Source organism: Chiloscyllium plagiosum, unplaced genomic scaffold (genome assembly GCF_037043375.1).
Source record: "Chiloscyllium plagiosum isolate Xiang-an unplaced genomic scaffold, Cpla_swu_hap1 HiC_scaffold_12, whole genome shotgun sequence".
NCBI lineage: Eukaryota > Metazoa > Chordata > Chondrichthyes > Orectolobiformes > Hemiscylliidae > Chiloscyllium > Chiloscyllium plagiosum.
In genome coordinates, this window is record NW_028270150.1 from 56,764,746 (window position 1) to 56,836,834 (window position 72,089).

Consider the following 72,089-nt stretch of genomic DNA (forward strand, 5'->3'; position numbering starts at 1 on the left):
GTATATGTCAGATATAGACAAGATAGATCGAGTGAATCCTTAGAAGAGTATAAAGGCAGTAGGAGTATACTTAAGGGGGAAATCAGGAGGGCAAAATGGGGTCATGAGATAGCTTTGGCAAATAGAATTAAGGAGAATCCAAAGGCTTTTTGCAAACATATTAAGGACAAAATGATAACTAGAGAGAAAATAGGGCCCCTCAAAGATCAGCAAGGTGGTCTTTGTGTAGAGATGCAGAAAATGGGGGAGATACTAAATGAATATTTTGCATCAGTATTTACTGTGGAAAAGGATATGGAATATACAGACTGTCGGGAAATAGATGGTGACATCTTGCAAAATGTCCAGATTACAGAGGAGGAAGTGCTGGATGTCTTGAAACGGTTACAGATGGATAAATCCCCAGGACCTGATCAGGTGTACCCTAGAACTCCGTGGGATGCTAGAGAAGTGATTGCTGGGTCTCTTGCTGAGATATATGTATCATCGATAGTCACAGGTGAAGTGCCGGAAGACTGGAGGTTGGCAAATGTAATGCCACTGTTTAAGAAGGGCAGTAAAGACAAGCTAGGGAACTATAAACCAGTGAGGTTGACCTCAGTGGTGGGCAAGTTGTTGGAGGGAATCCTGAGGGACAGGATGTACATATATTTGGAAAGGCAAGGATTGATTCGGGATAATCAATATGGCTTTGTGCGTGGGAAATCATGTCTCACAAACCTGATTGTGTTTTTTGAAGAAGTAACAAAGAAGATTGATGAGGGCAGAGCGGTAGATGTGATCTATATGGACTTCAGTAAGACGTTCGACAAGGTTCCCCATTGGAGACTGATTAGCAAGGTTAGATCTCATGGAATACAGGGAGAACTAGCCATTTGGATACAGAACTGGCTCAAAGGTAGAAGACAGGGGGTGTTGGTGGAGGGTTGTTTTTCCGACTGGAGGCCTGTGACCAGTGGAGTGCCACAAGGATCGGTGCTGGGCCCTCTACTTTTTGTCATTTACATAAATGATTTGGATGCGAGCATAAGAGGTACAGTTAGTAAGTTTGCAGATGACACCAAAATTGGAGATGTAGTGGACAATGAAGAGGGTTACCTCAGATTACAAAAGGATCTGGACCAGATGGGCCAATGGGCTGAGAAGTGGCAGATGGAGTTTAATTCAAATAAATGCGAGGTGCTGCATTTTGGGAAAGTAAATCTTAGCAGGACTTATACACTTAATGGTAAGGTCCTAGTATTGCTGAACAAAGAGACCTTGGAGTGCAGGTTCATAGCTCCTTGAAAGTGGAGTCGCAGGTAGATAGGATAGTGAAGAATGCGTTTTGGTATGCTTTCCTTTATTGGTCAGAGTATTAAGTACAGGAGTTGGGAGGTCATGTTGCAACTGTACAGGACATTGGTTAGACCACTGTTGGAATATTGTGCGCAATTCTGGTCTCCTTCCTATCGGAAAGATGTTGTGAAACTTGAAAGGGTTCAGAAAAGATTTACAAGGATGTTGCCAGGGTTGGAGGATTTGAGCTACAGGGAGAGGCTGAACAGGCTGGGGCTGTTTTCCTTGGAGCGTCGGAGGCTGAGGGGTGACCTTATAGAGGTTTACAAAATTATGAGGGGCATGGATGGGATAAATAGACAAAGTCTTTTCCCTGGGGTCCGGGAGTCCAGAACAAGAGGGCATAGGTTTAGGGTGAGAGGGGAAAGATATAAAAGAGACCTAAGGGGCAACTTTTTCACGCAGCGGGTGGTCCGTGTATGAAATGAGCTGCCAGAGGATGTGGTGGAGGCTGGTACAATTCCAACATTTAAGAGGCATTTGGTTGGGTATATGAATAGGAAGGGTTTGGAGGGATATGGGCCGGGTGCTGGCAGGTGGGACTAGATTAGATTGGGATATCTAGTCGGCATGGACAGATTGGACCAAAAGGTCTGTTTCCATGCTGTACATCTCTATGACTCTATGACTCTATGTGTAATTGTTTTCTGTTTCACCTACATCCAGGTTATTGCACCTTTTTGACTCCAATTTTTTTTTTGGTGATGGTAATAATCCAGTGTGTGAATCTCTATCTGTGATGCATTCTCTTGTGTTTGTGATATAGGAACTTCAGATATCGCTATTAAGTGTTTTATTCTCATTACAGCTACTTAGCTGATATATCAAAGAGGCAATTAGTGCACACAATATAATGGTCTTGATTACTTGAGTCCATAATTTTAAATGCACATTCTTGGACAATGAATGAGCCAATTATGTAAATTGAAGTCGAATGGATGGAATTACTGAATCAGTGGAAGGATGATTTCTGCCCTCTTGTAGCACACTTGTAGAGTCCCTACCCCTGAACCGAGAGGCCCAGATTCAAGTATCACCTGTTCTAGAGGTGAGTGTAATAACATCTCTGAATGAGTTAATTAGAAAATTGGGTTAATTTTAAAAAAAGGGAAAAAAAAGGTGGCTACTGCAAGTGACCATAGTACAGCCTCCTCAGACAACCAAGGATTCCTCAGTATAATGTAACCCATAGGCTTTGTTCCCTGTACATACATTAAATAATACTTTGTTTATCCTTAATTTCCATTCCTGTTTGTATTGACTCAATGTCAATGGAATACAGAATCTATGCTTCATGATCTTCAGGTTGTCCATTTACTCAAATCTCATCTTGCACAGATGATGTCCACATTCAATGAAAAATAAAAAAAAACCCACTAAAGGTGAAAGATAAGAGTGGACAGTAAGTGTGGAAATTGCAAAGGCATTCTTCATAATCTTCGAATTCTACTTAGGTACTGGAGTAATGTCAGATAACTGGAGAATTGCAAATATCACGGCATGATGGCTCAGTGGTTAGCACTGCTACCTCACAGATCCAGGTTCGATTCCAGCCTTGGGCACTGTGCACATTCTCCCCGTGTCTGTGTGGGTTTCCTTCGAGTGCTCCGGTTTCCTCCCACAGTCCAAAGATGTGCAGGTCACGTGAATTGGCCATTCTAACACTATGGACAATTAGTCAGAGGGAGGTGGGTTACACTTCAAAGGGTCGATGTGGACTTATTGGGCCAAAGGGCCTGTTTCCACACTGTAGGAAATCTAATCTAATTCCAAAGTATAAAGATATCAGTTGGTTTAACTTTGGTGGCATGAGCACTATTAAAAATAAAATCCAAGACAGAAGTAACATTTACTTAAACAAATGTTGAAGAATTTATGAAAGGACAAATTTTGGCTAATTATTTTGAGGTTTTGAGGCTTTTAGTTTTGTTTAATGAGGGTTATGTTGTTGATGTATCGTAGATGAGTTTACAAAGGCATTTGATAAGGTCCACATAAACCGGCTTGTCAGCAAATTTGCAGCCTACAGAGTAAAAGGGAAAGTGGCATCATGAATGTGGAATTGATGAGTGGAAGGGTAATTGTCCCGGGTACGTATATAGAGAGTAGTCATGAATAGTCGTTTATTGGACTGGATTTGGTGTATAGTGGGGTTCTGTGGTGGTCAATACTAGGACCACAGCTCTTCTAGATATTTATTAATGACCTAAACACAGGTGTACAAGGCATAATTGTCAAATTTTTAGATGACACAAAATATGGAATTTTTAAAATGCACTTGTGGGACTTGGGCATCACTGGCTAGCCAGTATTGATTGCCTGTCCCTATTTGCCCTTGAGAAATGGTGGTGAGCTGCCTTCTTGAATCGCTGCTGTCCACTTGCTGTGTGTTGACCCACAATGCTGGTAATGAGGGATTTCAACAGCTTCCACTTTCCAATATCCATGGAGGTAAGAGGATAAGAGATTCACCTGCTGATAGGCTGGATGCAGATCTGTCAGGATTTGTTGATTGTGAAGAGAATAGTGACAAATATCATGAATTCAAACACTGTTTGATGGAATGGGAAGACAAGTGAAGAAGATGGTGGAATTTAATATTGGAGATCCATTGGAAAGTCAAACAGTTTCTTCTGTTTTGGAGGCGTACCTGAATTGACTGCATCTTAACAGGTCAGTAAAAGTAGTGGAAAACCCTAGTGGTATCTGCTGAGGTAATGTTGCAGAGACTTCACTAGAAATCATCATTAGATCCTATGACTCAGGATTGAATGCAAGATAGACATTGCAGGGAGAGGATTGCAGAAGGAGGTGCATTGGAGGTATTGGAGGTAAGGGTAGGAGATGGATTTCAAAAGCTTCCACTTTCTGATATCCATGGAGGCAAGAGGATAAGAGACTCACCTGCTGATAGGCTGGATGGAGATGTGTCAGGATTTGTCGACAGCCTTCGGGAGGCACAAGCAATCCCATTTAATGCTTAAGCCACTGCTGGATTGAATTGCAGTGGTTTGGAGATAATTAACATCTCACTGGGCCACTTCCTGCCTCTGTCTTAATCGCAGGATGTTTTCCTGCCAGCAGGCCACTGCTATATGACTGTGTTTTGAACAGAAATTGTGGGTGCTGCGTGCAACCTAAGTCATTGGCCCTGTCCCTGATTCCTGAACCCTGACCTAAGCATAATGGGCCCTGTCCCTGACCTGAGCATAGCAGGCCTCTAGAGCCCAAGGCCATGGTTATTTTGTCCTGATGTACACCCACTCTGTCATGGCCTTTGCATGCTCTATCTTCTATGGTCCTGTAGGTCCAGCCTTCATGTTTCCCAATGGGATAATTTGCTATTTAGTGCTGAGAAATGTGAAATATTTTGGTAAGAGAAAGGAAGAAAGGAAAAATAAAATAAAGGATGCAATTTCAGACAGGGGGCCTTCAAATAATTGAAAATCGTAGATTGAGAACATGATCAATAAGGCGTAGGGGATACATAAACATGGTTCCAGAAATTTGAACTATAGTTAAATGGATAACTTGGAAAAGCTAGGACTGCTCTCTTCAGAGAAGGTTGAGGGAATACTTTATAGAAGTGTTCAAAATCATGAGGAGTCTGGACAGAATATATAGAGAGAAAGGGGTGGCATGGTGGTTAGCACTGCTGCCTCACAGTGCCAGGGACCTGGGTTCAATTCTAGCCTCAGGTGATGTCTGTATGGAGTTTACACGTTCTCCCCATGTTAGCATGGGTTTCCTCCAGGTGCTCTGGTTTTGTCCCACATTCCAAAAGATGTGCAGGTTAGGTGAACTGGCCATGCTAAATTGCCCATAGTGTTGGTGCATTAGTCAGGGGTAAATGTAGAGAAATGAGTCTGGGTGGGTTACTCTTTGGAGAGTCAGTATGGACATGTTGGGCTGAACAGCCTGTTTCCATCCTGTAGGGAATCTAATCAAAATTGTTACACTGGCAGAGTGGTTGAGAAACAGAAAACAGCAATTTAAATTGATTTACAGAAAATCCAGAAGTAATGTGAGGAAAACCAGTTTTGCATTGTTAGTCTTTACAGTCTGAGTTATACAGCCTGAGACTGGTAAGGGAAGATTCAATTATATTTTTCAAAAGAAAATTGATAATGATATGGAAAGGTAAGGTTTTCAGGGCTATTTGGAAACGGTGAAGATGAAGGGACTAGCTGACTTGTTTGTGTAAAAAACTGGAGAGATACAATGGATCAAATGGCCTTCTGAAATTCTGTATCAGTTTATGATTCTTTCATCCCCCTTCAGAATTCTGACTATAAGTGATCCACTAAGTGAAGTTGTAAGGAAGTCAGCAAGCTAAATTTTACAAAAACAGCTTTCGTACACTCAAAGGTGCAGGAATATTTCAGCGGACCCTACAAGGAGATGTATAAGACCATAAGACCATAAGAAATAGGAGCGGAAGTAAGGCCAGTCAGCCCATTGAATCCACTTGGCTATTCAATTATGGCTGCTGGGCATTTCAACCCGCACTCTCCCTGTATTCCTTAATTCCTTGCACGATTAAGAATTTATCAATCTCTGCCTTGAAGACATTTAATGTCCTGGCCTCCACTACGCTCCGTGGCAATGAATTCCACAGGCCCACCACTCTCTGGCTGAAGAAATGTCTCCTCATTTCTGTTCTAAATTGACCTCCTCTAATTCTAAGGCTGTGCCCATGGGTCCTAGTATCCCCACCTGACAGAAACAATTTCTCAGCATTCACTCTTTCTAAACCATGCATTATCTTGTAAGTTTCTATTAGATCTCCCCTCAATCTCTAAACTCTAATGAATACAATCTCAGGATCCTCAGCCGTTCATCGTATGTTAGGCTTACCATTCCAGGGATCATTCATGTGAATCTCTGCTGGACTTGCTCCAGTGCCAGTTTGTCCTTCCTGAGGTGTGGGGCACAAAACTGGACACAGTATTCTAAATGGGGCGTAGCCAGAGCTTTATAAAGTCTCAGTAGCACATCACTAGTTTTACATTCCAACCCTCTTGAGATAAATGGCAACATTACATTTGCTTTCTTAACCACGGACTCAACCTGAAAGTTAACCTTTAGAGAATACTATACTAGCACTCCGAGATCCCTTTGTACTTTGGCTTTATGAATTTTCACCGTTTAGAAAAAGAACCATTTATCCAGGTTCTCAGAACTTTTATCCAGAAATCTCAGACATTTGCATCCACAGGTTTCTCCACCACTTACTTTTTTTATTAGCTATAAGGCTCTCACAATAAAACTCTCCAACATCTACCGGTCCCCAGTCATCTATTTCTGATGCTGGTGGGAGGTTGCTGTTTATTGGTTTTCTTGAATGGTCAACTACATTTTTCCCCAGATAGGATGAACAGCTGACCAGATGTATTCAGTGATTGATACCTTTCAGGCCTCTGACTGCCCTCCAGGGCAGGAATGTCACTGTTCTCCACCTTCCTGCTGAGAGTTCAGATCAGTGCCAATGTCTTTCATTTGTGATCACTTGAAAAGTGATAGGAGAATGAAAGGTTGGTTCCTCTTTACATTTACCTGTAGTAAGAAGATTTCAATAATATAATATACCCGTATAATAAAATACACACTCTATATTATAAGTTTCACAGTAAGACAATCTTTCACTTGCAATTTTCCAGATTGTAGCTTCCAAACCTAGAGCAAATTTTTGATTTTCTGTGTTCTTAGTTTCAAATTAATAATAAAGAATTCTCACACTGTGACCAAAATAAAATATATTAGATACTAGAAATTGAAAATAAAAACAGAAAATGTTGCAAATATCCTGTTACATGCCTGCAACCTCTGGAGAAATGGAGTCAGTGGTTCAGCTTGATGAGTTTTCATCAGAATGAACTGGAAAAAGATCCACACACCTGTAATGTTGCTGTTGCAATCCTAATGTAATTAAATTAATATTCAAGTTGAGAGGGAGAAAAGTGGGTCCAAGACTAGTATTTTAAACTTAAATCAGGGCATATAAGGTATGAAGGCCGAGTTAGCTAATGTGAACTGGCAAATTAGGCTAAGAGATATCTCAATACGGATGCAGTGATCGATATTTAAACAGATATTTCAGAATATACACAATAGATGCATCTCAAAGAGAAATAAAAATTTGAAGGAAAGGACCAACCATCCATGTTCAACTAAAAAAAAAATCCAACTTTAAGAAAAAGCATATTAATTGCACAAAGATGGCAGATCAGAAGATTGGATAGAATGCAGGAAAAAACTGCAAAGAATAACTAAAAGATTAATTGAGAGATAAAAGTTAGAGTACTAGAAACAGCTAACTGGAAATATAAAAATAAACATTAAGATTTTCCATAGATGCTTAAAATAAAATGAATTTACAAAGTGAATGGTAGTGTTGTAAAAGCTGGTTCTAGGAATTAATAATGGAAAGTTTTGAGATGGCCAATGAATTGGATGAATATTTTACACTAGTCTACACTGGAGAGGATATAAGTAATATCTCAGAAATAGCTATAAATAAGGAAAAGGCAGGGAGGCAGGAATTCAAGAAAATTACAATCGCCAGGCAAGTAGTACTGAGTCAGTTGTTGGAGCTGTGGGCTGAGAAGTCCATGTGCCCTAATGGATTTTAGGGTCTGAAAAGAAGTGACAAGAGACAGGTGATGAAATGGTTTTAATTTACCAAAACACTTTTGATTCAGAAAAGGTTCCATTAGATTGGAAAATAGCAAGTGTAACTCCTTTTTTCAAAAACAAAAGGAAACAGAATTCAGGAACTACTGGCCAGTTAGCTTAACATCTTTCATAGGAAAATATTTGAACCTATTAATAAAGACATTATAACAGGACACAGAGAAAAGAAAAAAAAGGTAATTAGGCAGAGCCAACATAATTTTCTAAAGGAAAACTCATATATAATCAATTCATTGGAATTCTTTGGAGAAGTAACACGTGTTGTGGATAAGGGGGAACACATGGATGTACTGTATGTTTTTTATGCCTCAGAAGGCATTTGAAAAGATGCCACATCAAAGGTCATTGCTGAAAATAAAAGCTTATAGAGTAGGCAGTAACATAGTGGCATGTATAGAAGATTGGCTATCTAACAGGTCACAGAGAAAGCATGAATGATCTTCTTCTGCTTAGCAGAATATAACGAGTCATGTGTTACTCTCATCAGTATTGGGATCTCAACTTTTTGCAATTTGTACAAATTGATGAAAATACTGAAGAAATGGTACTAAATTTAATGATGCCACAAAATAGGTAGGAAAGTAAGTCATGATGATGACACAAGGAGGCTAGAAAGAGATATAGATAAGTGAATGGACAAAGAGGGGCAAATGGAGGAAAGCGTAGGAAAATCTGAAATTTTGTTCATTTTGGCAGGAGAAGAAGCATGTAAATGATGAAAGATTACAGAACTCTGAGGTGCAGAGTGGCCTGGGTATCTTAGTGCATTAATCACAAAAAATGTTATTAAATAGGTACAGAAAGTAATGAGGAAAGCAAATAAAATGTTTTTGTTTATTGCAAGGGGAATTGAATGTAACTACAACAAAGTTATGTTATAGGGCATTGATGAGACCACATCTAGAGCACTGTCAACAATTTTAGTTTTAAGGAAGGTTTTAAATTTAAGGAAGTAGGTCAGGAATGGTTTACTGGGTGAATACCTGCAGTGAGCATTTTATATTAGAAAGGTTTGGAAATATTACGCTTGCATTTGTTGGAATTTAGGGAAGTAAGATGCTATTTGATTGAAACATAAGATCATGAGGGACCTTGACAGGGTGGATGTGGAAATGATATTTCCTATTTTGCGAGAATCTAGGGAACTAATTTTAAAGACATCTATTATTAAAGACAATTAGGGGCATTAAAAATAAGATGTAATGCATTTGAAATGAGTAGAGGCAATTTCTTTTCTCTCAGATGGTCATAAAACTTTGAACTCTCTTGCTGGAATGGTGATGGAAACAGAGCCCTTGAATAATTTTAAGGCAAAGGAGGATAGATTCTTGATAAGCAAAGGCGTGATAGATTACCGGGGGTAGGCGGGAACGTATGATAATCAAATCAATCATGATCTTATTGAGTGGCAGAGCAGCTTCGAGTGGCTGTGTGGCCTCCTCCTGCTGATAATGTCTGCGTATATTTGCATATATGTTCTTGCATAATCAGCAACAGCATGTATTTTATACACAAGTCATACACATGCTGTGCTACATTGTATAATATTCTGGAGAGAGAGGGAACTGAAGTAGTAATAGCCCAATGACATAAGAGACAGTAAATGTCTTTAAAAGACATTTGGTATGCTGAATTTCTAATGTGAATTATGGTTTATTTTATGATACCTCTATGTGGCTGGCAGTAGCTTTATATTTGAATATACTTGGCAAACACAAAGAAATGCTAATCCTCTCAATAAATCAGAAGTGCCAAAAACTATACTTACATGCACACCACAATCTAATTACAGTATTTATATCAATTTTGAGCATCTTTACTATCAGCTCCTTCCTATAAAAAGTGCAGATGACGTGATTTTATTTCAATCAAATTTCACTGTATGGTATATGCAATGAAACCAAAACTCTAATTTTACACAAATACTCCAAATCCCAGTATAATTGCAAACTTACACTTCTGTTCAAACAGCTTTTACAAACTGACAGCATTAAATCCTTCTTTTGTAACTGAAGCTGTGCAGACAATGGACAATGCAGGAGTTGCAATTATGGGAGCAGGATGGAAGCAATACTCCATCCAGGAGATACTTTGCAATTCCCACTCACAATAGAGTCTCATTGGAGATAATTACTGATTACAGGATCAGTTGTAAAGTTCAGTAAATCCAAAATATGTCATTAAAACAGAACTAGTAACAACCACATTAGAAAAGACAATAATCTAATTTAATCATGTGTGTGCATTTGCTCTTTATTTGCAACCTATTGCTATTCCTTATTTCATTTTCACATGGGCATTTGCATCAGAGATAGAGCTTCCCTTCCCAAACCTCTGGCAACTGAGGCCAAATGAGGCATGTGAGTGGGGTTAGGTTAACTTAGGCTGGTGGTCAAAAGAAGGATCATCGTGATACCACTTAGCAATTTGAGGAATCAGACATTTTATTAATTTTCAGTTTTCTTTTCAATTTCTTGCTGCAATTTAAAAAGAAGTATGGTAAATTTCTGCTGTGTGTTACTGGAGCAGCTGATTTGAGACCTCAAAACTGCTCTGCATCTGCAACTCCAGCAGAGTACATGTTGAATGTTACACCAGATTGTTATTGTGAACGCTGCAAAAATGCTGAATGATTCATGTACTTTCATTTTGCTATTCACAAATAGCAGCATGACTAAAGTACTATTTATTTATGTTTGTTGTGTAAGATTGCATTCACATTTGTATTTAATAAATTATGTTTCCATTTTCAAATTATAACTGAAATTCTTCAGAGTGCAGTGAGACCCAGATTTTCTCGGCTTCCCTTGATTTGTATTCGGACCTCTCTCCCATCACTGCTTACCAGAATGAATTACCCACAGAACTTTTTTTCTGTCAAAATTCAATAATTTTCAGTTATGGCAATAAGTTTTATGCAACTGGCTTACCCAATGGAATATGTGCAGTTAGAGGTATGTCAAATGTTAGATATATTCACTAATGAAAACTAATTACAGTTAAAGTGCACAGCTTTCCATTATGAGAATACATTGCAGATTCGGAATTTAGTGTGCTTTGGATGAAGGAGATTGGTCAAGAAGCATAAAATCCCAGAGAGATCTTCAACTAATTGCGGAAAGTGTCTGATGCTCATGGTGCCTAATGTCAAACTCTTTTTTGAACAGGCATTCTGAGAAGCGATTTAGACATACATTAAACTATAGTTGCTAGGAACCTATGATGAAAGGGCAGTGTTCTATAATGAAATATCAAGCTTTGTTTTGATCATAAGATCATTCCACCCAATTGTGGTCATCTTGGTTTACATCCAGAATGACTTTACAGTTTTCTAATTGATTCTTAAATTGTTTGAGAGAAAAAGAGATCATATCTGATAGTGGACATGCCCTCTGAGGAATATTGTACACCACTTTTACTGTTACAAAGACGATCAATGCCCCTATTCCTTGACCAAATAAGAGCCCACGTAGCAGTTGGGTTTATGTTGAGTGCCAGCAGAGGGCGATCTTAGGGTATCCTCTGTTCACAGTTTGGCAGACGAGACAAGACCAAGGAGAAATTTAACAAAAGGGAAAATTATTTCAAGTCTGAGCTCTAGGAATCTATAGCATATGAATAGCAGAATTTGGATCAGCTGGAATTATGGATGACAGAAGATGAGAGGTTGATAATGACAGACTTAAGTCTGGAGGCAGAAAATGAACTGAAGATACTTTAGAATTATTCAGTGCTTGGACAGATGTTAGATATTATGAGCGAAGAGACTAATACTTACCTAAGTATTCTGAACTGTAATGTGAATACATAAAGGGAATGCTACTGTTTCTTTTTTATCAACTGCGTGCCCAACAAATTACATAGAACTGCAAACTGACCGAAGTCTATGCAAAATGTATATTTTGTTTAACAAACCGGTATCTTCCTGGAATGAGTTAATGTGTGACCAATGGAGCAGACTCTGCAATACAAATGAAATGTGGAAGATTCCCAAAAGTGTGCAAAGTAAAAAATGGGAAGTGGAAAGGTTAAAAGTTTTAAACCTCACTTCAAACCTGACTATTTCTACTTGTAATGAAGACAGGATGAAGAACAAGTGACTAATCACAGGAGGCAGGTTATTCATTAATATCTTTTAAGGAGGTAATGTGTTTTGATTTTATATGGTTTATTTTTATCACTGTTGTTTAGGTTTCACAATTTTTAGCAATCCTAAGAAGGCTAAAAGGAGGTGAGAAGGACAAAATATATATTAGAAGAATTTTTAAAAGTTTACTTCCCATAGCCCTGCCTGATCATCCTCCATTATCATGCCCAACCTTTCTGCAATCCCCCAAACTTCCCATGATCATACCTGACACCTCTGAATTATGCTCTTTTTATGTGGCTCCACCCACCACAGTTTTTGCCAAAGTCACAACACCGCTGCTAAGCCTACTTCCAGCCTTTTCCCAAGTTTTCCTTGTCAGACGGGCAATCAGACTTGCCATCCAGTCTAGCTGTCAAGGTTGGAAACATGAGCATCGGAATATTGGATGAAGCATGAAATGAAAATCTGCTCTTTTGGGTTTCCCAACTTTGTCCCAACCTCCCCCAACATTGAAATCCCGCCCTAGGAAATATAAAAGTCACAGAATCTAACAATGTCTTCCTAAATTTAACACTAATTGTGTATCTGAGGTACTAAAAATCTGTCGGACTGTAATAATTCATTGCAGAATTATATTGTAGAACCACTTGCACCGCTATTGTTTTAACAGTATAATTTGATTCCCATACTGCCAAAACTGCTCATTTTACAGTACAGGACAACTTTAACAGCTATGGATAACTGTTTAGGTGAGACCAACATTTTCACAATTTGTCCATATTAATAAATTCAATTTAAACCAGCAATGCATTATGCAACAATGCATACATTTGATAACTTTGCAAGTCTAGCTGGATTTTTTTCTAATGTTAGTACAAGGTATGCAGAGACCCACAATGGGAGAATGTTATGAGTTTGGCCTTCCACTGTCAGATCTAGTAGAATTGACACCATATGATTTAAGCCATAGCAGTGACTGTTTAATTTTGTCATTGCCCCACTCAGTGGCACTTCACAATATTTATTGAATGTAAATCTTTTTACATTCAGTTTAACAAAGGTCAGATTTCTTATTTTCAAACATTCCATTTGATAGATTGCTCATGTTGGAACCTACACTGTAATTAGAGTGCCAGTCTAATATAGAACCAGTGTACACTGGCTAATTAAACAGTAAGATGGAGGCTTTCAACTTCACTAACATTAACTTATATTCCAACATTTTTTAACAGATTCAAACATTCTATGTCAATTTATCAAGGTTTCAAAATTGGCCATTTTACACTTAAATATTAAATGCAAGTAACCAATTGATAGAAGTATATAAAATTACAAAGATATGGATAGGGTGGACAGGAGTCTCTTTCCCAGTGTGGAAATGTCAAATAATAGTGGGTATAGAGTCATATAGTTATACAGTACGGAAACAGACCATTTGGTCCAACCAGTCCATGCTGACCATAATCCCAAACTAAACTAATCCCGCCTGCCTACACTTAGCCCATATCCCTCTGAATATTTCTTATTCATATACTTATCTAAATGTCTCTAAAGCATTGTAACTGTACCTTCAACCATCATTTCCCCTGGAAGTTCATTTCACATACGAACCACTGTCTTTGTAAAAAAAAATCCCTTGTGTCTTTTTTTTCAAATTGTTCTTCTCTCGCCTTAAAAGTATGCCCTCTAGTCTTGAAATCCCCCACCTAAGGGAAAAGACACCTGCCATTCACTTATCTATAACTGTCATAATTTTATAAACCTCCATGTACGTTTAAGTTTAGAAGGGGGAAAGTTTAAAGGAGATGTGCAAGGGGAGTTTTTATATGCACAAAATAGTAGGTGCCTGGAATACACTTACAGGTAGTAAGAACAGTAAAATCTTTCCCATCTACCTTCTGCCAACCGCTCCAGCTCCCATTTATCTCTCAGCCCCAACCCACAAGCTCATTTCTGATGAAGGGCTTATGCCCAAAACGTTGATTCTCCTGCTCCTCGGATGCTGCCTGACCTATTGTGCTTTTCCAGTGCCACACTGTCGACTCTGATCTCCAGCATCTGTAGTCCTCACTTTCTCCCAGGTAGTAAAAGCAGGTATGATATCAATGTTTATGAGGCATTTCAACAGACGCATTAACAGGCAGAGAATAGAGGGATATGGACCTTGTGCGGGCATTTAGAATTAGTTTAGAATAGCATTATAGTTGGCAGAGACATGGTGGGCTGAAGAGCCTGTTCCCGTACTGTACTGTTCTATGTTCTAATTATGCTTGCATGTAAATAAGTATGAAACTTCATCATTACATCAAAAAAATGCAACTATTTTATAGATATTTTATGTTAAGCAGCTTGAATATTATTTAAAAAGCATTTTTGTAACACTCCTAAACTATTTTGAGTTGTTAGCATTCAAACCTATAAAGCTTGAGTTGCTCCCTTGAACTGTTTATTTGACAAATTCAGGAATGAAACACTTTGTATTTAAAAGCAACTGGATTGAAGCTATCTACTTCTATTGCGAAGAACAAATACTTTGCCATTATAAAACTCCCAGACAGAAAGATCAATTTATCATGTGACTAGCCTCATGCATAATACTTTAGGAATAACAAGCAAGGTGCACTATATGGTGTCTACTACTGGTGTCTAACACCAAGCATTCATGCTGTACCACTGGTCGAGGCTAGAAACTAAGAAGTGTTGGACAGATAGTATAGGCTGAAACATTTATTAAGGTAGAGTGTACAAGCTTATGGCAAAGTGTTACATGGGGGATTTATTGCAAAGTTGATAGTTTTAGATTAGATTAGATTAGATTAGATTACTTACAGTGTGGAAACAGGCCCTTCGGCCCAACAAGTCCACACCGACCCGCCGAAGCGTATACCACCCAGACCCATACTCCTACATTTACCCCTTCACCTAACACTGTGGACAATTTAGCATGGTCAATTCACCTAACCCGCACATTTTTGGATTGTGGGAGGAAACCGGAGCACCCGGAGGAAACCCATCCAGACACGGGGAGAATGTGCAAACTCCACACAGAGAGTCGCCTGAGGCGGGAATTGAACCCGGGTCTCTGGCGCTGTGAGGCAGCAGTGCTAACCACTGTGCCACCGTGTCGTAGATAGTCTATAGGATTAAAAGAGACAGTCCCTATACCTGATTGCTACAACTGAGTGGTTTGCTCGGCCATGTCAGAGGACTGTGAAAAGTCAAGTACATTCCTGTAAATCTATAGTCACATGTAGACCAGACCAGGTGAAGATAGAGATTTCCTTCCCTAAAAGATATTAGTGAACCATTTGGGCTTGCTGACAAGAGTAGTTTCAATTCCACTAGCCACTGCACTGGGACTTGAACCCTCTCGCTGAGAACATTACAGAGGGTCTCCAGTGCTATTATTGCCAATGCTTCCCTGTCATATCAACTGGAAGCATGTAAACATATGTAATTTATCTCTGCATTTGTTGCTCATCACTAGCTGGTGGTGAGCTGCCTTTCTGAATTGCTCCCATCTATGGTTTTAAGGACCTACAATATCCTTGGGGAGAGAATTCCAAGGTCTGATCCAATGACACTGAAGGAATGGGGGAATATATTTCCAAGTCAAGATGTTGAGTAGCTTGGAAGGGATCTTGCAAGTGTTGGTGTTCCCATGTATCTGCTGCCCTGTCCTTCTAGACGGTAGTGGTTGTGAGTTGAGGGGGTGCAGTCTAAAGATTTTCCACTGATGAATTTTCACAGTGCATCTTGATGATGGTAAGTACTGCTGCAAGTGAAGGTCAGGGTGGTGGAAGCATTGGATATTTGTGAATGTAGTGCCAAACAGGTGGACTGCTTTGTCCTGGATGCTAACAAGCTTCTGAGAGCTGTTGAAGCTGCAATCATCCAGGCCTGTAGTGGGGTGGTGGGAGTAATCCATCACATTCAGGACTTGAGCCTTGTAAATGGTGGAAATGCTTTGGGGAGTCAGGAGGTGAATTATCTACTGCAGGATTTATAGGCACTGACCTACCCTAGTAGCCTTATTATTTGTATCGATATTTCAGTTCAATTTCTAGTCAATAGCCAATATAATGATAGTGAGGGATTCAGCAATAGTGATGCCATTGACTATCAAGGGATAGTGGTTAGATTCTCTCTTATTGGAGGTTGTTATTGCCTGGCATCATGGGGTGTGAGTTAGTTGCCACCTTTCAGCCCAAGCCTAGATGTTATCCAGACCTTGTTGCATTTAGACATGGACTGCTTCAATATCTGAGGAGTTGTGAATGGTGCTAAGCAATGTGCAATCATCAGCCAACATCCTAACTTCTGGTCTTATGATGATGGAGGGAAGGTTTTTGATGAAGCAGCTGAAGATATTTGGGCCTAAGAGGAACCCCTGCAGAGATGTCCTGGAGCTGAGATGACTGACCTCCAACAACTACAACCATTTTCCTGTCTACCAGGGATGACTCCAACCAGCAAAGAGTTTTCCTCCTGATTCCTGTTGATTCCAGATTTGCAAGGGCTACTTGATCCCACATTTGATCAAATGTGGCCTTGACGTCATGGGCTGTTACTTTCACCTCACCTCTGGAATTCAGCTCATTTGTCTTTTACAAGGCTATAATGAGATTAGTGGCACTGCTGGAACCCAAACTGGGCATCAGTGAGCAGATTGTTGCTAAACAATGCTGCTTGATCACACTGTTGATGGTACTTTCCATCATCTTACTGATGAACAAGAGTAGACCGATGGAGTGCTAATTTGCTGGTTGGATTTGCCTTTTGCCTCAAGGATACAGCTGGGCAATTTTGCATGTTGTCCAGTAGATGTTGATGTTGTAGCTGTACTGTACTGTCATGGCTAGGGGTATAGCATGTTCTGGAGCACATGTCTTCAGTATTGTTGCCAGGGCCCATAGCCTTTGCACTATCCAGTGCTTCCAACTGTTTCTTGAGATCATGTGGAGTGTCTCAAAATTGGCTTGAGACTGGCATCTGTAATGGTAGGGAAGGGCAAGGTGGATTATCCTTTCAATACTTCTGGCTAAAGAATGCTGCAAACACTTCAGCCTTATCTTTTGCACTGATATGTTTGGCTCTTCCATTATTGAGGAAGAATGATTTTTGTGGAGCCTCCTCCCCTAGTGAGTTGTTTAATTGCCCACCACTGTTCATGACTAGATGTGGAGGGACTTTAGACCTAAAATTTGATCCATTGGTTGTGGGATTACTTAGATCTCTCTGTCATTTGCTTCTTTTGCTTTTTGGCATGCAAGTAGCCCCATTTGTAGATTCACTAGACTGATCCCTCATTTTTAGGTATGTCTGGTAATGCTCCTGGCATGCCCTCCTGCACTTTCTATTGAACCAAGTTGATAGTGGTGGTTGAGTGGGGGAATATGATGGGTCATGAAGTTCCAGATTGAGTTGGAATGCAATTCTGCTGCTGCTGAAGCCCACAACACCTTATGGATGCCCAGTCCTGAGTTGCTGGATTTGTTTGAAGTCTACCTCATTGAGCACAGTGATAGTCTCAACATGACATAATGAGCTATCCTCAGTATTAAGATGGGACTTCATCTCCACAAGACGATATGATAGTAGTCCCATTGATACTACCATGGACAGATACATCTGCAGCAGGGAGACTGTTGAGGATGAGGTCAAGTACGTTTTTCCTCTTGTTGGTTCCCTCACCACCTTCTGCAGACACAGTCTAACACAGTCTAACAGTTAAGTCCTTTAAGATCTGACCAGCTTGATCAGTAATACTGCTATTGAGTTCTATTGGTGGTGGACATTGAAATCCCCCACCCATACTACATGCTACACATTTGCTAGCTTCAGTGCTTCCTCAAGAGTTGTTTGGAGTCACATGATTTTAAAGGAATAATGTTTGACATTGATTACAGTTAAGCAGAATAATCAAATCAGTGAATATATTTTGATTGTCTGATTATTAACTAAACTAAGTCAATCATAAAATATTATTTTCCCTACACATTCTTCAGGGTGTATTTCTGATCATCCAGCATTCTCCTTGTACTATTTGAGGTCCTTTCAAAGAGGCTGGCATCTGTAATAACAGCAGCTAATGACAGTTGCTACTGTTGTTCTCGCACTGAACTTTGGTGGAAGCTCCTTTAAAGCTATAGAGCACAAAAACACGGTTGATCTGTGCCCTGGTCCTTTCAAGAGGTCTCTGAATATGATATCACCAAGTGCATGGTCGTATTAAAGGGAGAATTTATACTTTGCATCCTTTCCTATGAAGCTCCAGGTTATACTTTCACAGAGGTTGGTCTCAATCCTGGCCAGGTCCACAGTCAGCATGCCCTCCATGGAACTCTGTATAGCTGTCTGGTTTGAGGGGACAGCACCTACCACCAATACCACATCATGCCTGAAGGTATCTATGTCAGCTGGATTGCACCTTCTATACATCTTACCTCTGGCCTCATTCCTATACATCTTACCTCTGGCCTCATTCTAGCCTCAGTCAAAGTGTCCCAAGTAAATGTCAATGTGGCCTTGGGCATGAAGTAGTTGCCAGAGGCACCCACCCAATCCTACCACACAAGATATCTCCACAGCATCCTTTGTCTTGTGTGAAGATATAGCAACTGCAATCTCATAGCTCACAGTCTCAGGTCCAGTCAGCCAGCACCAATAGGGAAGGTGGGACAACGAGTGAATGTGCTTTACACTTGCCAGTGTGGGAGGTCATAAGATGCCAATCAGACCATAATATAACTTCAACCAGTGCTTCATGAGATCAAGTCACAATTGGGTGGCATATTTTTAAATCCATTCTTCCCTTCAAGTCTGCTCCACCATTCAATGTGATCATGACTGATCTGATAATCCTCAACTCCACTTTCCTGTCTTTTCTCCATAATTCTTGATTCCCTTACTGATTAAAAATCTGTCAATCCCAGTCTTGAGTATCCTTAATGAGTCAGCCTCAACAGCTTCCTGCAGTTAAAAAAAATCCACAAATTCATTACCCTCTGAGAGAAGAAATGTTTCCTCATGTCTTTCTTAAATGAGCAACCCCTTACTCTGAGATTAAGTCCTTTGGTCCTAGACTCTCTCACAGGGAGGAACCAACTTTCTGCCTCTGCTCTGTCAAGTCCTGTAGGAATCTTATATCTTTCAGTTAAGTAACCTCTCATTCTTCTAAACTCTAATGAGTACGAGCCCAACTTACTCAACCTCAACGTACCCGGGATCAGCCTCGTGGACCTTCTCTGAACTGCCTCCAAAGCCAGTATATCTTTCCTCAGGTATCTATGTCAGCTGGATTGCACTTCTAGTGTGGTAATCCCCCTTTCCTATACATCTTACCTCTGGCCTCATTCTAGCCTCAGTCAAAGTGACCCAAGTAAATGTCAATGTGGCCTTGGGCATGAAGTAGTTGACAGAGGCACCCACCCAAACCTACCACGCAAGATATCTCCACAGCATCCTTTGTCTTGTGTGAAGATATAGCAACTGCAATCTCATAGCTCACAGTCTCAGGGCCAGTCAGCCAGCACCAATAGGGAAGGTGGGGCAACGAGTGCATGTGCCTGTTCATAATGTTCTAACTGTGGTCCAGCTAGTGCCTTGTATGGTTTTAGCAAGACCTCCCTATTTTTATATTCCATTTCCTTTGAAATAAATGGCAACATTTCATTCCCCTTCCCTATTTCCTGCAAAATTTGGATACTAGCTTTTTTGTGATTTATGCATGTGGACTCCCAAATTCCTCTATTCTGTAGCTTTCTCTATTTAAATAATATTCAGCTCCTCTATTCCTCCTGAAAAAGTGCATAACTTCATATTTTCCCATGCACTGAATCTGTCTATTTTTCTCAGTAGATTTTTTGTGTCATCCTTACCAATTGCTTTCCCATCTATTTTTGTGTCACCTGCAAATACGGCTATGAGATGTTCATTTTCTTCATCCAAGTCACTGATATAAATTGTGTTATAATCGTGTCCCCATCAGTGATCCCTGGTGGTGTGTGCATTCAGTATGACCTGACACACCTCTGGAGCAGGTGGGACTTGAACCCAGACCTTACTGATTTAGCAGTAGAGACATTACCACTGTGCCATAAGACCAGGGATCTAGATTAGATGGTATAGATAATTTCTAATCAACCTGTTCTGACACTGGAACAGGAGGGATTTGAACAGACCTTTATGACCCAGAGGTAGAGACACTATCCCTGTCCCACAAGAGTCCTTCTAAAAATGATTTATTATTTATATTTTTTGGATACATAAGCCACATTGATATGCTGTTTATGTGGAGAAACACTTTATCTGGCCTCTTATTGCAGCCATTAAATACTCTCCTTTCAGAAACATTGTTAAGTAGTCCACTTTTGGTGCTGCCTTTTGATACTGAACCTATCTTGCAGATGATTTTGGCTCAACATGGTGAGCTTTAGAATGTCCATTTGCTACAGCGACTTGTAGGCTCCTCTGTGACCCCTGGTGTCTTCCAAGGTTTGCCCTCAATCTCTGTTTCCCAATGACCTTCCCCCTCCCCCTTATTTCTTTTTCATCACTTTATGGTACAATCAGTGTCCATATTTTGGGCCTGGAGCCTGACTGTTGAGATGCTTCTGGCCCTTGCCCTTTACACCCTCTAGCTTGAATGAGCTTGACTTGCTTTGAGCCCCTTTGAGACTCCTCCAATCCAACCAAATACTACTCTATAGCCTTTAACTTCTGCCTACAACTGTAACTGTTCCCTCAGTTAGTCAAGACAATCAGGTCAGTCCAAAGTTGTGAGCTGCCCATGACCATGATGACATGAAGCACAGACCAGAAAACCCCTTGTTATTGTACAACACATGCCTCTGAATGACCATGGCACATGGGCGCACAATGATTGTGGCCCATCCCCCAGATCAAGTTTATAAAATGTCTCCAGCTAACTGACAAGCAAAGTCAAGAGGACTGATTTTGTTTGATCATTTCTAGGACTGATTGCTTTGTGGCCCTTCAGTGCCACATACTATTCCTTTCCCATTGACACTGCATTGTTCCCAACAGCCACAAGCTCCCGCTTTGCCATCTGCACTAATGTATTAATTTAATCTAACTGCAACATTAGAGCACCTAGTATTTGCTTCAAGTTATTCTGGAAGCTCAGTTTTCTTTGATAATGAACCATGACTCTGACATTTGGGTTCATTATCATGTATCTATTCTGGGTACATGCAAATTGTGCATTGGACGTTTCCTAGCACAGTAATAATGCAGTCTGCTTCAAACATCCAAAACAAACGCTCTGAGCAGTAGCAATGTTTTGATTATTGCAGAAACCCATTCTCCAGTATTCCTTAATTTCAGGTCAAGCTAGAGCTTCTATCCAGAATCAAAGCTGTTTAACTGGATAATAATCAGACTTTTATATATAATTGTCACCATACATTGCAGTATTGATACCAGCATCTCCATAAGCAAATTCCGCCCCACTGCCTTATATCTTAATTTTCTCTCTCCATTAATGTGCCCAGTAGTCCTTGAATACATTTTGCTATCTGTTTTGACAGCTTTGCCTAATAGATTAATCTGTAATTCTTCACTCAATATCTATATCAATTCCAACATCTATATTCTTGAGATGGAAACATTTTTGTGACTTCACTTACAACATTTGTGAAAGAAAATGCCAGACTTAAGGACTGTACATTTTACAAGTGGAGATATTTGATACTTTTCTCTTTTCAGATCACAATGCTAGTCATTCCAATTTGGTGAGGTTCATAACATTCAGAAAATGAATATAAAAGTGAACCATTCTGCTGCCGTTTTATTTCAACTACGATGGGTTATGTACAATAGCCCCCTCTGGTGATATGGGATGGAACTCCTAAATGTTTAAAACTTGATTTCCCTGAAAATTGCTTTGTGGAGTCTGCCTCTAAATTCAAATTAGTGGAGAATTTGAATTTGTACTGCAATAATTCAAGAGTGTTTGGAATACTCCTTACTTGCCTGGATGAGTCCAGACTAGCTCCAATAATATTCAAGAAGCTTGATATTTCCAAGAAAGCTTGATTGACATTACATCTGGCATCTTCAACCGTCATTCCTTCTACAACTGACAGTAAAGTACATAATCTACTGCAACAACTCAAAAAGGCTCTGCAGTGATTGGAATCAAGTTGACCTTGTTGATAACGAGGTTGTAGATTAGGGTTGTTAACCTGGGACATCCAGGAAAGCTCTGGCTGACTAATATAACTGGGAGAAAGTGAGGACTGTAGATACTGGCGATCAGAGTTAAGATTAGAGTGGTGCTGGAGAAGCACAGCAGGTCAGGCAGCATCCGAGGAGCACAAAAATCAATGTTTCGGGCTTCAGGAATGATGAAGGGCTTTTGCCCAAAACGTCGATTTTCCTGCTCCTAGGATGCTGCATAACCTGCTGTGCTTTTCCAACACCACTCTAACCTTAACTCTAATATAACTGGGAGATCAGAGTCTACTCAGTTGAGGTGACTGACTCTGAACTGGCTGGGTATGGTTATTTCAGCCTCCTACAGCAACACCTTCCAAACTTGTGACCTCTACCACCTAGCGGGACATAGGCAGCAGATACATGGGATTACCACTATATGCTCCTTTCCAAGCCACACACCACCCTGACTTGGATCTACATCGCCACTCATTCAAAATGCTGAAATTCCCTCCCTAACAGCATTGTAGCTGTATGTAGATGTGATAGATTGCAGCAGTTCAAAAATATAGCTCACCATAACCTTCTCAGGGGCAAGTAGTGAAGATCAGTGCTGGTCTTGCCAGCAACACATGTATTCCATGAATGAATTTACAAAACTAATTACTGAAAAGTTTGATTTTATTGTTTAGTCAAATTGCTATTGTTCAGGTGTAGACTATTCCAGCACGTTTTGGTGTCATGTGACTTCTGACTTTGTCCACTGCAGTTCAATACCAGCACCTCTTACTACCAATTCTGCATTAACAACCTATCCAAGAAGGCATACAGCACAATCGGCACCAAAATTATGCACTTGAAGGACCTTGGGCTTGAAACAGCTGAACGTACAAGCTATACAAAACCAAAGTTCGTGGCAACAGAGGACATGGAAAGGTCCTGTGCTGGCTGTTTAAATCAGCTGTACTATGACTCCCATCTGCATGGTCTTTCTCTATTTGGAGCATTTGTGGTTCTTTTTTAAGGATATACCCAATTTCTTTTTGAAAACTATTGAATTTGCTTCCATCATGCTCTCAGAGAATGCATTCCAGAGCATAACAAATAGGCTGCTTCTAAAATCTCCTAATCTCTCCTCTGGTATACTTTTTGTTATTGTTTTCACCCCCATACATGCTCTTGGGGGAGTAAAAGAATGAAAATGATGAAATTTAGATATGATTCAAAGATGTCTGTTCAAAACTGTCAAAAAAATTGGAATAAACAGGTAAACTTCAGAGTAAGTTTTGCAGTGTTTATAAACTTGTCTTATTTAATCTCAATTAGTAACATTTATATTAATACTTTGTCTTTTTCCATACATTTTTATACTTTTCTATGGTCCTTGATTTTTAATTGATTCCACTCTAGCCTTTGATCCAATAAGTCTTTGAATCCTTTTTCTCTCCCTCTAATTATTTCCTGCTGCCAGAGTTCTCTTTTTTTATTATTTCTACTTTTGACAGATGAAATACACCGAGCAGATTTGCTGTACAGAAATGTTTACATGGACAGCGCTATCTCTGTCAATACCGTCCAGAATTCCATATTTACTAAGCAATTAATCCCAAAGAACGGATTCCACACCCCTCCCCCGAACTTGCCCAGCTGCTTGGTACAAACATTTTTCTCTGTATGAAGATCTGTGAATGAAGTCACTTTGCCCAATGCTTGGTCGTTTGTTAGAACTTTTCATTTTTAGTTAATCAGATCTCCAGTCAACATCCCACACTATTTCCAGTATTGTTCCGATTCTGCAGATTTTAAGATCTTCCAAATCTGCGATTATTTGGAGCAATTGCCAAACTCCAGCTTTAGACATGGGGATTAGTGCTGCTGGTAAGTGCATCAATTGATATATCTGCCAAGCATTATTGTATTTTGACTTTTTAAATATTACACCATTATTGTTTGAAAAACCTGCTGTAAACATTCTATCTGATAATGTCACCAGATAATCAAAGATGTCTTCTATGCAAAATTGGTAATTTGTATACAAAATAAATTAAAGCATTGACGGGCAATTATGTGGGTCAACCAACCTCTTGATGTTTATTTGATGTCACATTAGCAGTTCGTTGCTATGTATTTATCTCTCCCCTCCCCCTTTCAGCTTTGAGTGAAAACATTTTGTGTTCTGTGGTTTCCAATAGAGTGGGAAAAACTGGTTGAGCTTTCATCAGATTTTAATGTTATTGGACTATTTTGGGCCTCTGGTCTGGGTAGTTATAAAGAGGATTAAAATGATTGACGTCACTCCTTATTCCTAATTCTCGGAGTGCATCTTGCATGTATTTGTTATTTTCCAGTTCTGGAGCCGCTTGGTTTGAATGTGACACCCGCCTTCAAACATCGAAAATAAATAATAAAACTGGGCCCATTCCAGTCAGGCATCAATGGGTTTTAGACCTGACTGTAATTCAATATATTTCAAGTTTTAAGGATACGTTTTCCGTCAAAATAAAACTGGATTCCAGAATCAAGAGACAAAAAGAAAGTGAGCTGGTGAAATGTGTAGCATGTTGAGAGAAGCTGATACTTTTCTTGTTGGTGTCTTAGGTCGATTCTTTAAAATGACATGACGCCTTGAGTTATCTTGACTGTCTCCATGTATAAGAAAACTGTGAATTAAAACCATGCTGTTCTTCTGGGGGCTGCTGTTATTCACCTTGTTTCCGGTTGCAATGGAGAGGGGCAGTACCAGTCGTATCAAAAAACACCACCAGCAGCCCAGATCTCAGGATATCAAGCAGAAAAGGTAAGCTGTGTTGTGGCAATCTGAACAATAACTTGGTCAAAATGAACATATTTAGATTGCATAAGAAAAATAGTTTTGATGTTTACATTTTCCATCTCTGCTTCTCTCTTGCATCCAGGCATCAAGAAGATTTGTCATTTTTAGCTGTGACCAACAATTCAGGTCTGCTCACTTTTGTAGTGCAGAATCCATTTTAGCAATTTTTATTCCCATCTGCCTCATGCCCACCTCAAATGAAAATTGTATATGGCAATTATACAGCTAACATCTGAACTAGAGATTGCCATAACAATCCCACTGAGATGAATTAACTTAAAATATCATTTGAGAGTAGGTATTGGACTCACTATAGGGGGAGTCTTAATGGTTAACAAAGCCATCTGATTTTTTTTACTCGTTTTCACGTATTATAATTCTTTTTAACACCTTGAACGAGCATTTCATTTATATTCTTTCTCTCTATGGTTTTTCAATGCGTGTTTCTTTATCTAATTCTGCACAGAGCATTCCAATGACTAATTCTGAATGATGCCAATTCAATTTCATCCCATCCACAGCAGCTATTTCAGTCAGTTGTATCAATATTGTGTGACGCAGCATGTTATCTCACTTCATCCTCCTTGCAGTAGCTGCAGCTTTTGATAGAATTGGCCATTGCATCCTTTTCTACTCCTCTTGGTCCAATGTTACAAATCCTACCTATATTAAAATTCAATTTGATCAAACAAATACCCATTATAGAACATCGCTGTGCTTCTGCTTTTTTTGGAGACAAATAAACTGCAGATGCTGGAATCCAAGGTAGACAAGCTGGAGGAGGTACACCTGAAACGTCGACGTCTCCACCTCCTGAGGCTGCCTGGCTTGCTGTGTTCTTCCGGCCTCCTGCTTATTTACCTGTGCCTTTTGTGGGCCTACTTCAGGTTTCAAGAATTGGATTTTGCAGTGGGTTAATGATCAGTCTTAGAACCAGCACCATTGTTAAAGTGCAAATCAGATGACAACTTCCAGCAATTGCATCTGCTGTAGCCAAATTTGCAGATGACACAAAAATAGGTGGAAGGGTAGGTTGAGAGAGGGATGCAAACAGGTTACACAGAGATATTGATAGGTTAGGTAAAGTGGCAAAATGTTGGTAAATGAAGCATAATATGGGAAAATGTGAAGTTGTTCATTTTAGAAAGCAGAACAAATTCATTATAATTCATTTTGGTTGATTGATATAGAGAAAAACAGAAAACTGCAACATGAAGTGACCGGAGGTACTTGCGTATGAAACACAGAAAACTAGCACACAGTTGCAGCAGGTGATTGAAGGTGAATGAAATGTGGGCCCTTATTTCAAGGGGTTGGAGTATAAGAGTAGAGAAGCCTTAGTGCAATTGTACAAAGTGCTGGTGAGACCACATCTGCAGTCTGTGAGCAGTTTTGGTCTACTTATTCAGATCTGCTCACTTTTGTAGTGCAGAATCCATTTTAGCAATTTTTATTCCCATCTGCCTCATGCCCACCTCGAATGAAAACTATATTATGGCAATTATACAGCTAACGTCTGAACTAGAGATTGCCACAACAATCCCATTGAAAAATTATTTCATTGGAGGTAGTTGAGAGAAGGTTCACCAGGATGATTCCTGTTGTGGAGGGATTGTCTTATGCACAAAGATTAAACAGGTTGGGGCTGTACTTATTGGAGTTTAGAAGAATGATAGGTGATCTCATTGAAACATGTAAGATTTTAAAGGGGCTTGACAAAGTAAATACTGAGAGGATGTTTTCCCTCATGGGAGAATCTAGGACCAGAGGGTATAATCTCAGAATTAACGGGCACAATTTCAGACTGAGATAAGGAGGAATGTCTTCTCTCATAGAGTTGTAAGTCTTTGGAACTCCTTGCCACAGAAAGCTGTCTGAGCAGAGTCCTTGCGTATATTTAAGGCTAAGATAGATGAATTCTTGATTAATAGGGGAATCAAGAGTTGTGGGGAAAGGGTAGGAAAGTGGGCTTGAGGAATGTTAGATTAGCCATGATCCTATAATGCTGGAGCCGGCTTGAGGGCCTGAATGGCCTACTCCCGTTCCTATTTTCTATGATTTTATGGTCTTATAAATATGAAAGTCAGGAAATTCCTATTGAGATGCCCTGCTCAACCAGAAACCTCTTTCTATTCAAGGGACTCAGTATCAGAATACATGGAATAGTGTGACATTGCTGTACTTATTTGATATACACCAACCAGAAAAATATGTAGCTTTTTAATTCAAGCACAACCGAATATTTATTCCTATGGTAAGTCTTAATTTCTGCCAAGAAATCTCCTTGCACTGCAAATTAATTTTCATAATTCCTTCAGATTTTATTTATTGGACATTTAAAAGGCATAAGTGATTTTATAATATTTACATTTTCTTTATGTCTATTTTGTCTCTCTTAGTTCCATCTTCCACTATCCTTATTTTACATTTTGTAATTGGTTTGACGTTGAATGAAATGTTCTGACACTTTCTGGTCAATATCTGCATTCCACATTTATGATTCTTCAATCTGATGAGGAGATACAAGGTTGCTTGCCTTATTCACACACGATCCAGATACCCTACAGAGAGTGCTGCATTCAAATAATGTTCTAGTTATGAAAACCTCCAGGAGAAAACTGCATAGAAAGTCTATGGACAAGTGATAGTATTTAAAATATCTAGTGCATTTTGTTTGTTGCTGAGAGGGAAGCTCAAGTCCATGAATAACTGATGCAAAATAAATGTAGATTTCCTTTTAATGTGAGAAATTCAAAAGTCAACACTTGCAAAAGGGGTTAGCACTGCTGCCTCACAGCGCCAGGGACCCAGGTTGGATTCCAGCCTTGGGAGACTGTCTGTGTGGAGTTTGCACGTTCTCCCCGTGTCTGCGTGGGTTTCCTCTGGGTACTTCGGTTTCCCCCCACATTCCAAAGATGTGGAGGTCAGGTGAATTGGCCATGCTAAATTGTCCATAGTTGTTACGAGCATTAGTCAGAGGGGGGTGGGTTACTCTTCGGAGGTTTGGTGTGGACTAATAAGGATAGAGGGTTGGGCCGAAGGGCTTGTTTCCACACTGTAGGGAACCTAATCTACTCTAAAGTCAACACTCTTCTTTCCACACCTTATTTTAAGATGTAATTATTTCTCTTATTTAAATACTGCTTTTTAGCGCACAAATTCAGAAGTCACTCAACAGCAGGTTTATAATCCAACAGGTTTATTTTAAATCACACAAGCTTTCAGAGCACAGCCCCTTTGAAAGATGTAACTGCACTTGATGAAGGAGCTGTGCTGTAAAGACTTGTGTGACTTCAAATAAACCTGTTGGAATATAATCTGGTGTTGTGACTTCTGACTTTGTCCACCTCAATCCAACACAGGCACCCCCACACCATGTTTTTAGGTGCAGTCTGAGAGCTAAGGTGAACTTGCCTGTTCCTTGGCAATAAGACTAATGAGACTGGGATAGATCACTGCACCTGACAGTTACTTGTGGTTGTGTCTCATGTTTCTTCATGGGCAACTTGTTAATGCCACCCTATTAGGTCCCTCATTCGATGTGATTTACATTGTCACACATCTTCACTGATACTGTCTGAAGCACTCTGGGTGAAAGTTGGTGTATAGAATTTGAGAGGAAACCATAGTAACACTGAATGATAATTATAAAGGGTCCATCCTCCAACCTGGTGAGATCCATTCAAGAGTTCATCAGCACACCTGTATAGTTTTGGCTCCCTATTTCCTTTGTGTTGCGTTTTAGCACATGATATTAAGTACTGTTTGATTTAACCAATCTCTTGCCAATACCACTCTCTGATGTTTTTAAAAGCAGTGTTGCATCTATGCTTTTCTATTACGATTTTGAAGAAATTTTATGTTTTGCTTCAGTAGACCAGAAAGTAAAAGATCTGATTTAACCAAAACACACCTGACAAAATCTGAACAACTCCTTAGAATAGAGGACCACGATTTTGCAATGAGACCCGGATTTGGAGGTAAAGGTTTTCTACCAATTTCACCACGCTATTCAGTAGTTTAAGTATTTTTCCTAATCCTGAGAAGTGTAACACTTATTATGGATTTTCTATAGCTGCTATATATTTTTATATGTAAACAATTTGAACAGCATCATTGGATAGTCAAAATTTGACTCACTCAGAAGCTAACGTAATATGAAAAGATTTGGGAGCATTTGGCTATTATAAAATTTGCACAGTGTAATTGTCATGATATTGGAAATGAATTTTAAATAGGAGAAAATATCATTTATGCTAAGGGTTCAAAGCTATTCAATTTACTAATATCTGCTCAGGTGTGCCCGGGAACAGACCCAGAAAACATTCCCCTCTAATATTATTTTGGTGGTAAGTTTCATATACCAGCGTTCCCACTGCAATTAACAATAAAACATATTAAAATAATGTGGCTACTTAATGAATGTATCAATCCAGAGCATTTTAATGCTAAATTAACCATTTCTCTTTATTGGTCTAGAATTTTCAAACTAATGAAGGTAATAGTATTAGTGCTTGTCATTATTACTCTGTAAAATTGACCATACATTGTAGTGTCTGCACATATGCAATTAAAGATGGAATTTTGTAAATTGCTATTAGTGAGACCCAACATTTCTACAGGATATGCTGCTGTCTTTTCAATCTAAATTGATGTGAACCTAAACTAGTTACATGCTTTTCTCACTGTAAGAATCATTGAAAATGTTATGCTTTGTTGAATGAGTTTTAGCAGCAAACTGAAACAAATTAATATTGAATATCATGTTTCTGTAAAGCAAATTTTATACATATGGTATATTGTTCTGTCCATTCTGTGACAAATGTCATGTGATTTTGAAGTTGTCGAAATATGATTTTCTAATAGTCCATCTTCTAATTATTTAAAATTTTGTAAAATCAATAAGAAATGAATTCTAATCCATGCTTTTTACGTTTTGGCTTGATGGCTATGAGAATTCTTCAACCTGATTGGCTGCTTAGCCACTTAGCCTATTTGATGACGTCATTGTTCATGATTACTGCAGAATATAGGTGGTATGAGATTGAAAGTCACTTTGGAGTAGGACAAAATAAAAAATCTAGACCCTGCGAAATTATGAGGGCAACTCCTTTTTCAAGGTCAGTAGTGAATATAGTCCCTGAAGAAGGGCCTGTGCCCGAAACGTCGAATCTCCTGTTCCCTGGATGCTGCCTGACCTGCTGTGCTGTTCCAGCAATAAAGTTTCAACAATATAGTCCCTTCGCCATTGGCAGCAAAAAGGCCAATATATCTGATACTAAATGTGAGACTAAGTAAAGATTTTGTTTAGCCCTAACCAATATAAATCTTATTTTAACTCAATTGTAAATAAAAAAAGCAAAACAATTTCAAGAGTCAACATTATGTTAAAGATGGCAGCAGTTCACCATCTTCTTCAGGGCAACTAGAATGGCCCAGTAGCAATGTCCACATGTCATGAAGGAATAAGAAACAAAAAGCAGATACGTTCAAATGATATAGAAAAAAATTAGCATCACAGATTAGGTGGAAATACACCCCTTTAAACGGTGGATTTTTTAAAACATTTATTTTCTGTCCATTATTGGCACAGGTTTCTCTACAATACAAACTACAATGTTGGGTTGCTTTTTAAAACTTTTTCTTTACTTTTAGGTGAAATTAAGACAAGATTAACTTTTATTTATTTGTTCTATATAGAATTCATTCAAATTAAAATTCAAGTTTGTTACAATAGGATTAAATAGACAGAGCCAGTTTTAAATATTCGTCTCTGAAACTATTTATTGATCTTCATACTAATTATTGTATTTCCTCCATGAAGCTAGTAGATAAAATTAATTAAAGTTAATTTCCAATAAGAAGAAATTCCTTTTAAAATCATGTTTGTGTCTGATTATATCCATTCATTCTATGAATAAGAAATTAATGATCTGAACATTTAATTGACAGGTACTTACATCAATTATTTTTCATTTGGTTGCTATCATTCAAAATTGCAATCACAACTTCAGTTAGTACAATGCTATTTAAATCTTAATTTATAGAAGTTGAATTTGTAATCCCAGCACAGGAGCCACAAGGCCTTTAGTGAATGGTCCCAAGAGCACACTGGTAGCTGATGACTTGGCCTTCCAGCATTTGGCACAGCTAGCTTTTAAAACGCTTTGCAGCACACTCCAAGCTTGAGTTTGAAGAGCCTGGAGAGAATAAGATCAATTGCATAGTGAAATTTCCAGACACTGTAATATATTAAGGATTCAGTTTAAATTAAGTCTTGAAGTTAGCAGAGATAGAGAAAGTGGTAACCTTGGCAGAATTCTTCTACTTGGTGAATTTTGTGCAGCAAAGGATTAAGGGAAGCCGACTTGGTCCAATGTAGTCCACGAATCATTGGGTGAGGTGGTTGATAAAGTGGATACAGTTTTCATAATCTTCAGAAGAGATGAAAATAATAGATTCTAGTTTAGGAAGAATGCAAATTTAATATGTGTGGACTATGACTTGTATATATATCCTTAGCGTGCATGTCATCCTGAAAGAAAATCCCAAATAGTTGCTGCATTAGCAGCACTGGCACAACCTCTTAGCTCCTCATGAGCACTTGCACACCTTTGAATCTTCAGACACCAGTCAATGGATATATTTCAGGCTGGAGCAAGATTTATAGTGAAATTCCTGAATGGTCAGTATTGGGATCAATAAATTTCCTGTAAAATATTTGTGATCTGGACGTTGGTGAAGAGGGGACAATTTTAGAGTTTGCAGACACTTGACATGTAGGAATCCTTTAAATCCTTAGTGTTCATGACCAGTATATTTCTGTTAGAATGAACGATAAGGATGGCAAGATTTGGGAAACTTGGATAACTGAAGGTATTGAAAGTTTAGTCAAGAAGGTAAAGGAAGCAAATATAAAGTGAAGGAAAGTGAAATGCAACAAGGCCTTTGAGGAATATAAATGAAGTAGAAAAGAATTTAAATAAGAAATTAAGAGGGCGAGAAGGGGCCAAGAAATGTTCTTGGCAGGTTCTTGGCAGGTAGGATTAAGGAGAATCCCAAGGTATTTTATACATAATAAAGATAAAATAGTAACTAGTTAAGGATAGATCCACTCAATGGTAAAGTAGGGAATTCATGTGTGAAGCCAGAAGTGGGTGAGGTCCTTAATAAGTACTTCACATCAGTATTCACTAAGGAGAAGGACATTGATGACTATATGATTAGGGAGAGATATGTTGATATTCCGGGACATGTCAGTATTGAGAAAGAAGAGGTGTTGGATCCTCTTGAAAAACATTCAGGTAAATAAGTTCCTAGAGTCTGATGGGATCTATTCCAAGATAATGAGGGAGGCAAGAGTGGATTTCTGGGGCCTTGAAAGAGACCTTTGTGTCCTCTTTAGCCACAGACAAAGTCCCAGAAGATTGGAGAATAGCTTATGTTGTTGCTGGTTTAAGAAGAGTGACAGGGATAATCCAGGAAACTCTCGGCCAATGAGCCTTACATCAGTGAGAGGGTAAATTATTGGAGAAGACCTTTATTCACAGGATTTACTTGCACAGCAAAGAATGGACTTTTGGTCAGCATGACTTTTTGTGGGGAAGGTCTTGTCTCACAACTTAATTGAGTTTTTTGAGGAAGTGATGAAGATGATTGATGGGGTAGGGTAGTAGATTTTGACAACATGGACTTTACTAAGGCATTTGAAAAGGTCCCTCATGGTAGACTGGTCCAGAAGATTAAGTCAGATTGCACACACAATTATCTTGGTCATAGAAGACAAAGGATAGTTATGGAGAGCTGTTTCTCTGACTCAAGTTCTGTGACATTTTATAATGATCAGTACTGAGAATTATGTTGTTTGTAATATGATTTGGATGAAAATTTAAGTGGTCTGATTAGTAAGTTTACAGACAACATGCAGGGTCACAAGGATAGGGTGGAGGGATGGATCTGGGTGGGATGGTCTTCGGTGAGTAGGTATGGACTCAATGGGCTGAATGGCCTGCTTCCACACTGTAAGGATTCTATGATTATGAAAATTGGCAGAGTTGTGGACAGCGAGGAAGGTTATTAAAGGATACATTGGGATATTGAGTGGGAAAATGGAAGATTGCATTTAAGCTGGACAAGTGTGAGGTGATGCATTTTGGGAGGTCAAATGCAATAAGAAAGGATAGAATAAATGGAGGACTCGTAGGAGCATTGATATACTGAGAGATCTTGTTGTGCAATTCCATAGCTCCCTGAAAATGGCAACACACATAGATAATGTGTTAAAGAAGGCATATAGAATGCTTACCTTCTTCACCTGGGGCATTAAGTGTAAAAGTTGGGAAGACACATGGCAGCTGCATAAGACTTTAGTCAGGCTACATTTGGAGTATTTTGTGGCATTCTAAACTCCAAACTATAGGAGGCTTTAGAGAGGGTACAAAGAGGTTTACCAGGATGTTGCCTGGATTGGAGTGTATTAGCTATAAGGAGAGGTTGGACAAACCTGGATTGTTTTCACTAAAATGGTGGCAGCTGAAGGGTGACCTGATAGATGTATATAAAATTGAAATGCATGGATAAGGTGGATAGTTGGAGTTCTTTTTCCCAGGGTAGAAATGTGAAAACTAGGGGGCATAGGTGAGAGGGGGAACTTTTAAAGGAAATATGCTGGGCAAGTCTTTTACACAGAGCCTGGGACACACTGCCAGTTGAAGTGGAAGAAGCAGATACATTGGCAAGATTTAAAAGGCATGAACAGGCAGGGAATAGAGGGATACAGACCCATGAGCAGGCAGATGGGACTACTTTAGAATGGCATCACGGTAGGCACAGACATGGTGGGCTGAAGGGCCTCTTCTTGTGCTGTATTGTTCTACATTCTACAATACATTCAATGATGAAACAGTGGAAACATTCTAAGCTATGAGGAGGACAGTATAGAACTTTGAAGGACATTGATATTGATGAAGTGGGCAGATAGACAGCGGCTGAAGTTTAGTGTGGAGAAGTGTACATGATACTATTAAGAACATAGAGAGACAGTATAACATTAAGGGTACTTTATGAATAAATATGAAGGAACAAAGAGACTTGGGTGTTTATATATTTTGTTGGAGAAGCAGATGCTTTAGTTTGTTATTTAACCATTGAACTCTCCCTTTTTTATTACCCTTGTTTTAGTTTCAAACTGTTTATTCCTGTCAGCTTCTGTGAAGATAATTTCAGCCAGCTAAATATCTCTTTCTGTATATATCCATGATTTTTCCATCACTTTAACCTTTTCAAAATTCCTTGCTCTAAGTCTCTCCTTTCCAATATAGACAGTCAACTCCTCTGCACCTCCAATAGGATAGCTTGTACTTCTTCCTTAAACAGAGGCTCAGTTAGTCTCCAACTACCACATCATCCTCCATCTGGATGAATACGTTCCCTAATTGAGCAACTTTGCCTGAGACTCTACTCTCTTCCTACAAAGAAAAAGTGGAAACCATGCCAGTCCAAGTTAAGCATGCTTTTTCATTGAATATGTGGAAAGATATTTGTTCCAATTGTACTCACTCTCATTCCTTACCTTCTTGATATTGATGCCTGTAGTATTGCTGGTTTCTATTCCCTATGTGAGTCAAAAATCTTTTCTTTAATTAGTATTTTTCTCAATAATGACTCACCTGTGTTGTGTTGCCACTAACTCTGTTTTAATTTCAGATTTACAGCATTTGCTACAATTTTTGCTTTTTATTTATGTTATTAAGAATGAACAAGATATTGTATGACAACTGCTGCTTTTGGAACTACTTGAAGGTAAAACATTAAAAATGGTGAAACTAAAGTCACATGTTTCCCACTTGCCTTTTAAGGGCCGGCAGTATCTGTTGGTATAGATGTGCAGGTTGAAAGCATTGACAGCATTTCTGAAGTTGATATGGTAAGTCTGAACTTTTGTTACTTATGGACAGGAATTTATTTACAGTAAAACTGGACTACATAGTTGCGCCACACAGCACAGTACATATTATTGTATTTATTATCATTTTATTTGAATTTGATTTGCTGATGTAAGAGGATCCTGACTTTTGGCTTTTCATCACCATCAATCTATTCAATTGGCTCATGTCCAAAACAATTTATATTTGTACCTTTTGATGTAATAAAATGAACAATGACATTAGAAGCTTACAGGAATGTTTTAAAATAAAATTAGACACTGAGTTGAATAAGGAGGAGTTGAGTTAAATAACCACATCTTGGTTAAAAAGGTCAGTTTTAAGTCTTGTCTTAAATGAGGAAAGTGACGTTGTAAGGAAAGTATTCCAGACCATAGGTCTTAGCAAGTGAAGACACGACCATCAATGTTTCAGTGATTAAAAACAGGATTCATAAGATGCCAGAAATAAGTGAATAAAGAAATCTTGGAGTGTTGAGTGGTTGCAGGAGATTGCAAAGACTGGGAGGCATGAGGCTTGACTGGGAGCCAGTGTAGGTTAGTTAGTATTGGTGTGATGTTTGACCAGGATTTGATGCAGCTTAAGACATGGAAAGCAGAGTTTAGGGAGGGTAGACTATGTGACATAAGCCCGGAATGCATTACAGGTAACAAGGCATGAGTAAGGGTTTCAGTAGGAGAAGAATGGCCATGGAAATAGGTAGTCTTACTAGTGGTGTAAATATATAGTCAGAGTATTCTTGGAATCAAGTTATGACACTAATGTAACTACCAGGCCAGCAATAGTAATTGAGCTGATATCTCGACAATGAGATTGAAACAAGGACTGAAAACAATCATTTATCATGTAAATAATTACCAGCATTAACATTCCATATTTTTACAATCATCCCTCTTCTGATTCAGAATCAATTTACTTCTGATTTTTCATATCCATATCCATAGGACTTTACAATGACTTTGTACCTAAGACACTACTGGAAAGATAGCAGACTCGCTTTCCCAAGTTCCAACAACAGAAGTATGACATTTGATGGAAGATTAGTCAAGAAAATTTGGGTTCCAGATGTGTTTTTTGTTCACTCCAAAAGTTCTTTCATACATGACACAACAATGGAGAACATCATGCTAAGGGTATATCCAGATGGCAACATCCTGTACAGTTTAAGGTGAGTCATTGCTAATTGACTTTTCTTAGTATTGCTGAGCACAGTATTTTTCCATTTTAATCTTCAGTTGGGTTTTCCTTCTATGAATCCTTTTTAAGTGGATAATGCTTTGACATCAATGGAAATACAAGATTTATTTTCTATTTATATGCACTGTGCTCTCTCACACTGTATTACAGCTAGATGACAGATCAACTATACCCACATTTCAAAATGCTATCTGACCAAAATGGTACATATTCTTATTATTATTTGAATCTTTCAAACTATAGTATAATACAAGTAATATTGATACAAAATATTTTTATTTGTACTTCAATTATCATTTACACTTCAATTAATCCATGAAATGATTTACGTAATGTCGTACTGATTTGATGTGAGAGATTGCATTATTTAGTCAAGGTTTAGAAAATACAAAAGCTTCTTTTTATTGATTCAAGCAAAAAAAAAGCTAACCTTATCCCAAAAACATCTCTCCATAGCTTAGGGTGTATGTTGTGTTGGATTTTGTAATACAAGCCCTACTCTCTCATTTGATTACGTTGCAAAGAAAAGAAAAGCTTTCCCAAGAGCGTCATCTGCAGTACTCTTGACAAGGGTTTGCAAAGCTCCATGTGGGAACAGCTCTTAAAGATCTGGAATTCTCCACAATTGGGGAAATTTTGGCATGTGAAAGGGAGTGAACTAATTGCTTTTAATGATACTTTAAGGATATGTGGGCAACTTGTTTAAGATGGCTGCCATATTACAAGATGAATTCCTACAGAGCTGACTGACTCCCTGAAGCAAATAACAGGGTGGGTGGGGAGGTGTGCACATGTGGATGAGCACAGTCACTTAGGAAGTTGAAGGTAAATGTGTTCCTCCATTTTTACAGCATTTCTTATGCATTTTGTCAAGCAAGTTACGCATCTAAAATGGGAACTTGCATATCTATGTTAAGTCGACAAGCACTTTTTTGTATTAATTTGTAAGGAAAGTTTCAAACTTTAAACTAGTTTTACTGATGTAATGTAGTTATAGCTGGAGGAGTTCTGAGGTAGTGTTACACAGCATTGAGTGCCATAAATATGAATCTATTGAGAATTATACTATAAACTTATCAATAATGAACTGGAAATAGCAATGATTACACAACTAGCAAAATGACTCCTTAAATTTCTAGTGCAACTTGAGGCCAGTACTCCTAAAAGTCTGAATCTATTGTGTGCCAATTTAAATGCACTTTAAGCATGAAAATCACAATAAAGTATGTGTGTTGTTGATATTACTTGCAATCATAGTGAAAACTTGAATGTTATTCATATTTGTTGCATGTGTTCGCTGCTTCAGTAACTGAGGAGCTGTGATTGGTGAGCATCCCCATTTCTGACCTTATGTTGAAGGAATGAGCATTAATGAAGCAATTGAATATGTGTGGGTCCAGTATACTGCCCTGGAGCTCCTCCAGCAATGTTTGGGCCTAAGATGATTGACCCCCAACAACCATTTTCCTTTGGGTTAAACATAACCACATTCACATTGACTTCAATTTTTGCAGGGGTCCTGGATATCGTACTCAGCCAAAAACTGCCTTGATGTCAAGGGTAGTCACATTCACGTTGACTCTGAAATTTACCTCTTTGGTTCATGTTTGCACAAATGTTTTATGAGGCTTGGCGTTCGTTGGCCTTGGTGGAACCTAATCTGTTTCAGTGAACAGGTTGTTGCTGAATAAATGCAAATTGATTGCACTCTTATTGACACCTTTTATTTCTAGATTAGAGTGGTGCTGGAAAAGCACAGCAGTTCAGGCAGCATCCGAGGAGCAGGAAAATCGATGTTTCGGGCAAAAGCCCTTCATCAGGAATACAGGCAGAGTGCCTGAAGAGTGGAGAGATAAATGAGAGGAGGGTGGGGGTGGGGAGAAAGTAACATAGAGTACAATAGGTGAGTGGGGGTTGGGATGAAGATGATAGGTCAGGGAGAAGGGATTTACCTAGACCATCTCTGACACCTCCCTCCCCTTCCTGGACCTCTCCATCTCCATTAATGACGACCGACTTGACACCGACATTTTTATACAAACTCACCGACTCCCACAGCTACCTGGATTACACCTCTTCCCACCCTACCTCCTACAAAAATGCCATCCCGTATTCTCAATTCCTCTGCCTACGCCCTATCTGCTCCCAGGAGGACCAGTTCCACCATAGAACATACAGATGGCCTCCTTCTTTAGAGACCACAATTTCCCTTCTCACGTGGTTAAAGATGCCCTCCAACGCATCTTGTCCACATCCTGCAACTCTGCCCTCAGACCCCACCCCTCCAACCGTAACAAGGACAGAACCTCCCTGGTGTTCACCTTCCACCCTACCAATCTTCGCATAAACCAAGTCATCCGATGACATTTCCGCCACCTCCAAACAGACCCCACCACCAGGGATATATTTCCCTTTCCGCCTTCTGCAAAGACTGTTCCCTCCGTGACTACCTGGTCAGGTCCACGCCACCCAACAACCCACCCTCCCATCCTGGTACCATCCCCTGCCACTGCAGGAATTGGACTGGACGCCTCCTAGCAGAGCGCTTTAGGGAACATCTCCAGGACACCCGCACCAATCAACCACACCGCCCTGTGGCCCAACATTTCAACTCCCCCTCCCACTCAGCCGAGGACATGAAGGTCCTGGGCCTCCTTCACACCACTCCCCCACCACCCGACGCCTGGAGGAAGAACGCCTCATCTTCCGCCTCAGAACACTTCAACCTCAGGGCATCAATGTGGACTTCACCAGTTTCCTCATTTCCCCTTCCCCCACCTCACCCCAGTTCCAAACTTCCAGCTCAGCACCTATCCACTCCACCCTCCTCTCTGACCTATCACCTTCAACCCCACCCCCATTCACCCATTGTACTCTTTGCTACCTTCCCCCACCCTCCTGCCTGATCTATCACCTTCATCCCCACCCCCACACACCTATTGTACTCTATGCTACTTTCTCCCCACCCCACCCTCCTCTCATTTATCTCTCCACTCTTCAGGCATGCTGCCTGTATTCCTGATGAAGGGCTTTTGCCCAAAACGTTGATTTTCCTGCTCCTCGATTGCTGCCTGAACTACTGTGCTTTTCCAGCACCACTCTAATGCAGAATTTGGTTTCCAGCATCTGCAGTCATTATTTTTACCTTTTATTTCTATCCAGATGATTGAAAATAAACTGATGGAACTGTGATTAGCTGGTTTTGACCTACTCAGCTTATTATATTGAGGATGTATCTGGACAATTTTCTATTTTGTTGGGGAGAAGCTGGCGTTGTAGCTGTACTAAGGATACAGTGGTTCTGGGGCACCTGTTCAATTTTACATTCAGGGTGTTGTCAGGCCTCAAAGACTTTGCTGAATCCTATAGTCTTCAATTAATTCTTAATATCACATGGAGTTAATCAAACTGGGTAAGGACTGGTGTCTGGGAATTTCAGTATCAGGTCAAGATCAATCAACCACTATTAGATTACTTACAGTGTGGAAACAGGCCCTTCGGCCCAACAAGTCCACACCGACCCGTCGAAGCGTAACCCACCCAGACCCATTCTCCTACATTTACCCCTTCACCTAACACTACAGGCAATTTAGCATGGCCAATTCACCTAACCTGCACATTTTTGGATTGTGGGAGGAAACCGGAGCACCCAGAGGAAACCCACACAGACAAGAGGAGAACATGCAAACTCCACACAGTTAGTCGCCTGAGGCGGGAATTGAACCCGGGTCTCTGGCGCTGTGAGGCAGCAGTGCTAACCACTGTGCCACCATGCCACCCACTGTATTGAATATTAACATATGAAATAGGAGACCATAGGAAAAGTAGACCATTCAGCCCTTTGGGCGTACTCCTATGAATAAGATCACAGCCGATCTACATTCCCACCTAGTCCTGATGATAACCTTTGATTGCCTTGTCTTGAAGATTTGCAAGTGACTGAAAATGTTTCCGCTTTGCAATGATGTTCTGCACGGGATGCCATCATCATCACTATGCTCTATCTATAGAATGTTGTTTCCAATGTCTGGCTTACATTATTTGCTGTGTTCTGGCTTCACCAGATTGCCATCTTGTTTTTCAGTGTGAATGGCACTGATCCTGACTTTTTCTTCTAAATTCCTAATGAAACCAAGGTTTGGCCCGAGGTTCGATGGTAATGGTAGACTGAGAAATGAACTGGATCATGAGGCGCCAGATTGTGATCTGGCTGTATTCTATTGCAACATTTCTATATCAGATTTATAAAATGGAGTGACTTACTAGGATACTTAAGGGGCTTTAAGAGTCAATGATATTGTTGTAGGTCTGTAGTTACATGCAGGCTAGGCTAAGTAGGAAGGCAGATTTTCTTTCCTAAAAATCCTTAATGAACCAAACAGGTACTATTCAGTAATTTAATGGATATTATTGAAACTCTCATTTTATTCCAGATTTATTAATTCCCAGCTGCATAATGGAATTTTAACATGTCTTGGGAGCATTCTATTCCAGGCATCTGGACTAGTCCATTAACATTCCACTATATGACTATTACTGTAGCCTCAGAAAGTGAGGACTGCAGATGCTGGAAATCAGAGTAGAAGAGTGTGGTGCTGGAAAAGTACAGCTAGGCAGGCAGCATCTTGAGGAGCAGGAAAGTCGACGTTTTGGGCATATGCCCTTCATCAGGAAGGACTGATGAAGGGCTTATGCCCAAAATGCGACTCTGCTGCTCCTCAGTAAGTTTTGAGAAGATTTGAAAACAAACCTTCCAGCTCAGCGAGCAAACCTACATCCATTCTTCTGCTCCTTGGATGCTGCCTGACTGGCTGTGTTTTTCCCAGCACCATACTCTATTACTGTAGCCTCTACTTTTACATAAGCCTATTTTTCAGAATACCTTGGTGTTTATGTGGCTGAAATTAGAGCATATTTTATAGTTTATTTTGAATACTTCTTGTAGGACTACGGTCACTGCCATGTGTTCAATGGATTTTAGCAGCTTTCCCCTTGATACTCAGAACTGCTCACTGGAACTTGAAAGTTGTAAGTATCTCATACTTGGTTTGCTACATTTTAGTGGTCATACTTGTTTGTTCTTCAATGCATTTAAAAGCCCGGTGTGATGTAAGGATCACAGGCTGAATTTTGTTTTGTTTCCATTGTTGTCTAAACTATTATTTTAATTAACTGACTGATGAGAATTAAAATCAATTAGAGCTTGGGAAAACATTGTCAAACTAACCATTTGTATACAGAACTGGTTTGAAGGTAGAAGACAGAGGGCGGTGGTGAAGGGTTGCTTTTCAGAATGGAGGCCTGTGACCAGTGGTGTGGCAGAAGGATCGGTGCTGGGTGCACTGCTTTTCATCATTTATATAAATGATTTGGATGTGAACAGAGGAGGTATGATTAGGTTTGCAGATTGGACCAAAATTGGAGGTATAGTGGACAGCAAAGAAGGTTACCTCAGAGTACATTGGGATTTTGATGAGATGGGCCAATGGGCCGAGGAATGGCAGATGGAGTTTAATTTAGATACATGTGAGGTCCTATATTTTGGAAAGGCAAATCAGGAAAGGTCTTATGCACTTAATAGTAAGGTCCTGGTGAGTGTTGCTGGACAAAGATATCTTAGAGTGCAGATTCATAGTTCCTTGAAAGTGGAGTTGCAGCTAGATAGGATAGTGAAGGCAGCATTTGGTATGCTTCCTTTATTGGTCAGTGCATTGAGTATATGAGTTGGGAGGTCATGTTGCAGCTCTACAGGACATTAGTTAGGCCACTTTTGAAATACTGTGTGCAATTCTGGTCTCCCTGCTATAGGAAGGATGTTGTGAAACTTGAAAGGGTTCAGAAAAGATCTACAAGGATGTTGCCAAGGTTGGAGGGTTTGTGCTCTCTGGAGAAGTTGAAAAGGCCAAGTTTGTTTTCCTTGGAGCATCGGAGGCTGAGGGATGACCTTCTAGAGGTTTATAAAATCATGAGCACAGATAGGGTAAATAGGCACGGTCTTTTCCTTGGGGTTGAAGAGGCCAAAACCGGAGGGCACAAGTTTAAGGTGAGAGGAGAAGGATTTAAAAGGGACCTAAGGGGCAACATTTTCATGTAAAGGGTGGTGTGTGTATGGAATGAGATGCCAGAGAAAGTGATGGAGGTTGGTACAATTACAACATTTAAAAAGCATCTGGATGGGTATATGAATAAGAAGGGTTTAGAGGGATACAGGCCAAATGCTAGCAAGTGGGACTAGATTTATTTAGGATATCTGGTTGGCATGACTATTTGGACTGAAGGGTCTGTTTCAGTACTGTATATCTCTATACCTCTACGACAGTAAGTACTGGAAACACTAGCGAGTTTTGAGAAGATTTGTAGCTCAGGTTGACGTTCTGGATGTAGGTTTTCTTGCTGAGTTGGAAGGTTCATTTTCGTCACCATACTAGGTAATATCTTCAGTGAGCCTCCACATGAAGCACTGCTGATGTTTTCTGCTTTCTATTTATATGTTTGGGGTTCCTTGGGTCGGTGATGTCATTTCATGTGGTAATGTCCGAACTGGAAACACTGTAGAATTAAAGAATTGACATGTTTTGTAAATTTGTAAAATTATTTTACTAACCTAATTATAGTAACATAAATCATTAGTTTGTAATCTTGGCTTGACCATAATAATGCCTTAATGTTTTACTCCAGATGCTTACAATGAAAAAGATCTAATGCTCCATTGGAGGAATGAAAAGGAACCACTGAAAACAGATGAACAGATCTTACTGGCTCAGTTTTTTATCCAAGAATTCCGTGCATCAAGTGGACTTGCATTTTATAGCAGTACTGGTATGTTTCTCTCAGAGTTATGAATGATAGATTTATGAATGATGGAAAGCTGAAAGATAGTAATCCTACAGAGAGGAGTTCAACTGCTGTTGTAAAATTTGATAGCAAGTTATCAGAAATATGTCCATTGAGAACAGTTTGACTTGTTGGATACTCACAATACATAGCAATAAGCATTTTGGCACTGCCCCAGCTAATGAGCAAAACAGATAATGGTGCAGAAAGTTACTATCCATGAACCAAATTTTTGTCATTATAATTTCAATGGATTCATTCCTAATAAAATAATAAAAGCTTGGGCTTTGTTTGTGAGAAATCAAATATTTTGGATCATTGTAAAACTTAGGAAGGGTTAATTATGTTAGTTATTTGAGTGATGGGGTGAGATAGCACATGATAGAACAATGGTGAGATGTCCTTAAAGATTGACTCCTGGAAAATGAACTTGACATAATAGATAGTGAGAGACAAGGCTGAGACTCATGGGATTACTCGAGGTCTACAGAGGCGTTTGGAGAGTACCAAGGAATGCGCAGAGGAGAGCAATGGGTCATTCAAAAAAATTTGAATATTTGACAGAATCAAAGACAGCTGAGAAGTACTGTTGAGAGTAGTTAGGGTTTGATGGAGCTGCAATGATGAAAATATCTCAAGTGCAAGAGGCCATGACCGAATGAGGTGATGAAGAGAATGCATAATTGGGAGCAGAGATTATTTAAAAATGAGGTGTTGTATGATATTGAGATTCCGACTAGGATACAAAATGTATATACAATTGGTCATAAAGGAAAACCTATTTACTTTGTGGCACAGTGGCTCAGTGGTTAGCACTGCTGCCTCATAGCACCAGGGACCCGGGTTTGATTCTAGCCTTGGGTGACTGTCGATGTGGAGTTTGCACATTCTCCCAGTGTCTGCGTGGGTTTCTGCTGAATGTTTGGGTTTCCTCCCACAGTCCACAAATGTGCAGGTTAGGTAGATTGGCTATGCTAACTTGCCCATAGTGTCCAAGGATGTGCAGGATAGGTAGGTTAGCCATGGGAAATATAATATAGGAGGTTGCATCTGGGTGGGATGCTCTTTGGAGAGTCAGTATGGACCAGTTGGACCAAATGGCCTGTTTCCACATTGTTGTGATTCGATGATTAATAATGTTTAATTGTATGTGGTGATAGTCATGAACTTCCTACACGTGGACACAGACTGAATCAGAAGTTATTGGGTTAGAAGGTGCTTGTTAGTCATGTGTCATTCTGTGTAAATTGCTTGTAAAATTATGTCAGTGTTGGTTCTAGTTCTCTTCATCATAAATTCTCTTTTTTGAACTTTGACATGTTAGATTACTTAAATGAAGCAAAGTTAAAAATCACACAACACCAGGTTATAGTCCAACAGGTTTAATTGGAAGCACTAGCTTTCGGAGCGCAGCTCTTTCATCAGGTGGTTGTGGAGGACACAATTGTAAGACACAGAATTTATAGCAAAAGTTTACAGTGTGATGTAACCGAAATTATACATTGAAAAATACCTTGATTGTTTGTTAAGTCTCTCATCTGTTAGAATGACCATGATAGTTTCACTTCTTTCATATGTAAATCACAAAACTCTTTTTAAAAGTTACATTCTCAGGTTAACTGTAGCAATTGATGTCACACCAGATAAGATGTTGAAGGTGTTAGCCTCCGGTGTTCTGTTGTTTATGCCATAATGTTTAGACTGATTCTAATCTTTAAAAAATGTGTTAACAGAGTCTTACATGGATTCATGCAGTTTTTGAGCAAAGTACAATGAACTCTGCAAGTACAAATTCACCCCATAAACGTATATGTATATATGTGCATGTGGGTTTGTGTGTGTATGTCTGGGGTGGGGGGTTGTGAGTGTCTGTGAGAAAGAGTGTATATATGTGTGTGTGTGTTAATGTGTGAGTGTAAAGGGGTCTAAGTCTGTGAGAGGATGCATGTGTGAGTTTGGGAGTGTGTGTGTGTCTGCAGGAGTGTGTGTGAGTGTCTGTGTATACGTGTGTATGTGTGTGTATAGGAGTACCTGTGTGTGTGAGTGTCCTGTACACTCTCTCCTATAAACACACATACACACAGACACACTATACACAGACACGCACACAGACACTCTCACACACTCCTACAGACACACACACTCCCACACGCACCCCCTCACAGATTTAGACTCCTTTACATTAACACACACACATATACACTCCCTCTGACAGACGCTCACAACCCCCCACCCCAGACAGACAGACACACACACACACACACATGGAGCTCACTTTAGAAATGAGAACTTGCTTGGTATCTAAAATACAGCAGAGTAATGCCCAGAAGCTAGAGAAATATTGGAGTTCATTCCAAAGCACAAGAAATAACTTTTAAAAACCAAGGATTACTTTTTGGATACCACAAAGCAGTGACACCCTCTAAGTGTCAGCAGAAATACAGAGTTGTGTCGTCAGATGAGACTCAGGTGGGCTAATAGCAACAGAATTCCAAATACATAGGGTCAGATGATCGATGTTGTATATTTCGATTTTTAGAAGGCATTCAATAAAATGTCACACAAGTTATCTCACAAGTTTAGCACTCATGAGGTTGTGGATATTAGCCAATCTCCATTGGATTAAGGACTGGTTAACAGAGAAAGCAGTGGCAATAACAGAGGTTGTGGATATTAGCCAATCTCCATTGGATTAAGGACTGGTTAACAGAGAAAGCAGTGGCAATAACAATGGGATGAGAGTAAGGAAGCCATGCTGCAATTATGTAGGGATGCCAGGGTGTTACTAGTGCAGTGTCAACCGTATATATACTTGGCCTCAGCTATTTAAAATGTACAGCAATGATCTAGATGAGAAGATCGTGTGACTCAAGTTTGCTGATGATATGAAACTAGGTGGGAGGTAAAGCTATTAGTAGAAGAGACATGTTAAGTGATTGGGCAAGAAGGTGATAGATGCAGCATAGTGGAGAATATATGGAATTATTCACTGTTGTCAGAAGAATTGAAAGCAGAATGCTTTTTAAAGGTGAGTGGCTAGAGAGATTTGAGGTCCTTATACAATAATCAGAGGAAGCCCAGCAGTCCAGCAAGCTATTAGGAAGTCTTCATTGCAATGGGATGAGAGTAAGGAAGCCATGCTGCAATTATGTAGGGCTTTGATTAACAAAAAAATCACATCAGGAATATTCTGTAGAGTTTTTGTCTCCTTATCTAGGGAAGAAAAGAGAGATTGGCAATCTCACTGGGCTAGTAATCCAGAGACCCACAATAATGTCTGTGGATGTGAGTTTGAACCTCACATGGCAGATGGTGACATTTTAATTCAGTAAAGCTGAATTTAAAAGCTTGCCTAATGATGACAATGTAACCACTGTTGATAGCTTTAATATATCCATCTGATTCACTAATGCCCATTAGGGAAGGAAATTTACCATCTTTATCCAGTCTGGACTGCATGTGTAACAGTGTGGTTTACTCTTAACTGCTCCTTTGCAATTAGGGATGAGCAATAAATGTTAGCTTAACCAGTGATATCCACATTGAGTCATAGAGTCATAGAGATGCACAGCACAGAAACAGACCCTTTAGTCCAATTTATCCATGCCGACCAGATATCCCACTCCAATTTAGCCCACCTGCCAGCACCTGCCCATATACCTCCAAACCCTTCCTATTAACATATTGATCCAGATGCCTTTAAATGTTGCAATTGTACCAGCCTCCACCACTTCCTCTGGCAGCAACTGAGGAACAAATCTGATTTTAGAACAAAAATGATTGATTTAGATGGATGCAGTAAAGATTTGGGAATAATGGGGTGATTGGGTACAATGGCCAGATAGTCTTTGAAGATTCTTTTAATGTATAACATTTTTAGAGGACTTAACAGCCAGATGCTGAGAAGCTGTTTCCCTCACCTGAAGAGTCTGAACCAAAGACCTCAGAATGAGGGCAAACTGGGACAAGGGAAATGTCTTCATTCTGAGGGTTATGAATCTGTTTAACTCCCTACTCTAGAGGACTATGACTTCTCAGCTATTGGGTATATTGAAGGCTGATATCAATAGATTTTTAGGCACTGAGAGAATCAAGAAATATGATAGATACAGTTGAGGTAGAAGATTGACCATGAGAAGAAAATTTGCTAAAATTGTAACTTTTCTTTTCTCCTCAGGTTGGTACAACAGATTGTTTATTAATTTCATCCTGAGGAGACACATTTTCTTTTTTCTTTTACAAACCTACTTTCCAACCATGTTAATGGTCATGTTATCTTGGGTTTCTTTCTGGATTGACAGAAGAGCAGTCCCAGCTCGGGTTTCACTGGGTAACTTATTTTTATTTTCTTTATGTTTTTTCTTGTCTTTATCATGGTGAGGGATAAAGTAGACGAATGACAGCATAAAACTCTTCAATTGAATGGAAAACACAACATTGTGCATAAACTTAAAACCTCACAAGAAGATTTCCCTCAACTCTGATATCAATTTTTCCATTTATCACTTTGAATGGATGGACAATTTAGTGCCAGACAGCCAGTTCCACAAAATGAGCAGTTTTAAGATGTGTGTCAACATTTAACAGAAATTAGTTTGAATATGCTCATTACAGTGGGTTGGTTTCAGATAGTTGCAATTGCTTCACCTCATATCCCTTTTTCTTTTAAGGAAGTATTGGCCTAATGGTATTATTGTTAGGTTATTAATCGGGCAACCCAGGTAATATTCTGGGGACCTGGGTTCAAATCCCACCATGGTAGATGGTCAAGTTTGCAATAAAATTTTAAAAATAAATCTGGCATTAAGAGTCTAATGATGACCGTGAAACCATTGTTGATTGCCAGGGAAAAACCTACTTGGTTCACGAATGTCCTTTAGGGAAGGAATCTACCATCCTCTTTTGGTCTGGTCTATATGTGACTGTAGACACATAGCAATATGGTTGACTCTTAACTGCCCCCTGGGACAGTAAAAGCTGGCCAAGACAGCAGTGCCCACATCCCATGAACAACACAAAATACTAGCGCGAGAACAACAATACGGAAGGCAGATTAATGTTGGAGGTTTGTGGCTAGAACAGGGATGATAGCACATAGAAGAAGTATTAGAAATAAACAGATATTTGTGAGCTCCCTCACAAATGTACTGCTGTGACTCATTGCCTGAAATTCAGGCTCTAATTATTTAACACTCTCCCATTCAGTTCATGTTAGTTTTCTCAATTTACCTAACTATTGTGCTGGTGTAGATTTACACCTGTATATTTTAGTCAGTATGTCCGGAGTCACTATATAATGGTGCAACTGGGTTTCTTGAAGTTTGATAGCCAATTTATTTGTGATTTAACTTTGTTTGACTGAGATCTGCATCTGGCTTAAAGTTAACACTATCAGTCTCAGTGACACAAAGATTTGCAGACTTGTACTGCTTTCCTATGCTGAGAAGGACCAATGTCTGGAATGGTTTTCCCAAAGCCATGCCCCTTTACTGTATAATAAGGGAAGATGAAGAGGAGCAGCAGAAGCAAGAGCTCTGTGAGAGTGAGGCCTAAAGCAGAAGTGAGCAACACACTTGATTACACTCATGTACTCTGTCAATGATTCTGTTACATATGTACTGCAGGAAATCTGGTGCAAATTTCCATTCATAAACTGGTACCAATTTTAGTATATGTGACATTGAGGAAATTCCATACTATTGCATACAGTGTGATAAACTTAACGTTTGATATTTGTCATAATTTAAAGATAGGTTTTTAAAAATTTAGTTCATGTTAAAATGTAATTTGACTCAGTGTGTGCCTTAGGAAAGCACACCTTAAAGTACTAACTAAAATGTTTATATTTTATGTTGATCCCTGAAAGTTTATGCTTGTACTTGTTGAGATCTTATATTTCCAAAAGCACAACTGAAAGTGCTAGTTACACACAATTCAGTGCTGCATCATTTCTAAGTTGCTGCTATTGGCAGTGCTTAGAATTGTTCTACTGTCTCCATCATGGATTGTTCAAAAAGATGGAGAAAGATCCCAAAAGAATTGGAGACACTGGCCAGAGACGGGTGATCCACCCACTCTCTACTCTTGACCCAGATTAGAATAAAGGTCCAGGTGTTTTCTTTATCAACAGTCTGCCTCATACCATCAATATTTCTTGCATATTTTTCTTTTCCACTGCAAGGAATAACGATTGTTTTAACTATGTCAACGATTATAACTGGAGTGAATGCATCAATGCCTCGAGTCTCTTACGTTAAAGCTGTGGATATCTACCTCTGGGTCAGCTTTCTCTTTGTCTTCCTTTCTATAATTGAATATGCAGCTGTAAACTATCTAACCACCATCGAAGAAAGGAAAAAGATGAAACAGAGAGAGAAGGTAGGATGATTAAAATTGTTCATTTTCAAAAAAATGTATACAAAATAGAAATTGAGAAAATTCTTTAAAGGTACACTGGATAAATCATATAGAGCTTCCCTTTACGCAACATATGCATTTGAACATGCTGAAATCACAATTATAATGATTTTGAACTATGATTCTCAAAGGTTCAAGTTTGTCTTTAAAATGCCTGAGTATGTCTAAGGCACATGTGAGGTTTTCTAAAGCTATTTGGGGAAGGGAAATGAGAAGCAGTTTCAAAATGATAGGCTACTAGATTTTCTGATGAATGGCAATTATACTCGCATGACTATTCTGCTCCTATTTTACATTAAGAAAGAGTTCCAAATTCCTGATAGAATATTGCATCAGGACTCCTTCAGAAATTCCAGATGCCAGGCAAATAGATTGCCATTTGGTTTGGGGTTTGTTAATAGAATGCCAGGTAAGTAGGACGCCAAGTGGGTACAGTGCCAGGGCACAAGATGGGAAAGAGCCAAGTTAATTATGGGGATGTGTAGTGTAGGTCAGGGTGGACAAGGGATATTGGGATTTGTGGTGGTGGGTATCAGGTTCTGGGGAGACTAGGGATGTGTTAGATTCCAGCAGTGAGAATAGGAGGATGTGATTGGTACTGGTGGGGGTGGGGAGGTAGTTGTGCATGAGAAGTCAGGTCCCACGGGAGATGGGCATTTAAGATCCTTGGTGGAGATGAAGTTTCTGGGTTCTGGGGTAAGATGGGGGTTGTCATGTCCCAGTGGAGATGGGGGCATATCTGGTTGCTTGGGGCATGAGATAAGGGGAGGTTTTGCATCCCCAGGGAAAGGAGAGGTGTTGACTCCTGGGAGATGAGATTTTCTGGTCTTGGGAGGAAGTTGGGAATGTCAGTTTCAACGTTGGGGGAAAGTTATTGAGTCTGGGTAGAAAGACGGATTTTGGATCAGGAGATTACATAGATAGGAGGAGTCTCTGGTTAGTTGTGGGGGTTGGGGATGATCAGTTCAATAGTTAGCCAAAGTTAGACCCAATTTTTAATTGTCTAACTTTTCCTGAATTACTAGCTACTTAAATGCAGCAAAATCATCCAAATTCTCTGTTTGAAATGGATACTTTTGGAGGGTTCCAGGTATAAGGGAACTTTTCATCAGAATCTTTGATTTCCTGGGTAATTCCCTCAGTCTGGTACAAAAGACCTTTTGCAAGGTCTGATGCTCACCTTCCACCCTACCAACCTTCGCATAAACCAAATCATCCGACGACATTTCCGCCACCTCCAAACGGACCCCACCGCTAGGGATATATTTCCCTCCCCACCCCTTTCCATCTTCCGCAAAGGCCATTCCCTCTGTGACTACCTGGTCAGATCCACGCCCCCCAACAACCCACCCTCCTGTCCTGGCACCTTCCCCTGCCACCGCAGGAATTGCAAAACCTCCTCCCTCACCTCCATCCAAGGCCCCAAAGGAGCCTTCAACATCCATCAAAGTTTTACCTGCACATCCACCAATATCATTTATTGTATCCATTGCTCCCGATGCGGTCTCCTCTACATTGGGGAGATTGGACGCCTCCTAGCAGAGTGCTTTAGGGAACAACTCCGAGACACCCGCACCAATCAACCACACCGCCCCATTGCCGAACATTTCAACTCCCCCTCCCACTCAGCCGAGGACATGAAGGTCCTGGGCCTCCTTCACTGCCACTCCCTCACCACCCGACGCCTGGAGGAAGAACACCTCATCTTCCGCCTCAGAACACTTCAACTCCAGGGCATCAATGTGGACTTCACCAGTTTCCTCATTTCCCCTTCCCCCACCTCACCCCAGTTCCAAGCTTCCAGTTCAGCATTGACCCCATGACTTGTCCTACCTGCCTATCTTCCTTTCCACCTATCCACTCCACCCTCCTCTCTGACCTATCACCTTCATCCCCACCCCCATTTACCCAGTGTACTCTTTGCTACCTTCCCCCACCCTCCTGCCTGACCTATTACCTCCATCCCTACCCCCATTCACCTACTGTATTCTATGCTACTTTCTCCCCACCCCCACCCTCCTCTCATTTATCTCTCCACCCTGCAGGCACTCTGCCTTTATTTCTGATGATGTGCTTTTGCCCGAAACGTCGATTTTCCTGCTCCTCGGATACTGCCTGAACTGCTGTGCTTTTCCAGCACCAACCTTATCTAGAGTCTGATGCACAACTCCCATTTACGTAGCAAAATTGACTAACTGGCCATTGGAAAATCCAGGCCAAGAGGTCTCTCCTTTAAAACAGAGAAATGAGGAGAAGTATTTTGTCTCAGTAGGGCAATAGTCATTGGAATTCTTTTCCCCAGTGAGCATTGGAGACTGGGTCATTAAAATATGTTTAAAGCTGAATCATATTTTTATAGGGGACAAGCAGAGAAGTGAAGAGCACAGTCAAATCAGCTACAACCTTACTGAATAGCAGAGCAGGCTAAATGGAGGTGGTATGTCACAAAGTCCATCTTAATGATGCATGATTATTCAATGGCATATGAGATTGGCTGGGACTGGATGTGGGCAAAATACAACCATCTGCTTCTTCACCAAGATTTGCAAGCCATGTAAATCCTGACTGATATAGGAATGAATTTACAGGATAGATTGGCTGGGTCAGAGGGCACATGTGAGAATAAGCAATATGCAGGAGTCATTTTATTTGCCATCAAGAATCCCTTTAGTGTTCAGTTAAATTGAACAGCCAGATTACAATCCTACTGTTGGCCAACTAGAAGAGTGGTCAAGTCAAATAGTTTTCACTTTAAGTTGGGGATCTATTCATGAAAATCACTACTTTAAGTAAACCAACTTTAAGTGAAACATGGATTTGCATAAGAGTCATGTTGGGGTTAGTGTGGGGATTGGGTGGGGGGTAGCAGAAGCTGGACCAGGGGGCAAGATTGTTGGGTGAGGAAATACTGGGAGACAAGGCAAGGGTAGGGCTTAATGACATTAAAACCAGAAATGCCAATATAATTTAAAGAAAAAGCCCTAAAGATAAAATTAGGTTCAAAGAAAATAATATTAAGCAGGACAATGAAAATGAGAAATACCTATAACTGAGTAAACTTACCAAGGGATTATTTGGTGTAATGGTGATCTAATGATACATCTCTAGCAATCCAGACACCAAACCTAAATGTTGTGGGAACATGGGTTTAATTCTTACCATGGTAGCTGATGGAATTTAAAATTAAGAAATCTGGAATATAAAAACTAGTTTCAGTAACGGTGAAAACTAGCATGAGTACTAATTCCCTTGAGGAAGAAAATATACCATCCTATCCTAGTCTAGTTTACATGTAACTCCAGATCCACAGCAATGTAGTTGACTCTTAACTGCTCTCTGAAGGGTCAACAAGCCACTTAGTTCAAGATAAACCACGGATGGACTGTAAATATTAGCCTTGCCAATGACACCCACAATCCATGAAAGAACAAAGAAGAGTTGAATGCATAGATTAATCTTGCTACCAGTAGTAGTGCCAAATCTGTGTTGTAATTTAGTTGTATATAATTCAACTCAGCCACTGATTTTCAGCTGGCCTAATGTATGTTGAGTAGTTCCACAGCCACTAGCAGATAAGCATACCAAAATCTGAAGACGTAATTGGTTTGGCATGATGGTTGTGGCTAATTAAACCACAAGTTTTCTGGTCTTTCTATTCTGACTCAATATATCTTGGCCCAGTCTTCCACAACAAATGGTAAATTAACAGTAATTTAACCAGTGTTCTATAGTTGGTGTAGTTTTCAGCTGGATATGATATTGGAGGTGTGTGAACATTGGTGTATTGCACTTAGCTGTATGGATCCTGTTTTCTTCAGAAGACTTGGAAAGAGTGGTTCTTTCACACTTCTCAAAGTCCATTGTTCATTTCTAGTGATAATGTTACCTGTCATGAAAATTACCCCTTCCTTCATGATCTAATTAACAAATGATCAACAGTAATTATGTCTATCATCTATGTTTTCAGGACCAGTTCTCAAGTAAATATCTGGTCCCATTACTGTTGGCAGAACCCTTAATCTTGGAAGAAAATTAATCTTGTTGTTACACAGAAAGGAAGAAAAGAGTTGATTTTAAATAAGACTGAAATAATTTGAAATTATATTAACTTGAAGTTGCTTTTACAGATTTGAAGATGTGCCTAGTAAATTGTGTTACAGTAACAGATTTGTAAATCAAAATGTTGCTTTGAAGAGTTATCCAATTTTATAAATTTTGGCCCCAATTTTAACTCACTTGCACAGAGTTAATATTGGGCCCTAGCAGTTAATTTTATACAGATAGGTCAGTACCAGTGATAATCACAAAAGTACTTATTTTTCAGTTTTCAGATTCCTTTAGGTTGAATCAGACACAAACAATGGCTTTTGATGGCTGCTATCATGATAGTCAGCTGGATGTGTCAGACTATGGTGAAGCTCGTTTAAGCGTAGCAAATACTGAAGCCAGAGAACGTGTATCCTGTTCAAATCCGGATGGTCAACAGTTGAGAAGAAAGAAATCTATTAAGGGGAACGTCACTGCAGTTATGATAAAAAACAATCATGTTATTGATACTTACTCGAGGATTTTATTTCCTACAGCATTTATTCTTTTTAATTTTATTTATTGGTGCTTATTTTCATAAATGTTGGTCATTCCCAATCATTCTAATATTTTTTAATTTAGGGGAGATGATGGTTTAGTGGTAATCTATCACTGGACTAGTATTCCAGAAAGCCTAGGCTTATAAACCAGGACTGTGGGTTCAAATCCCACCATGGTAACTGGTGGAATTTCAATTCAATCAATAAAAAAGCCTTGGATGTAAAGCTAGTCTCAGTAATGTTGACTATGATGGCTATCATTAATTATTGTTAAAAATCTGTTTGGTTCTGTAACACCCTTTAGGAAAAATCTGCTGTCCTTACCTTGTCGGGTCTGCAGTATATGTAATTAACTTTTAACTGACCTCTGAAATGGTCTACCAAAGTATTTCTATTCAATGTCAAATAGGATTGAATTAAAATGCTGGCCTTATCAGAGTGACCCATTTTCTCTGAAAGAATATGGAAAAAAAGATGGTGAGCCCTAAAATTTCGGTCATGTAATATCCATTTTTTTAGGTGCTGCACTAATCTCTTAAGGCTGGACAGCCATTGACTGTTATCTTGAACTTATGATGGATTTCATTGACAGGTAGTAACAGTTGATTGACACTGACACTGTATTTTCACTGAGTTTAGGGAGATTTCATAATTTAATGGATACTGACACAATTTTGTATTTTCTTTTGTAAGATTGCATTCTCAAAAATACTTGACCTTGAATATTACAGGATACAATGAAAATAAAGCATCAACAAATGCACAAAACTTGGATGCATATTGGAGTACAAGTGAAACAGCCAATTTAAACCTTACTAATTTTTAAATCTAATAAGTAAAATGCTGACATCCTCATACTGGGGACATAAAACTGAATCTAATTTCAGCCTGAACTGTATTGTATAGTGTATATTCTGAACATTATACCAAATGTTCTGTAAATGATAAATTATAGGAATATATAAATTAATTTGTGTAGATTGTAGACTCCTTGCTGTCTGTCCTGTTAAGTTTTAATAGTGGCTTATTCATTTAAGTAACGAAGATGAATTTGCAAAACATTGTATCACAGAAATCCCAAAGCTTTTCAAACAGCAAATCAGCTGAAAGACCAATTTATCTGCTTTTGGTGGTGTTGAGGGAGAACTGCCAGATAGTATACTCAAAGAACTCTAAAATCTTTGATAATTGTCACAGTGTCCTCCACAGCCACCTGAACAGGCATTGCCAAAAACGCTCTGTGTTTGGGGAATTATTCACATGAACAAAATAATGTACACATAAAACCATAGATTAGATCACATGGAATACAGGCAGAACTAGCCATTTAGATAAAGAACTGGCTTGAAAGTAGAAAATTTGAGGATGGTAGTGGTGGTGGATGGTTTTTTTTACAGACTGGAGACCTGTGACCAGCAATGTGCCACAAGGATTCGTGCTGGGTCCATTGCTTTTCGTCATTTATATAAATGATTTGGATATGAACATAGGAGATATGGTTAGTAAGTTTGCAAATGACACTAAAATTGGAGGGATAGTGGATAAGGTTACCTCAGAGTACAACGGGATCTTGATCAGGTGGGCCAATGGGCCGATGTGTAGCAGAAGGAGCTTAATTTAGATAAATGTAAGATGATGCATTTTGGAAAGGCAAGTCAGGGCAGGACTTATACACTTAATGGTAAAGTCCTGGGGAGTGTTGTTGTACAAAGAGACCTTGAAGTACAAGTTCATACTTCCTTGAAAGTGGAGTTACAGATAGATAGGATAGTGAAGGCGGCATTTGGTAAGTTGCCTTTATTGAGAGTACAAAGTTAAAAATCACATAACACCAGGTTATAGTCCAACAGGTTTATTTGGAAGCACTAACTTTTGGAGCGCTGCTCCTTGATCAGGTAACAACCACCTGATGAAAGAACAGGGATCTGAAAGCTAATGCTTCCAAATAAACCTATTGGACTATAATCTAGTGTTGTGTGATTTTTTTAAAACTCTTTACACCCCAATCCAAAACTGGCAACTCCAAATTATTACTTTATTGAGAGTGTGGAGCTGGAAAAGCACAGCAGGGCAGGCAGCAGCCGAGGAGCAGGAGAGTCAACATTTCAGGCAAAAGCCCTTCATCAGGAATTCCTGATCAAAACATAGACTATGCCCAAAGCATAGACTGTCCTGCTCTTCAGATGCTGCTTGACCTATTGTGCTTTTCCAGCACCACACTCTTGACTCTGACCTCCAGCATCTGCAGTCCTCACGTTCGCCAAGCTGCTTTTATTGGTCAGCGCATTGAGTACAAAAGTTAGGAGGTCATGTTGCAGCTGTACAGGACAACTTTTGGAATACTGTGTGCAGTTGTGGTCTCCCTGCTACAGGAAGGATGTTGTGAAATTTGAAAGAGTTCAGAAAAGATTTGCAAGTTTGCCAGGTTTGGAGTTTTGAATGATAATGAGAGGCTGAATAGGCTGTTGCTATTTTCCTTGGAGTATCGGAGGCTGAGGGATGATCTTCCAGAGGTTTATAAAATCATGAGGGACATGGATAGGATAAATAGACAAGGTCTTTTCCCTGGGATGGGGGAGTCCAAAACTAGAAGACATAGGTTTAGGGTGAGAGGAAAAAGGTACCTAAAGGGGAAACGTTTTCAAGCAGAGAGTGTTGCATGTATGGAATGAGCTGCCAAAGGAAGTAATGGAAGCTGGTGCAATTGCAACATTTAGTGGGCGGCACGGTGGTTAGCACTGCTACCTCACAGCTCCAAAGACCCGGGTTCAATTCCCGCCTCAGGCAATTGACTGTGGAGTTTGTACATTCTCCCCATGTCTGCGTGGGTTTCCTCCCACAGTCCAAAAATGTGCAGGTTAGGTGAATTGGCTATGCTAAATTGCCTGTAGTGTTAGTAGAAGGGGTAAATGTGGGGGAGTGGGTTGGTGTGGACTTGTTGGGCTGAAGGGCCGGTTTCCACACTGTAAGTAATCTAAATCTAAAAAAAGGCATCTAGATTGGTTTTTGAATAGGAACGGTTTAGAGGGCCATGGGCTAAATGCTGGCAAATGGAACTAGATTAATTTAGGATATCTGGTCGGCATGGAGGAGTTGGACTGAAGGGTCTGTTTCTGTGCTGCACAACTCTATGTCTATATATGGAAGTACTATGGAGATTTTTTTAAAAAAGATAAACAGAACAGAAGTCATTATGCAAACCATAAAGACATATTATTAATAATGCTATTTTCCATTGAAAAGCCCCACTTCGTGTTTAACCACTTTAGTTGTCTGACAACAACAGATAGTTAGATAGATAGCACTGTCAACAGATTAAAGCATTCAGGTGCTTCACAGAAGCAAAACCAGCAATCAGTAAATCACCAGTGTTCCCTTCAGGATGGTTGCACAATTGATTTCTTTCTTAATGGAAGCAGAGAGAGAAAGAGAGAGTATTTTGCAGTTATCCATGCTTGCTGGGAACAGTAAATGGAAATCAACTGCATAGAGTCATAGAAATGTACAGCATGGAAACAGACCCTTCGGACCAAACTGTCCATTCTGGCCAGATATCCCAACCCAATCTAGTCCCACCCGGCCCATATCCCACCAAACCCTTCCTACTCATATACCCATCCAAATGCCTCTTAAATGTTGCAATTGTACCAGCCTCCACCACTTCCTCTGGCAGCTCATTCCATATACGTACCACGTGCACAGCACAGAAACAGACCCTTCTATGCCAACCAGATATCCCAACCCAATCTAGTCCCACCTGGCAGCACCGGCCCATATCCCTCCAAACCACTCCTATTCATATACTCATCCAGAAGCTTTTTAAATGTTGCAACTGTACTAGCCTCCACCACTTACTGTGGCAGCTCACTCCGTACATGTACCACCCTCTGGGGCAACTGTACTAGCCCTGTAGGTCTCTTTTATATCTTTCCCCTCTCACCCTTAAACCTATGCCCTCTAATTCTGGACTCCCCGACCTCAGGGAAAAGACTTTATCCATTTATCCTATCCATGCACCTCATCATTTTGTAAACCCCCTCAGCCTCGAACGCTCCAGGGAAAACAGCCCCAGCCTGTTCATCCTCTCCATATAGCTCAAATCCTCCAACCTGGCAACATCCTTGTAAATCTTTTCTGAACTCTTTCAAGATTCAGAACATATTTCCGATAGGAAGGAGACCAGAATTGCACGCAATATTCCAGCAGTGGCCGAACCAGTGTCCTTGCAACATGACCTCCCAACTCCTGTACTCAATATCTGACCAATAAAGGAAAGCATACCAAACGCCTTCACTATCCTATCTACCTGCGACTCCACTTCCAAGGAGCTATGAACTTGCACTCTAAGGTCTCTTTGTTCAACAACACACCCTAGGACCTTACCATTAAGTGTATAAGTCCTGCTAAGATTTGCTTTCCCAAAATGCAGCACCTCGCATTTATCTGAATTAAACTCCATCTGCCACTTCACAGCCCATTGGCTCATCTGGTCCAGATCCTGTTGTAATCTGAGGTAACCCTCTTTGCTGTCCACTACACCTCCCATTTTGGTGTCATCTACAAACTTACTAACTGTATCTCTTATGCTCGCATCCAAATCATTTATGTAAATGACAAAAAGTAGAGGACACAGCACTGATCCTTGTGGTACTCCACTGGTCACAGGCCTCCAGTCTGAAAAACAAGCCTCCACTACCACCTTCTGTCTTCTATCTTTGAGCCAGTTCTGTATCCAAATGGCTAGGTTTCCCTGTGAACTCCATTTCAAAGCCCCATTTGAAATTCTCTTTTGTCTCAAGAACAGGAATGCTTTTTCACATCAGTCTACATTTGGTGTACAGTGTCAAGGATCTCAAACTATCATATATGTCAAAAATCATATAATTTTCATCTTGGCATAATTCAACACTCCCGCAATGATGACTCAAACCCAGGGATCAGTGTGGTGAATTGGTGGCCAGAACTGGTTGTTGATGATTCATTGAGAAGAAGGAATACAGAATCGTCATGGGTAAAATAGAATGAGTGTAAAAACATTCTGTCTAAAAACATTTTAGGCGCTGTATAATTTCAGTTGAGCATTGCAATGTGGTGGAAATCTCCACAATCATCAGAGCAAGTTGCATGATTTTGAGGACATTTTGTCCAAAATATACTTTATTCATTCTATTTTTAACAACATAGTACATGAAGCACAGGCAACACAGATCATTTTATTTCAATGCAGGGAGAGCCCCACTGTAATTGCCATCACATTCTTTAATATTTTGCTTTCAAACAAAAGTGTTGCAAGCTAGGCCACCCTTTGTCACCTATCTCCAGTGCCCTTGAGAAGGCAGGGGGCAGTGAGGGATGGGGTATGGAGAGAAGGGGAGAGAAATGAAGGAGCTAGGAGGACAGTCAATAAGAAGGAAAAAAGGTAGGGAAGAGGGGGGAGAAGGATGGGGGGATGGGAGTGGAAAGAGGTGGGTGGAAAGACGTAGGACTGGAGAGAGGTGGAGGGAGAGGAGAGAACTGGAGGGGTAGGGGTAAGGAGAGGTGGAGGGAATGGGATAGGGAGAGAGGTAGAGGGGATGGGGGAGGGAAAGAGCTGGAGGGGTTGGGGGTAGGGAGAGAGGTGGAGGGAATTGAGGGTAGGGAGAGAAGTGGAGGGGTTGGGGTTAGGGAGAGAGGTGGAGGGAATAAGAGTAGGGAGAAAGGTGGAGGGAATTGAGGGTAGGGAGAGAGGTGGAGGGAATTGATGGTAGGGAGAGAGGTGGAGCGGATAGTGGGGAAAGAAAGGTGGAGCAGATAGTGGCAGTGAGAGAGGTGGAGCGGATAGTGGGGAAAGAAAGGTGGAGCAGATAGTGGCAGTGAGAGAGGTGGAGCGGATAGTGGCAGTGAGAGAAGTGGAGCGGATAGTGGTAGTGAGAGAGGTGGAGCGGATAGTGGTAGTGAGAGAGGTGGAGCGGATAGTGGTAGTGAGAGAGGTGGAGAGGATAGTGGGGAAAGAAAGGTGGAGCAGATAGTGGCAGTGAGAGAGATGGAGCAGATAGTGGCAGTGAGAGAGGTGGAGCGGATAGTGGTAGTGAGAGAGGTGGAGCGGATAGTGGTAGTGAGAGAGGTGGAGCGGATAGCGGTAGTGAGAGAGGTGGAGGGGATAGTGGGGAAAGAAAGGTGGAGCAGATAGTGGCAGTGAGAGAGGTGGAGCGGATAGTGGCAGTGAGAGAGGTGGAGCGGATACTGGCAGTGAGAGAGGTGGAGCGGATACTGGCAGTGAGAGAGGTGGAGCGGATAGTGGTAGTGAGAGAGGTGGAGCGGATAGTGGTAGTGAGAGAGGTGGAGCGGAAAGTGGGAGTGAGAGAGGTGGAGCGGATAGTGGCAGTGAGAGAGGTGGAGCGGATAGTGGTAGTGAGAGAGGTGGAGCGGATAGTGGCAGTGAGAGAGATGGAGCGGATAGTGGTAGTGAGAGAGGTGGAGCGGATAGTGGCAGTGAGAGAGGTGGAGCGGATAGTGGTAGTGAGAGAGGTGGAGTGGATAGTGGTAGTGAGAGAGGTGGAGGGGATAGTGGGGAAAGAAAGGTGGAGCAGATAGTGGCAGTGAGAGAGGTGGAGCGGATAGTGGCAGTGAGAGAGGTGGAGCGGATAGTGGCAGTGAGAGAGGTGGAGCGGATACTGGCAGTGAGAGAGGTGGAGCGGATAGTGGCAGTGAGAGAGGTGGAGCGGATAGTGGTAGTGAGAGAGGTGAAGCGGATACTGGCAGTGAGAGAGGTGGAGCGGATAGTGGCAGTGAGAGAGGTGGAGCGGATAGTGATAGTGAGAGAGGTGGAGCGGATAGTGGCAGTGAGAGAGGTGGAGCGGATAGTGGTAGTGAGAGAGGTGGAGCGGATAGTGGCAGTGAGAGAGGTGGAGCGGATAGTGGTAGTGAGAGAGGTGGAGCGGATAGTGGCAGTGAGAGAGGTGGAGTGGATAGTGGCAGTGAGAGAGGTGGAGCGGATAGTGGTAGTGAGAGAGGTGGAGCGGATAGTGGTAGTGAGAGAGGTGAAGCGGATACTGGCAGTGAGAGAGGTGGAGCGGATAGTGGCAGTGAGAGAGGTGGAGTGGATAGTGGCAGTGAGAGAGGTGGAGCGGATAGTGGTAGTGAGAGAGGTGGAGCGGATAGTGGTAGTGAGAGAGGTGAAGCGGATAGTGGTACTGAGAGAGGTGGAGGGGATAGTGGTAGTGAGAGAGGTGGAGCGGATAGTGGTAGTGAGAGAGGTGGAGGGGATAGTGGTAGTGAGAGAGGTGGAGCGGATAGTGGTAGTGAGAGAGGTGGAGCGGATAGTGGTAGTGAGAGAGGTGGAGCGGATAGGGGAAGTGAGAGAGGTGGAGAGGATAGTGGCAGTGAGAGAGATGGAGCAGATAGTGGCAGTGAGAGAGATGGAGCAGATAGTGGCAGTGAGAGAGGTGGAGCGGATAGTGGTAGTGAGAGAGGTGGAGCGGATAGTGGTAGTGAGAGAGGTGGAGCGGATAGTGGTAGTGAGAGAGGTGGAGCGGATAGTGGCAGTGAGAGAGGTGGAGCGGATAGTGGCAGTGAGAGAGGTGGAGCAGATAGTGGCAGTGAGAGAGATGGAGCAGATAGTGGCAGTGAGAGAGGTGGAGCGGATAGTGGTAGTGAGAGAGGTGGAGCGGATAGTGGTAGTGAGAGAGGTGGAGCGGATAGCGGTAGTGAGAGAGGTGGAGGGGATAGTGGGGAAAGAAAGGTGGAGCAGATAGTGGCAGTGAGAGAGGTGGAGCGGATAGTGGCAGTGAGAGAGGTGGAGCGGATACTGGCAGTGAGAGAGGTGGAGCGGATACTGGCAGTGAGAGAGGTGGAGCGGATAGTGGTAGTGAGAGAGGTGGAGCGGATAGTGGTAGTGAGAGAGGTGGAGCGGATAGTGGGAGTGAGAGAGGTGGAGCGGATAGTGGCAGTGAGAGAGGTGGAGCGGATAGTGGTAGTGAGAGAGGTGGAGCGGATAGTGGCAGTGAGAGTGATGGAGCGGATAGTGGTAGTGAGAGAGGTGGAGCGGATAGTGGCAGTGAGAGAGGTGGAGCGGATAGTGGTAGTGAGAGAGGTGGAGTGGATAGTGGTAGTGAGAGAGGTGGAGGGGATAGTGGGGAAAGAAGGTTGGAGCAGATAGTGGCAGTGAGAGAGGTGGAGCGGATAGTGGCAGTGAGAGAGGTGGAGGCGGATAGTGGCAGTGAGAGAGGTGGAGCGGATACTGGCAGTGAGAGAGGTGGAGCGGATAGTGGCAGTGAGAGAGGTGGAGCGGATAGTGGCAGTGAGAGAGGTGGAGTGGATAGTGGCAGTGAGAGAGGTGGAGCGGATAGTGGTAGTGAGAGAGGTGAAGCGGATACTGGCAGTGAGAGAGGTGGAGCGGATAGTGGCAGTGAGAGAGGTGGAGCGGATAGTGGTAGTGAGAGAGGTGGAGCGGATAGTGGCAGTGAGAGAGGTGGAGCGGATAGTGGTAGTGAGAGAGGTGGAGCGGATAGTGGCAGTGAGAGAGGTGGAGTGGATAGTGGCAGTGAGAGAGGTGGAGCGGATAGTGGTAGTGAGAGAGGTGGAGCGGATAGTGGTAGTGAGAGAGGTGAAGCGGATACTGGCAGTGAGAGAGGTGGAGCGGATAGTGGCAGTGAGAGAGGTGGAGCGGATAGTGACAGTGAGAGAAGTGGAGCGGATAGTGGTACTGAGAGAGTTGGAGGGGATAGTGGTAGTGAGAGAGGTGGAGCGGATAGTGGTAGTGAGAGAGGTGGAGGGGATAGTGGTAGTGAGAGAGGTGGAGCGGATAGTGGTAGTGAGAGAGGTGGAGCGGATAGTGGTAGTGAGAGAGGTGGAGCGGATAGTGGTAGTGAGAGAGGTGGAGAGGATAGTGGCAGTGAGAGAGATGGAGCAGATAGTGGCAGTGAGAGAGGTGGAGCGGATAGTGGTAGTGAGAGAGGTGGAGCGGATAGTGGTAGTGAGAGAGGTGGAGCGGATACTGGTAGTGAGAGAGGTGGAGGGGATAGTGGGGAAAGAAAGGTGGAGCAGATAGTGGCATTGAGAGAGGTGGAGCGGATAGTGGCAGTGAGAGAGGTGGAGCGGATACTGGCAGTGAGAGAGGTGGAGCGGATACTGGCAGTGAGAGAGGTGGAGCGGATAGTGGTAGTGAGAGAGGTGGAGCGGATAGTGGTAGTGAGAGAGGTGGAGCGGATAGTGGCAGTGAGAGAGGTGGAGCGGATAGTGGTAGTGAGAGAGGTGGAGCGGATAGTGGCAGTGAGAGAGATGGAGCGGATAGTGGTAGTGAGAGAGGTGGAGCGGATAGTGGTAGTGAGAGAGGTGGAGTGGATAGTGGTAGTGAGAGAGGTGGAGGGGAGAGTGGGGAAAGAAAGGTGGAGCAGATAGTGGCAGTGAGAAAGGTGGAGCGGATAGTGGCAGTGAGAGACGTGGAGCGGATAGTGGCAGTGAGAGAGGTGGAGCGGATACTGGCAGTGAGAGAGGTGGAGCGGATAGTGGCAGTGAGAGAAGTGGAGTGGATAGTGGTAGTGAGAGAGGTGAAGCGGATACTGGCAGTGAGAGAGGTGGAGCGGATAGTGGCAGTGAGAGAGGTGGAGCGGATAGTGGTAGTGAGAGAGGTGGAGCGGATAGTGGCAGTGAGAGAGGTGGAGCGGATAGTGGCAGTGAGAGAGGTGGAGCGGATAGTGGTAGTGAGAGAGGTGGAGCGGATAGTGGCAGTGAGAGAGGTGGAGCGGATAGTGGTAGTGAGAGAGGTGGAGTGGATAGTGGTAGTGACAGATGTGGAGGGGATAGTGGGGAAAGAAAGGTGGAGCAGATAGTGGCAGTGACAAAGGTGGAGCGGATAGTGGCAGTGAGAGACGTGGAGCGGATAGTGGCAGTGAGAGAGGTGGAGCGGATACTGGCAGTGAGAGAGGTGGAGCGGATAGTGGCAGTGAGAGAAGTGGAGCGGATAGTGGCAGTGAGAGTGATGGAGCGGTTAGTGGTAGTGAGAGAGGTGGAGCGGATAGTGGTAGTGAGAGAGGTGGAGCGGATAGTGGTAGTGAGAGAGGTGGAGCGGATAGTGGTAGTGAGAGAGGTGGAGCGGATAGTGGTAGTGAGAGAGGTGGAGCGGATAGTGGTAGTGAGAGAGGTGGAGCGGATAGTGGTAGTGAGAGAGGTGGAGCGGATAGTGGCAGTGAGAGAAGTGGAGCGGATAGTGGCAGTGAGAGTGATGGAGCGGATAGTGGCAGTGAGAGAGGTGGAGCGGATAGTTGCAGTGAGAGAGGTGGAGCGGATAGTGGCAGTGAGAGAAGTGGAGCGGATAGTGGCAGTGAGAGTGATGGAGCGGATAGTGGCAGTGAGAGAGGTGGAGCGGATAGTGGTAGTGAGAGAGGTGGAGCGGATAGTGGTAGTGAGAGAGGTGGAGGGGATAGTGGGGAAAGAAAGGTGGAGCAGATAGTGGCAGTGAGAGAGGTGGAGTGGATAATGGCAGTGAGAGAGGTGTAGCGGATAGTGGTAGTGAGAGAGGTAGAGCGGATAGTGGTAGTGAGAGAGGGGGAGAGGATAGTGGGGAAAGAAAGGTGGAGCAGATAGTGGCAGTGAGAGAGGTGGAGCGGATAGTGGTAGTGAGAGAGGTGGAGCGGATAGTGGTAGTGAGAGAGGTGGAGCGGATAGTGGTAGTGAGAGAGGTGGAGAGGATAGTGGCAGTGAGAGAGGTGGAGGCGGATAGTGGCAGTGAGAGAGGTGGAGCGGATACTGGCAGTGAGAGAGGTGGAGCGGATAGTGGTAGTGAGAGAGGTGGAGAGGATAGTGGCAGTGAGAGAGGTGGAGGCGGATAGTGGCAGTGAGAGAGGTGGAGCGGATACTGGCAGTGAGAGAGGTGGAGCGGATAGTGGCAGTGAGAGAGGTGGAGCGGATAGTGGCAGTGAGAGAGGTGGAGCGGATAGTGGTAGTGAGAGAGGTGGAGTGGATAGTGGTAGTGAGAGAGGTGGAGGGGATAGTGGGGAAAGAAGGTTGGAGCAGATAGTGGCAGTGAGAGAGGTGGAGCGGATAGTGGCAGTGAGAGAGGTGGAGGCGGATAGTGGCAGTGAGAGAGGTGGAGCGGATACTGGCAGTGAGAGAGGTGGAGCGGATAGTGGCAGTGAGAGAGGTGGAGCGGATAGTGGCAGTGAGAGAGGTGGAGTGGATAGTGGCAGTGAGAGAGGTGGAGCGGATAGTGGTAGTGAGAGAGGTGAAGCGGATACTGGCAGTGAGAGAGGTGGAGCGGATAGTGGCAGTGAGAGAGGTGGAGCGGATAGTGGTAGTGAGAGAGGTGGAGCGGATAGTGGCAGTGAGAGAGGTGGAGCGGATAGTGGTAGTGAGAGAGGTGGAGCGGATAGTGGCAGTGAGAGAGGTGGAGTGGATAGTGGCAGTGAGAGAGGTGGAGCGGATAGTGGTAGTGAGAGAGGTGGAGCGGATAGTGGTAGTGAGAGAGGTGAAGCGGATACTGGCAGTGAGAGAGGTGGAGCGGATAGTGGCAGTGAGAGAGGTGGAGCGGATAGTGACAGTGAGAGAAGTGGAGCGGATAGTGGTACTGAGAGAGTTGGAGGGGATAGTGGTAGTGAGAGAGGTGGAGCGGATAGTGGTAGTGAGAGAGGTGGAGGGGATAGTGGTAGTGAGAGAGGTGGAGCGGATAGTGGTAGTGAGAGAGGTGGAGCGGATAGTGGTAGTGAGAGAGGTGGAGCGGATAGTGGTAGTGAGAGAGGTGGAGAGGATAGTGGCAGTGAGAGAGATGGAGCAGATAGTGGCAGTGAGAGAGGTGGAGCGGATAGTGGTAGTGAGAGAGGTGGAGCGGATAGTGGTAGTGAGAGAGGTGGAGCGGATAGTGGTAGTGAGAGAGGTGGAGGGGATAGTGGGGAAAGAAAGGTGGAGCAGATAGTGGCAGTGAGAGAGGTGGAGCGGATAGTGGCAGTGAGAGAGGTGGAGCGGATACTGGCAGTGAGAGAGGTGGAGCGGATACTGGCAGTGAGAGAGGTGGAGCGGATAGTGGTAGTGAGAGAGGTGGAGCGGATAGTGGTAGTGAGAGAGGTGGAGCGGATAGTGGCAGTGAGAGAGGTGGAGCGGATAGTGGTAGTGAGAGAGGTGGAGCGGATAGTGGCAGTGAGAGAGATGGAGCGGATAGTGGTAGTGAGAGAGGTGGAGCGGATAGTGGTAGTGAGAGAGGTGGAGTGGATAGTGGTAGTGACAGATGTGGAGGGGAGAGTGGGGAAAGAAAGGTGGAGCAGATAGTGGCAGTGAGAAAGGTGGAGCGGATAGTGGCAGTGAGAGACGTGGAGCGGATAGTGGCAGTGAGAGAGGTGGAGCGGATACTGGCAGTGAGAGAGGTGGAGCGGATAGTGGCAGTGAGAGAAGTGGAGTGGATAGTGGTAGTGAGAGAGGTGAAGCGGATACTGGCAGTGAGAGAGGTGGAGCGGATAGTGGCAGTGAGAGAGGTGGAGCGGATAGTGGTAGTGAGAGAGGTGGAGCGGATAGTGGCAGTGAGAGAGGTGGAGCGGATAGTGGCAGTGAGAGAGGTGGAGCGGATAGTGGTAGTGAGAGAGGTGGAGCGGATAGTGGCAGTGAGAGAGGTGGAGCGGATAGTGGTAGTGAGAGAGGTGGAGTGGATAGTGGTAGTGACAGATGTGGAGGGGATAGTGGGGAAAGAAAGGTGGAGCAGATAGTGGCAGTGAGAAAGGTGGAGCGGATAGTGGCAGTGAGAGACGTGGAGCGGATAGTGGCAGTGAGAGAGGTGGAGCGGATACTGGCAGTGAGAGAGGTGGAGTGGATAGTGGCAGTGAGAGAAGTGGAGCGGATAGTGGCAGTGAGAGTGATGGAGCGGTTAGTGGTAGTGAGAGAGGTGGAGCGGATAGTGGTAGTGAGAGAGGTGGAGCGGATAGTGGTAGTGAGAGAGGTGGAGCGGATAGTGGTAGTGAGAGAGGTGGAGCGGATAGTGGTAGTGAGAGAGGTGGAGCGGATAGTGGTAGTGAGAGAGGTGGAGCGGATAGTGGCAGTGAGAGAAGTGGAGCGGATAGTGGCAGTGAGAGTGATGGAGCGGATAGTGGCAGTGAGAGAGGTGGAGCGGATAGTTGCAGTGAGAGAGGTGGAGCGGATAGTGGCAGTGAGAGAAGTGGAGCGGATAGTGGCAGTGAGAGTGATGGAGCGGATAGTGGCAGTGAGAGAGGTGGAGCGGATAGTGGTAGTGAGAGAGGTGGAGCGGATAGTGATAGTGAGAGAGGTGGAGGGGATAGTGGGGAAAGAAAGGTGGAGCAGATAGTGGCAGTGAGAGAGGTGGAGTGGATAATGGCAGTGAGAGAGGTGGAGCGGATAGTGGTAGTGAGAGAGGTAGAGCGGATAGTGGAAGTGAGAGAGGGGGAGGGGATAGTGGGGAAAGAAAGGTGGAGCAGATAGTGGCAGTGAGAGAGGTGGAGCGGATAGTGGTAGTGAGAGAGGTGGAGCGGATAGTGGTAGTGAGAGAGGTGGAGCGGATAGTGGTAGTGAGAGAGGTGGAGCGGATAGTGGTAGTGAGAGAGGTGGAGAGGATAGTGGCAGTGAGAGAGATGGAGCAGATAGTGGCAGTGAGAGAGGTGGAGCGGATAGTGGTAGTGAGAGAGGTGGAGCGGATAGTGGTAGTGAGAGAGGTGGAGCGGATAGTGGTAGTGAGAGAGGTGGAGGGGATAGTGGGGAAAGAAAGGTGGAGCAGATAGTGGCAGTGAGAGAGGTGGAGCGGATAGTGGCAGTGAGAGAGGTGGAGCGGATACTGGCAGTGAGAGAGGTGGAGCGGATACTGGCAGTGAGAGAGGTGGAGCGGATAGTGGTAGTGAGAGAGGTGGAGCGGATAGTGGTAGTGAGAGAGATGGAGCGGATAGTGGTAGTGAGAGAGGTGGAGCGGATAGTGGCAGTGAGAGAGGTGGAGTGGATAGTGGTAGTGAGAGAGGTGGAGCGGATACTGGCAGTGAGAGAGGTGGAGCGGATAGTGGCAGTGAGAGAGATGGAGCGGATTGTGGTAGTGAGAGAGGTGGAGCGGATAGTGGTAGTGAGAGAGGTGGAGTGGATAGTGGTAGTGACAGATGTGGAGGGGATAGTGGGGAAAGAAAGGTGGAGCAGATAGTGGCAGTGAGAAAGGTGGAGCGGATAGTGGCAGTGAGAGACGTGGAGCGGATAGTGGCAGTGAGAGAGGTGGAGCGGATACTGGCAGTGAGAGAGGTGGAGCGGATAGTGGCAGTGAGAGAAGTGGAGCGGATAGTGGTAGTGAGAGAGGTGAAGCGGATACTGGCAGTGAGAGAGGTGGAGCGGATAGTGGCAGTGAGAGAGGTGGAGCGGATAGTGGTAGTGAGAGAGGTGGAGCGGATAGTGGCAGTGAGAGAGGTGGAGCGGATAGTGGCAGTGAGAGAGGTGGAGCGGATAGTGGTAGTGAGAGAGGTGGAGCGGATAGTGGCAGTGAGAGAGGTGGAGCGGATAGTGGTAGTGAGAGAGGTGGAGTGGATAGTGGTAGTGACAGATGTGGAGGGGATAGTGGGGAAAGAAAGGTGGAGCAGATAGTGGCAGTGAGAAAGGTGGAGCGGATAGTGGCAGTGAGAGACGTGGAGCGGATAGTGGCAGTGAGAGAGGTGGAGCGGATACTGGCAGTGAGAGAGGTGGAGCGGATAGTGGCAGTGAGAGAAGTGGAGCGGATAGTGGCAGTGAGAGTGATGGAGCGGATAGTGGTAGTGAGAGAGGTGGAGCGGATAGTGGTAGTGAGAGAGGTGGAGCGGATAGTGGTAGTGAGAGAGGTGGAGCGGATAGTGGTAGTGAGAGAGGTGGAGCGGATAGTGGTAGTGAGAGAGGTGGAGCGGATAGTGGTAGTGAGAGAGGTGGAGCGGATAGTGGCAGTGAGAGAAGTGGAGCGGATAGTGGCAGTGAGAGTGATGGAGCGGATAGTGGCAGTGAGAGAGGTGGAGCGGATAGTTGCAGTGAGAGAGGTGGAGCGGATAGTGGCAGTGAGAGAAGTGGAGCGGATAGTGGCAGTGAGAGTGATGGAGCGGATAGTGGCAGTGCGAGAGGTGGAGCGGATAGTGGTAGTGAGAGAGGTGGAGCGGATAGTGGTAGTGAGAGAGGTGGAGGGGATAGTGGGGAAAGAAAGGTGGAGCAGATAGTGGCAGTGAGAGAGGTGGAGTGGATAGTGGCAGTGAGAGAGGTGGAGCGGATAGTGGTAGTAAGAGAGGTAGAGCGGATAGTGGTAGTGAGAGAGGGGGAGGGGATAGTGGGGAAAGAAAGGTGGAGCAGATAGTGGCAGTGAGAGAGGTGGAGCGGATAGTGGCAGTGAGAGAGGTGGAGCGGATACTAGCAGTGAGAGAGGTGGAGCGGATAGTGGCAGTGAGAGAGGTGGAGCGGATAGTGGTAGTGAGAGAGGTGAAGCGGATACTGGCAGTGAGAGAGGTGGAGCGGATAGTGGCAGTGAGAGAGATGGAGCGGATTGTGGTAGTGAGAGAGGTGGAGCGGATAGTGGTAGTGAGAGAGGTGGAGTGGATAGTGGTAGTGACAGATGTGGAGGGGATAGTGGGGAAAGAAAGGTGGAGCAGATAGTGGCAGTGAGAAAGGTGGAGCGGATAGTGGCAGTGAGAGACGTGGAGCGGATAGTGGCAGTGAGAGATGTGGAGCGGATACTGGCAGTGAGAGAGGTGGAGCGGATAGTGGCAGTGAGAGAAGTGGAGCGGATAGTGGTAGTGAGAGAGGTGAAGCGGATACTGGCAGTGAGAGAGGTGGAGCGGATAGTGGCAGTGAGAGAGGTGGAGCGGATAGTGGTAGTGAGAGAGGTGGAGCGGATAGTGGCAGTGAGAGAGGTGGAGCGGATAGTGGCAGTGAGAGAGGTGGAGCGGATAGTGGTAGTGAGAGAGGTGGAGCGGATAGTGGCAGTGAGAGAGGTGGAGCGGATAGTGGTAGTGAGAGAGGTGGAGTGGATAGTGGTAGTGACAGATGTGGAGGGGATAGTGGGGAAAGAAAGGTGGAGCAGATAGTGGCAGTGAGAAAGGTGGAGCGGATAGTGGCAGTGAGAGACGTGGAGCGGATAGTGGCAGTGAGAGAGGTGGAGCGGATACTGGCAGTGAGAGAGGTGGAGCGGATAGTGGCAGTGAGAGAAGTGGAGCGGATAGTGGCAGTGAGAGTGATGGAGCGGATAGTGGTAGTGAGAGAGGTGGAGCGGATAGTGGTAGTGAGAGAGGTGGAGCGGATAGTGGTAGTGAGAGAGGTGGAGCGGATAGTGGTAGTGAGAGAGGTGGAGCGGATAGTGGTAGTGAGAGAGGTGGAGCGGATAGTGGTAGTGAGAGAGGTGGAGCGGATAGTGGCAGTGAGAGAAGTGGAGCGGATAGTGGCAGTGAGAGTGATGGAGCGGATAGTGGCAGTGAGAGAGGTGGAGCGGATAGTTGCAGTGAGAGAGGTGGAGCGGATAATGGCAGTGAGAGAAGTGGAGCGGATAGTGGCAGTGAGAGTGATGGAGCGGATAGTGGCAGTGCGAGAGGTGGAGCGGATAGTGGTAGTGAGAGAGGTGGAGCGGATAGTGGTAGTGAGAGAGGTGGAGGGGATAGTGGGGAAAGAAAGGTGGAGCAGATAGTGGCAGTGAGAGAGGTGGAGTGGATAGTGGCAGTGAGAGAGGTGGAGCGGATAGTGGTAGTAAGAGAGGTAGAGCGGATAGTGGTAGTGAGAGAGGGGGAGGGGATAGTGGGGAAAGAAAGGTGGAGCAGATAGTGGCAGTGAGAGAGGTGGAGCGGATAGTGGCAGTGAGAGAGGTGGAGCGGATACTAGCAGTGAGAGAGGTGGAGCGGATAGTGGCAGTGAGAGAGGTGGAGCGGATAGTGGTAGTGAGAGAGGTGAAGCGGATACTGGCAGTGAGAGAGGTGGAGCGGATAGTGGCAGTGAGAGAGGTGGAGCGGATAGTGGTAGTGAGAGAGGTGGAGCGGATAGTGGCAGTGAGAGAGGTGGAGCGGATAGTGGCAGTGAGAGAGGTGGAGCGGATAGTGGTAGTGAGAGAGGTGGAGCGGATAGTGGCAGTGAGAGAGGTGGAGCGGATAGTGGCAGTGAGAGAGGTGGAGCGGATAGTGGTAGTGAGAGAGGTGGAGCGGATAGTGGCAGTGAGAGAGGTGGAGCGGATAGTGGCAGTGAGAGAGGTGGAGCGGATAGTGGTAGTGAGAGAGGTGGAGCGGATAGTGGTAGTGAGAGAGGTGGAGGGAATAGTGGGGAAAGAAAGGTGGAGCAGATACTAGCAGTGAGAGAGGTGGAGCGGATAGTGGCAGTGAGAGAGGTGGAGCGGATAGTGGTAGTGAGAGAGGTGGAGCGGATAGTGGCAGTGAGAGAGGTGGAGCGGATAGTGGTAGTGAGAGAGGTGGAGCGGATAGTGGCAGTGAGAGAGATGGAGCGGATAGTGGTTGTGAGAGAGGTGGAGCGGATACTGGCAGTGAGAGAGGTGGAGCGGATAGTGGCAGTGAGAGAGGTGGAGCGGATAGTGGTAGTGAGAGAGGTGGAGCGGATAGTGGTAGTGAGAGAGGTGTAGCGGATAGTGGTAGTGAGAGAGGTGGAGCAGATAGTGGTAGTGAGAGAGGTGGAGCGGATAGTGGCAGTGAGAGAGGTGGAGCGGATAGTGGCAATGAGAGAGGTGGAGCGGATAGTGGCAGTGAGAGAGGTGGAGCGGATAGTGGTAGTGAGAGAGGAGGAGCGGATAGTGGCAGTGAGAGAGGTGGAGCGGATAGTGGTAGTGAGAGAGGTGGAGCGGATAGTGGCAGTGAGAGAGGTGGAGTGGATAGTGGCAGTGAGAGAGGTGGAGCGGATAGTGGCAGTGAGAGAAGTGGAGCGGATAGTGGTAGTGAGAGAGGTGGAGGGGATAGTGGTAGTGAGAGAGGTGGAGCGGATAGTGGTAGTGAGAGAGGTGGAGGGGATAGTGGTAGTGAGAGAGGTGGAGCGGATAGTGGTAGTGAGAGAGGTGGAGCGGATAGTGGTAGTGAGAGAGGTGGAGAGGATAGTGG

At 42.6% G+C, this 72,089-nt stretch overlaps 1 protein-coding gene across 4 annotated transcripts; it reads left to right on the forward strand.

The window, feature by feature from the left end:
• Positions 1–24,023: 24,023 nt before the first annotated feature.
• On the forward strand, positions 24,024–55,089 carry LOC122555118 (gamma-aminobutyric acid receptor subunit rho-3-like). Of its 4 annotated transcripts, XM_043700814.2 has the most exons (10): positions 24,024–24,178; positions 24,899–25,097; positions 29,007–29,113; positions 34,991–35,058; positions 36,022–36,245; positions 41,220–41,302; positions 42,953–43,093; positions 47,286–47,438; positions 49,290–49,486; positions 53,850–55,089. In XM_043700814.2, exons 2-10 carry the CDS (start codon positions 24,976–24,978, stop codon positions 54,150–54,152), a joined length of 1,398 nt encoding a protein of 465 aa, XP_043556749.1. In that variant the 5' UTR covers positions 24,024–24,178; positions 24,899–24,975; the 3' UTR covers positions 54,153–55,089. The 4 variants fall into 4 exon arrangements, with proteins under 4 accessions (XP_043556749.1, XP_043556753.1, XP_043556752.1 ...); XM_043700818.2 differs by lacking the exon at positions 24,024–24,178 and having other exon boundaries at positions 24,671–25,097; positions 49,431–49,486; XM_043700817.2 differs by lacking the exon at positions 24,024–24,178 and having other exon boundaries at positions 24,671–25,097; positions 29,010–29,113.
• The last annotated feature ends 17,000 nt before the right edge of the window (positions 55,090–72,089 follow it).

What these genes read in the sequence shown, in the direction of transcription:
- LOC122555118 (XM_043700814.2), top strand. Translation starts at nt 24,976, where the DNA reads ATGCTGTTCTTCTGGGGGCTGCTGTTATTCACCTTGTTTCCGGTTGCA. An exon ending in CAGGATATCAAGCAGAAAAG is followed by an intron (nt 25,098 to 29,006) that starts GTAAGCTGTGTT and finishes GTTTTGCTTCAG; the next exon opens with TAGACCAGAAAGTAAAAGAT. An exon ending in CTCACTGGAACTTGAAAGTT is followed by an intron (nt 41,303 to 42,952) that starts GTAAGTATCTCA and finishes GTTTTACTCCAG; the next exon opens with ATGCTTACAATGAAAAAGAT.